Source organism: Hyla sarda, chromosome 9 (assembly GCF_029499605.1).
Source record: "Hyla sarda isolate aHylSar1 chromosome 9, aHylSar1.hap1, whole genome shotgun sequence".
Classification (NCBI taxonomy): domain Eukaryota; kingdom Metazoa; phylum Chordata; class Amphibia; order Anura; family Hylidae; genus Hyla; species Hyla sarda.
Window position 1 is genome coordinate 37,461,478 of NC_079197.1, and position 72,089 is coordinate 37,533,566.

Consider the following 72,089-nt stretch of genomic DNA (forward strand, 5'->3'; position numbering starts at 1 on the left):
AATAATATGTGGATTACTTATCAAACTTGATCCTCATATAGTCCCATAATAGTACACTTTCTACACATTGCCATGAAGAAACACAGCTCCATAAATTGGTTACTGGTAGGAGAGAACAGCACTATTGACTTGAATTGTGGAACTGAAAGAAGATATTGAATACAACATTTTGCCACTATTGAGAAGCCTCTTTTTAGATCTTATCTGCTAATATACAGCCCCTGTATGAGCATCTTATGAGTTTCTTACCCAGTTATAATGAAGGATCATGTGTCTATTGGGAAGCCTTATTGGAATGCATATATGGCTCTTGAATGGCCCAATTGAGCCATTATCATGCAGAGCTTGTTTGCATTAGTTTTTTTTCCCCTGTAACATCTACAACTATTTTTTTTTTTATAGCTATGTTTTTTTCATGGTTCGGTTGGGCCTTTCACATTGTCTTTTGGGTTTCTGTCAGACTGTGCCTTGGCAAAATTTAAAAAAGGGATGCCGATGTACAGCCGATGTGTTCCCGGCAGACCCATTGACCTTCATAGGTTGAATGTAATATAATTGTTGGTCTACTTTCTGTGTGGGACTAAAAACTGTGGCCAACCGGCTTTTTGAATCTCCTTCGTAAAGGGCTTGCATTTCAGTTTCACCTATGAACTGAACATGGTTACAATTAGACTATGTTGAGCCCATATATGTCAATATGTGTTACGCCGAGCGCTCCGGGTCCCCGCTCCTCCCCGGAGCGCTCGCTACACTTCCCTCACTGCAGCGCCCCGGTCGGTTCCACGGACCCGGGGCGCTGCGTTACCACCTCCGGCCGGGATGCGATTCGCGATGCGGGTAGCGCCCGCTCGCGATGCGCACCCCGGCTCCCGTACCTTACTCGCTCCCCGTCAGTTCTGTCCCGGCGCGCGCGGCCCCGCTCCCTAGGGCGCGCGCGCGCCGGGTCTTTGCGATTTAAAGGGCCACTGCACCGCTGATTGGTGCAGTGGTTCCAATTAGTGTTTACACCTGTGCACTTCCCTATATCACCTCACTTCCCCTTCACTCCCTCGCCGGATCTTGTTGCCCTAGTGCCAGTGAAAGCGTTCCTTGTGTGTTCCTTGCCTGTGATTCCAGACCTTCTGCCGTTGCCCCTGACTACGATCCTTGCTGCCTGCCCCGACCTTCTGCTACGTCCGACCTTGCTTCTGTCTACTCCCTTGTACCGCGCCTATCTTCAGCAGCCAGAGAGGTTGAGCCGTTGCTAGGGGATACGACCTGGTCACTACCGCCGCAGCAAGACCATCCCGCTTTGCGGCGGGCTCTGGTGAAAACCAGTAGTGACTTAGAACCGATCCTCTAGCACGGTCCACGCCAATCCCTCTCTGGCACAGAGGATCCACTACCTGCCAGCCGGCATCGTGACAGTAGATCCGGCCATGGATCCCGCTGAAGTTCCTCTGCCAGTTGTCGCTGACCTCACCACGGTGGTCGCCCAGCAGTCACAACAGATTGCGCAACAAGGCCAACAGCTGTCTCAACTGACTGTTATGCTACAACAGTTACTACCACAGCTCCAGCAATCATCTCCTCCGCCAGCTCCTGTACCTCCTCCGCAGCGAGTGGCCGCTTCTGGAATACGACTATCCTTGCCGGATAAATTTGATGGGGACTCTAAGTTTTGCCGTGGCTTTCTTTCCCAATGTTCATTACACTTGGAGATGATGTCGGACCAGTTCCCCACTGAAAGGTCTAAGGTGGCTTTCGTAGTCAGCCTGCTGTCTGGAAAAGCCCTGGCTTGGGCCACACCGCTCTGGGACCGCAATGACCCCGTCACTGCCTCTGTACACTCCTTCTTCTCGGAAATTCGAAGTGTCTTTGAGGAACCTGCCCGAGCCTCTTCTGCTGAGACTGCCCTGTTGAACCTGGTCCAGGGTAATTCTTCCGTTGGCGAGTATGCCGTACAGTTCCGTACCCTTGCTTCAGAATTATCCTGGAATAATGAGGCACTCTGCGCGACCTTTAAAAAAGGCCTATCCAGCAACATTAAAGATGTTCTGGCCGCACGAGAAATCCCTGCTAACCTACATGAACTCATCCATCTTGCCACTCGCATTGACATGCGTTTTTCCGAACGGCGTCAGGAGCTCCGCCAGGATATGGACTCTGTTCGCACGAGGCGTTTCTTCTCCCCGGCTCCTCTCTCCTCTGGTCCCCTGCAATCTGTTCCTGTGCCTCCCGCCGTGGAGGCTATGCAGGTCGACCGGTCTCGCCTGACACCCCAAGAGAGGACACGACGCCGCATGGAGAATCTCTGCCTGTACTGTGCTAGTACCGAACACTTCCTGAAGGATTGTCCTATCCGTCCTCCCCGCCTGGAAAGACGTCCGCTGACTCCGCACAAAGGTGAGACAGTCCTTGATGTCTACTCTGCTTCTCCACGTCTTACTGTGCCTGTGCGGATGTCTGCCTCTGCCTTCTCCTTCTCTGCTGTGGCCTTCTTGGACTCTGGATCTGCAGGAAATTTCATCTTAGCCTCTCTCGTCAACAGGTTCAACATCCCGGTGACCAGTCTCGCCAGACCCCTCTACATCAATTGTGTAAACAATGAAAGATTGGACTGTACTATACGTTTCCGCACGGAACCCCTTCTAATGTGCATCGGATCTCATCACGAGAGGATTGAACTGTTGGTCCTCCCCAATTGCACTTCTGAAATCCTTCTTGGACTTCCCTGGCTTCAACTCCATTCCCCAATCCTGGATTGGTCCACTGGGGAGATCAAGAGTTGGGGGCCCTCTTGTTCCAAGGACTGCTTAAAACCGGTTCCCAGTAAACCTTGCCGTGTCCCTGTGCTTCCTCATGTAACCGGTCTCCCTAAGGCCTATATGGACTTTGCGGACGTTTTTTGCAAAAAACAAGCTGAGACTCTACCTCCTCACAGGCCTTATGATTGTCCCATTGACCTCCTCCCGGGCACTACTCCACCCCGGGGCAGAATCTATCCTCTGTCCGTCCCAGAGACTCTTGCCATGTCTGAATACGTCCAAGAAAATTTAAAAAAGGGCTTTATCCGTAAATCCTCCTCTCCTGCCGGAGCCGGATTTTTCTTTGTGTCCAAAAAAGATGGCTCTCTACGTCCTTGCATTGACTACCGCGGTCTTAATAAAATCACGGTTAAGAACCGCTACCCCCTACCCCTCATCTCTGAACTCTTTGATCGTCTCCAAGGTGCCCATATTTTTACCAAACTGGACTTAAGAGGTGCTTATAATCTCATCCGCATCAGAGAGGGGGATGAATGGAAAACGGCATTTAACACCAGAGATGGACACTTTGAGTATCTGGTCATGCCCTTTGGTCTATGCAACGCCCCTGCCGTCTTCCAAGACTTTGTTAATGAAATTTTTCGTGATCTACTATACTCCTGTGTTGTTGTATATCTGGACGATATCCTGATTTTTTCTGCCAATCTTGAAGAACACCGCCAGCATGTCCGTATGGTTCTTCAGAGACTTCGTGATAATCAACTCTATGCCAAAATAGAGAAATGTCTGTTTGAATGTCAATCTCTTCCTTTTCTAGGATACTTGGTCTCTGGCCAGGGACTACAAATGGACCCAGATAAACTCTCTGCCGTCTTAGATTGGCCACGCCCCTCCGGACTCCGTGCCATCCAACGTTTTTTGGGGTTCGCCAATTATTACAGGCAATTTATTCCACATTTTTCTACCATTGTGGCTCCTATTGTGGCTTTAACAAAAAAAAATGCCGATCCCAAGTCTTGGCCTCCTCAAGCGGAAGACGCCTTTAAACGACTCAAGTCTGCCTTTTCTTCGGCTCCCGTGCTCTCCAGACCTGACCCATCTAAACCCTTCCTATTGGAGGTTGATGCCTCCTCAGTGGGAGCTGGAGCTGTCCTTCTACAAAAAAACTCTTCCGGGCATGCTGTTACTTGTGGTTTTTTTTCCAGGACCTTCTCTCCGGCGGAGAGGAACTACTCCATCGGGGATCGAGAGCTTCTAGCCATTAAATTAGCACTTGAGGAATGGAGGCATCTGCTGGAGGGATCAAGATTTCCAGTTATTATTTACACCGATCACAAGAACCTCTCCTACCTCCAGTCTGCCCAACGGCTGAATCCTCGTCAGGCCAGGTGGTCTCTGTTCTTTGCCCGATTTAATTTTGAAATTCACTTTCGGCCTGCTGATAAAAACATTAGGGCCGATGCTCTCTCTCGTTCCTCAGATGCCTCTGAAATTGAACTCTCTCCTCAACACATCATTCCTCCTGACTGCCTGATTTCCACTTCTCCAGCCTCCATCAGGCAAACTCCTCCAGGAAAGACCTTTGTTTCTCCACGCCAACGCCTTGGGATCCTCAAATGGGGTCACTCCTCCCATCTCGCAGGTCATGCGGGCATCAAGAAATCTGTGCAACTCATCTCTCGCTTCTATTGGTGGCCGACTCTAGAGACTGATGTGGTGGACTTTGTGCGAGCCTGCACTATCTGTGCCCGGGATAAGACTCCTCGCCAGAAGCCCGCTGGTTTTCTTCATCCTCTACCTGTCCCCGAACAACCTTGGTCTCTGATTGGTATGGATTTTATTACTGACTTACCCCCATCCCATGGCAACACTGTTATTTGGGTGGTCGTTGATCGATTCTCCAAAATGGCACATTTCATCCCTCTTCCTGGTCTTCCTTCAGCGCCTCAGTTGGCTAAACAATTTTTTGTACACATTTTTCGTCTTCACGGGTTGCCTACACAGATCGTCTCGGATAGAGGCGTCCAATTTGTGTCTAAATTCTGGAGGGCTCTCTGTAAACAACTCAAGATTAAATTAAATTTTTCTTCTGCATACCATCCTCAATCCAATGGACAAGTAGAGAGAATTAACCAGATCTTGGGTGACTATTTACGACATTTTGTTTCCTCCCGCCAGGATGACTGGGCAGATCTTCTACCTTGGGCCGAATTCTCGTATAATTTCAGAATCTCTGAATCTTCCTCCAAATCTCCGTTTTTCGTGGTGTACGGCCGTCACCCTCTTCCCCCCCTCCCTACCCCCTTGCCCTCTGGTCTGTCCGCTGTGGATGAAATTTCTCGTGATCTTTCCACCATATGGAAAGAGACCCAAAATTCTCTCTTACAGGCTTCTTCTCGCATGAAGAGATTCGCAGATAAGAAAAGAAGAGCTCCTCCCATTTTTTCCCCTGGAGACAAGGTATGGCTCTCCGCTAAATATGTCCGTTTCCGTGTCCCGAGCTATAAGTTGGGACCACGCTATCTTGGTCCTTTTAAAGTTTTGTGTCAAATTAATCCTGTCTCTTACAAACTTCTTCTTCCTCCTTCTCTTCGTATCCCTAATGCCTTTCACGTCTCTCTTCTTAAACCTCTCATCCTCAACCGTTTTTCTCCTAAATCTGTTCCTCCCACTCCTGTTTCCGGCTCCTCGGACATCTTCTCTGTCAAAGAGATTTTGGCCTCTAAAAAGGTCAGGGGAAGAACTTTTTTTTTAGTGGATTGGGAGGGTTGTGGTCCAGAAGAGAGGTCCTGGGAACCTGAGGACAATATCCTGGACAAAAGTCTGATCCTCAGGTTCTCAGGCCCCAAGAAGAGGGGGAGACCCAAGGGGGGGGGTACTGTTACGCCGAGCGCTCCGGGTCCCCGCTCCTCCCCGGAGCGCTCGCTACACTTCCCTCACTGCAGCGCCCCGGTCGGTTCCACGGACCCGGGGCGCTGCGTTACCACCTCCGGCCGGGATGCGATTCGCGATGCGGGTAGCGCCCGCTCGCGATGCGCACCCCGGCTCCCGTACCTTACTCGCTCCCCGTCAGTTCTGTCCCGGCGCGCGCGGCCCCGCTCCCTAGGGCGCGCGCGCGCCGGGTCTTTGCGATTTAAAGGGCCACTGCACCGCTGATTGGTGCAGTGGTTCCAATTAGTGTTTACACCTGTGCACTTCCCTATATCACCTCACTTCCCCTTCACTCCCTCGCCGGATCTTGTTGCCCTAGTGCCAGTGAAAGCGTTCCTTGTGTGTTCCTTGCCTGTGATTCCAGACCTTCTGCCGTTGCCCCTGACTACGATCCTTGCTGCCTGCCCCGACCTTCTGCTACGTCCGACCTTGCTTCTGTCTACTCCCTTGTACCGCGCCTATCTTCAGCAGCCAGAGAGGTTGAGCCGTTGCTAGGGGATACGACCTGGTCACTACCGCCGCAGCAAGACCATCCCGCTTTGCGGCGGGCTCTGGTGAAAACCAGTAGTGACTTAGAACCGATCCTCTAGCACGGTCCACGCCAATCCCTCTCTGGCACAGAGGATCCACTACCTGCCAGCCGGCATCGTGACAATATGCCTGTCAGGGACATATCAGCCTTTACATTTGTATTCTTTTCTGACATTTTGCTTGACAATAACCCCAAAGCATTGTATAAAAGTATCCTTAAATAGACATAACACCTTATGGTAGTTCATAACTTATACTTCGTATACATTGTTTATTCTGTGAAAATGGAAGCAATGATACCTATGTAAACAGAGACTTATATACTGTGGAAATGTATTATTTGATAGAATGTAGCTGACTTTGATAGAGGTCTTCATGGATAAATATGACATCTATGTTTGCATTAGTACCTAAACTTACATATTTATAGCTACACAAGTTGCTGGAGACCCGTTTCGACATCTATGCATTGTAATAAGTGACACTGGAAATGGATTTCATACAACTGAAGTGATTGAATGTCATTTGTATTCTCTATATACAATCTGTTACTTGCATCTTTTCTTGAGTTTTATCTTTAGATATTCATTATTCTATACAGTGATTTCTCCACACGAAACCAGTTTCCAGTTGAACGTAAAATCCTTCCTTAATAAATCATTTTTCACCCCCAGAGTCAATGTTCTAAAAATATGTGTAATGAAAAATAAATAATAATAAATAACCCACACATTTTATATCTTGGCAGGTCTCAACATTCCTGTATTGTTCCTGGCAACCAACTTTACACGCTCATTGAAGATACAATTTAGAATGCATTCCAGAGCCGAAAATAGTTTTCATATTTTGATGGTAGGAATATATAAACTTGAAGTCCTTTTCATTTTTAGGAATTATTCCGAGTGCTAAGGATTAGTGCTCCTAGTAATTTTTTGATAATATTTATCATATTAGAGGTTTCCTAGGAAATTATTTCATATTTACAACAACCCAAGTAAGATAAAAATAATAAAAAATAAAAAATACTTGTCATTACATTGACATAATGGGCATGCCTTCAAGGCCTCAAGTGTGTGTGTGTTTGTGTGTGTGGGGAAGGGGACAGGGGGCTGTATAGCATTGGTCAGAAGGGGCCTCTATTATGATATTGATGTCTTTGGTTTTCATGAACCATTGGTGAATCCACCTTAAATTTGTTGACAATGCTGAAAACTGGAGAAGGAATACTGCATGGTTTCTTACCAAGAGAAAAATAATAAACTAGGACTGGGCCCCCTCCCTCTAAGGGTCCAATAGCAGCAGCATACCCCTTGCCCCAACCCTAAAATGTCATAATGGTAAATTGAGGTAGACAAGGGAGTGTAAAGGTAAGTACACTTTTCAAGCTAATCTCTCAAAATTTAATACATTCTATAAAACAGTTTTGGTATCTCCAAAAGAAACAGTAGTCTGTCATTATAGGCACATTTCTAGTGGCTTGTTTCAATACTAGAAAATGACTTTAAAGGAAAACTGTTAGCCTGTTCACCCACACTTAACCCAATACACTGGACATGAGTCCAACGAGGGGTCACTTACTTAAATATGTCCCAAAGAAGATCGTCCGCTAAATTCAGTGAATCCCGCACAGGAGATGGGGCTCTGCCCACTCAATTTACATATTCATTGTCTCTGACTCCACATGCTAGTGAAGTGGAGTCACATACAATGAATATGTAAATTGAGTGGACAGAGCCCCATCCCCTGTGCAGGATTCACTGAATTTAGCAGAGGATCTTCTTTTGCATTCATATTATGGCCACAATTCAATTGCCTGACAGCGGGTCTGATGGGCTGGACTGATAGCTGTCGGTTTAGGTCATCAGGCCGGGATATGCAGCGGTAATACAGATGCAATAATACACCTGTATTACGCTATTGTGAAAGAGGAAGTGGCATAAATACACTGGAATGGGGAACATGAGTTAGTGTGTAGGATTATGCGATGAATGGCACATTATTGATGCAAAAATTCAGACATGAATTAGACCCTTTTAGCTTTTTGTACATAGCATTTCCTTTAAGCAAGGAGCATACTAAAGTAGAGGAGCTGTATCCAGGCACTTTGCATGTAATATGTATGAGCCTACCGTCCTTATTAATGGTATCAATGCTTTTATGAAACAGACCTGACTGTACAGTCTTGTATAGTTTGCATTATAGACTAATAAAGAAAGTCAAAGAAAGTACAAATATATATATATATATATATATATATATATATTTGTACTTTCTTTGAATACATATATATATATATATATATATATATATATATATATATATATAAATATAAGTTCCACAGGATATGCCCAAAATGTGAGGGTTTCTCAGCCCCTGCCAGCTAGCTCTGATTGCTGGTGGAGGTCAGAAAAAACAAAAAAACACTAAATAGGCAAGTTGCATAACTCTCATTGACGTTAAAGGAAGTTGCGTAAATAGCAAGACTGATGTTTCCTTCAACTTGAATGGAAGAATGTACTTTTAATTAATATGCATTAGGATCTCACAGCCCCAGCTAAGTGTAGATTGCAAAATTTTTCAATAAAACTATTCAAAGAATTTGCTATTAGTCTCACGTTTAAGGGGGATATAATCAACTTAAAGGGCCCATACAAAAAATATGAAGAAAAACTTTTCCAGATAAAACCCCCTCAAAAGACAAGGATTAGTTTCTTGTTACAACAATCCTTCTTTACCATAAAAACTTTGAATTTATGGAACAGTCTACCTCAGGAACTGGTCAAAGCAGGAACAGATGAGGGCTTTAAAACAGGGTTAGATACCTTTTTAGAACAAAATAACATAAATATATAGGCATAAATAAAGAACCCCCTTCCCTTCATTTACCCATACCCCTTCCCTTTACCTCCTTGGTTGACATATGTCTTATTTCAACCGTACTATGTAAATATGTAACATAATTACCAAATTAAGTGTTAATCTAAGTTAGGTAGTAACAATAAAAAATGCAGTAAATATATGCAGTATATTACACAAATGGTTCTTTTCTATTTGAAGACTATAGAGCCAATAACATGTTGAGCTTACTTTACGGAGCTGTCATTATTCAAGATAGATAGAAAAATAAATAGATATGAAATAGGTAGATAGATCAGCACTCAGAGCAAGAATCACATGGGCTGTTCTTTTTCAGTCACTCTCGAAAAATTTGTTTCTCACGTGATTAGGAAGGAGGAGAGACGACTGTAAAAGAACTGTGCATGCGCCTCTTGCTCTGAGCGCTGCGCTCACGTGACATGCGACTCATGTCACTAGGACGTTGAGTTACTGAATATGAATATGATAATAGAGGGGCTGGCAGTAGATAGGACTGAAAGAAGCAGGGGCGGGCAGCCAGTGGGCCCCGCCTCCTCTGCGCAATTAACTCAATTGAGCAACTGAACTTCTCAAAGGAACAAGGCAATATCAAAGGAACCACTGGACCGATTTTGGTAAGTGACAACTCCTTGGACTCCTGGTCACCCACACTATAACCCAGTGTATTGGGTTTATTGTGGGTGATCAGGGTGACAGTTTTCCATTAAGAGGACAAGTGGCCTCTGAAAAAAAACTTCAGCTTTTATACTCCAAGTAGGGCTGCTACTAACCATATTTCTGTTCTTCTCCTAGCCCCCAACTCTATTTACTAGCTATTGATTGCATTAGTTTAGTGTTTTCCAATCAGTGTGCCTCTAGCTTTTGGCTGTCTGGACATTCTGAGGGTTGCAGTTTTGCATCAGCTGGAGGCACACTGGTAGGGAAACACAGTTATAGACTGTGAAAGACAGGTTCATAATTCATAATTTTATTTTCTTAATTTTATAATCTTTGTGTTCCTGCATTCGTCTGCTAATAAATTGGATTTTACTTGCAACTGAGCTGGACTCCATCCTCCATTTTCTACATAATTTTATTTTGCACCAAACAGACCCTGAATGGGTCAGAACACAACTGACACTACCACTGATTTTAATGAGGTTTGTCGGGTGGAGCACAGCGGCAGTGTGAATGTAGCCTTAGAGGGTGGTCGCTGGTGTTCTGTTTGCAGCAGGGAGATCTTCAGGTTTAAAGGGTACTCTGCTGCCCCAGTGTTGGAAACATTTTCTTCCGAATGCTTGGAGCGGACGGCGTGGGGGAAGGGGGACCATTCCCCCATGACGTCACATCCCCCCCCCTCAATACAAGTCTATGGGAGGGTGCGTGGCAGACACCACGCACCCTCCCATAGACTTGCATTGAGGGGACATGGTGGGACGTCATGGGGGTGGGGGCGTGATGTTCGCATCGAGCATTCTAAACGAACGCCGGGTGCTGCACAGAGATCGCGGGAGTCCCAGCAGCGGGACCCCTGCAATCAGAGATCTTATCCCCTATCCTTTTCATAGGGGATAAGATGTCTAAGGGAAGAGTACCCCTTTAAGCCCTGTTGGAAGCCATTGTGACCACCCCTTTACAATCCATGGTCCACAGGCTGTAATTAGTGTGGTCAGCTGTGCTCAGCTTGCAGCATGAGGGTTGTTATTGGCTAACCCTACTTTGCTCTGTACGTGAACTTGAGGCTCTCCACATCCAGATTATGAAAGCTTACAAAGGTTGTTTTTAAAGTTTTTTGTTTTTTTTACATATATATCAGATCATATGAACATCATAGCGATGATCCTTCTCTGAGCTACTCTATAACATTGGCTCCTGCTTTGAGTGGCCAAGCCTGTCCATGGTTGCATTAAATAAACATCCAATTATTTATATGGACACCGTTAAATGTTACAAATCTGGTCATAGGAGGCTACAAAGGTGCAGCAGTTGGTTTCCATTTGGCGGAGGTCGTCTTCATTCCCTTTGTGGAAAAATGTTGTCTTCTGCCCCTCACTGAAGGTATGAGAATCGCAACATAATAGAATGGATTTACCTCTTAAAACTGTCTAGTTCTTAATATAATAGAGGGAAGACATATTGTATCGCTTTCAGTTACAGCTTAAATACCTCAAACACAAAACTGTCCGCTAAGAAATCTTCATTAAGGAATTCCGGAAAGTTTGTTTGGACGGATACATTGTCAGATGCATTCAGTTCTATGTGAAGACTGAAATGTTGGTCTTTGTAAATCTTGCATCCCGATGTATTTGTTGATAAAACAGTATTCAGGACTTGATGTGCAATATTATTGTTCACATATAGTTTTGTGTGCAAGTCACCATCCATCTCTGAACAATTGTTAATAAGAAAGTGTAGTTGGCAATTAATAAAATATAGACCGTGACTTAGAATTGTTAGGTTTCCATCTTGGTATCGCATTCCAGCTATTAGGTTTCCTTTTTTCCACATCACTGTTTGAGATTTTTTTTCCTTGGCCCCTAAGGGAACAAGAGGCCCTTTAATAAAAATGAAACAGAAACACATACAATAAAGTCGAAATGAGTATATATGCATACCAAATCAGAGGTACATTAATATGGGCTAAAAAAGGTAAATGTCTTCATAGGGGTTGTTCAATTCTTGCAGCCCCTGTCCAGTGCACTAGACCCATAAAGGTCACATTGCCTGTTTCCAAAACAAAAAGTTGAGGGCGAGACTACTACTCCTGTGCTCACTCCTGTCCTATCAGACAGAGAGGAAGGGGGTAAAAAAGCATCCTGCAGTGATTGGATGAGGAGACCCAGCACATCACAGCAGACTAAGGGAGGACTTGAATACATGGTGAGTGAGGGCTGACTCAGTGCTTGCCCCATACAGACTCCTGAGCAATATATTTCAGAACGAGTAAGGAGCAGCACTGAGCATTTGTGGGCCAAATACAGAAGCTAAACCCATGAAAAAATTTAAACAATCTACAGTACATGGCCTATTGAGCAATAACCATATTTTTTTTTTCGTGACATGACAGGTGCACTTTATATATTTATAGTCATGTTTTGCAAATGTTCATGCATTTATATATACATTTAACTTACATTTCAGTTTTGCATAGGCTGTGCTGTTGCAGGGATATTGTACACAATTACCTGAAAGGAAATAGAAAGTATACACAATCAAATTCAATTATTATGCTATTTGGGATCATGTAAATATTTTTGAATTCAGTTTTTAGCATATTTAGTCATTAAAGAGAATCTGTCATCACTTTCATATTGCTGAAACCATGAGTCATCAGGTGATCCCCAGAAGCTCCTCCGTGTCCCGTCTGCCATGATTGATATATCTCTTCCTTTACCAAAACAAGTAGGGATCTATCAATGCGGGTGGTGCAGGGATAAGCCATTGGGAACCATCTGATGACTTGTGGTTCAGGCAGCATGAAAGTTATGACAGGTTCTTCTTTAAAAGAATCTGACAGGTTGTTAACTTACACTAAACCCTATATACTGAGTTATAGTGCAGGTAAACAGCTTTACAAAAAGTCCTTGCTTACTTAAATCTGTGTGGTATTTGCAGAGTTATTGCAGGTTAATCTTCCAGCTGCTCTGTGCAATGGAGGCAGGGAGCCAGCTCGCTCAGCACCCCTGCCTCCTTCACATTCTCCACCCAGCCTGCCCCTGTCATGAATATGCAAATGGGTGCTGGGGATGAGCCCTCTTCATTAGCATATTTCTTATGGGGGTGCGCTGGCCAGCCGGAGAATATGATGGAGGTAGGGAAGCTGGGTGAGCCGGATTGTAAAACGGCCATTTGATTTCCCCCCAATTATTTTTTTTTACATGCCAGCACCAGGAGATTAAGTGCAAGAACAGGAGAGGTTTGCTATGGGGATTTGCTCCTGCTCTGGACAGTTCCTGACATGGACAGAGGTGTCAGCAGAAAGCACTGTGGTCAGACAGAAAATACATTTAAAAAGAAAAGAACATCCTGTGGAGCATACAGCAGCTGATAAGTACTGGAAGTATTAAGATTTTTAAATAGAAGTAATTTATTTATAAAAACTTGGTGTAAGCCCACATCATTACTTTGGAATGTATTTTAAAATGGTGTCACCCCCCCCCCCCCCCACACACACACACACTTCCTGTGGAGTACAGCAGCTGATAAGTACTGGAAGGGTTAAGATTTTTAAATAAGTAATCTACAAATCTGTTTTCAACTTTCTGGCAATTGATTAAATTTTTTTTCCCACTGGGTACCCCTTAACCCCATGGGGATGGAGCCCATTATGACCCTAAGGACGGGAGCATTTTTTGCAAATCTGACCACTGTCACTTTAAGCATTAATAACTCTGGGATGCTTTTACTTATAAATTTGATTCCAAGATTGTTTTTTTGTGACATATTCTACTTTATGTTAGTGCTAAATTTTCGTCGATACTTGCATCCTTTCTTGATGAAAAATTCAAAAATTTCATGAAAAATTAGAAAATTTTGCATTTTTCTAACTTTGAAGCTCTCTGCTTATAAGGAATATGGATATTCCAAATAAATTATATATTGATTCACATATACAATATGTCTACTTTATGTTTGCATCATAAAATTGATGAGTTTTTACTTTTGGAAAACATCAGAGGGCTTCAAAGTTCAGCAGCAATTTTCCAATTTTTCGCAAAATTTTCAAAATCGGAATTTTTCAGGGACCAGTTCAGGTTTGAAGTGGATTTGAAGGGTCCTCTGGTTAGAAATACCCCATAAATGACCCCATTATAAAAACTGCACCCCTCAAAGTATTCAAAATGACATTCAGTAAGTGTGTTAACCCTTTAGGTGTTTAACAGGAATAGCAGCAAAGTGAAGGAGAAAATTTAAAATCTTCATTTTTTACACTCGCATGTTCTTGTAGACCCAGTTTTTGAATTTTTACAAGGGGTAAAAGGAAAAAAATCCTCTAAAAATTTGTAACCTAATTTATCTTGAGTAAGAAAATACCTCATATGCGTATGTCAAGTGTTCGGCGGGCGCACTAGAGGGCTCAGAAGTGAAGGAGCAACAATGGGATTTTGGAGAGTGAGTTTTTCTGAAATGGTTTTTGGGGGACATGTCCCATTTAGGAAGCCCCTATGGTGCCAGGACAGCAAAACCCCCCACATCGCGCACTATTATGGAAAGGACACCCCTCAAGGAACGTAACAAGGGGTACGGTGAGCCTTAACACCCCACAGGTGTTTGACAACTTTTTGTTAAAATCGGATGTGTAAATGAAAAAAAATTTTTTCCACTAAAATGCTGTTTTTTCACCAAATTTTACTTTTTTTTTTTACAAAGGGTAATAGGAGAAAATGCCCCCCAAAATTTGTAACCCCATTTCTTCTGAGTATGGAAATACCCCATGTTTGGACGTTAAGTGCTCTGCGAGCGAACTACAATGCTCAGAAGAGAAGGAGCGCCATTGAGCTTTTAGAGAGATAATTTGTTTGGAATGGAAGTTGGGGGCCATGTGCATTTACAAAGCCCCCCGTGGTGCCAGAACAGTGGACCCCCACACATGTGACCTCATTTTGGAAACTACACCCCTCATGGAATGTAATAAGGGGTACAGTGAGAATTTACACCCTACTGGCATTTGACAGATCTTTGGAACAGTGGGCTGTGCAAACAAAAAAATAAAATTTTTCATTTTCACGGACCACTGTTCCAAAAAATCTGTCAGACGCTTGTGGGGCGTAAATGCTCACTATACCCCTTATTACATTCCTCCAGGGGTGTAGTTTCCAAAATGGGATCACATGTGGGTATTTATTTTTTTAGGTTTATGTCAGAACCGCTGTAAAATCAGCCATCCCTGTGCATTTCCGTACTCAGGAGAAATTGCGTTACAAATTTTGGGGGTCTTTTTTTCCTTTTACCTCTTGTGAAAATAAAAAGTAAAGGGCAACACCAGCATGTTAGTGTAAAAAAAAATTTTTTTTACACTAACAGGCTGGTGTAGACCGCAACTTTTCCTTTTCATAAGGGGTAAAAGGAGAACAAGCCCCCCAAAATTTGTAGTGCAATTTCTCCCGAGTACGGCGATACCCCATATGTGTCCCTAAACTGTTTCCTTGAAATACGACAGGGCTCCGAAGTGAGAGAGCACCATGCGCATTTGAGGACTAAATTAGGGATTGCATAGGGGTGGACATAGTGGTATTCTATGCCAGTTATTCCTAAACAGGGTGCCTCCAGCTGTTGCTAAACTCCCAGCATGCCTGGACAGTCAGTGGCTGTCCAGAAATGCTGGGAGTTGTTGTTTTGCAACAGCTGGAGGCTCCGTTTTGGAAACATTGCCGTAGAATACGTTTTTCATTTTTATTGGGGGGGGGGGGGGCAGTGTAAGGGGGTGTATATGTAGTGTTTTACTCTTTTTTATGTGTTAGTGTAGTGTAGTGTTTTTTGGGTAGATTCACACTGGCGGGTTACGGTGAGTTTCCCGCTAGGAATTTGCGCTGCGGCGAAAAATTTGAAGCAGGAAACTTGCTGTAAACTCGCCCGTGTGAATGTACCCTGTACGTTCACATGGGGGGGCAAACCTCCAGCTGTTTCAAAACTACAACTCCCAGCAGCATGTACTGACACACCGTGCATGCTGGGAGTTGTAGTTTTGCAACAGCTGGAGGCACACTGGTTGGAAAACCTTCAGTTAGGTTCTGTTACCTAACTCAGTATTTTCTAACCAGTGTGCCTCCAGCTGTTGCAAAACTACAACTCCCAGCATGCACGGTCTGTCAGTACATGCTGGGAGTTGTAGTTTTGCAACTGCTGGAGGCACACTGGTTGGAAAACCTTCAGTTAGGTTCTGTTACCTAACTCAGTATTTTCCAACCAGTATGCCTCCAGCTGTTGCAAAACTACAATTCCCAGCATGTACTGATCACAGAAGGGCATGCTGGGAGATGTAGTTATGAAACAGCTGGAGGTACGCAACTATAACTGTAGTTGTAGTTTTGCAACAGCTGGAGTGCTACAATTTAGAGACCACTGAACAGTGATCTCCAAACTGTGGACCTCCAGATGTTGCAAAACTACAACTCCCAGCATGCCCACACAGAAAACAGCTGTGTGGGCATGCTAGGAGTTGTAGTTTTGCAAGATCTAGAGGGCAGTATAGAGATCACTGTGCAGTGGTCTCTAAACTGTAGACCTCCAGCTGTTGCAAAACTACAAATTCCAGCATGCCCACACAGCAAGCAGCTGTCTGGGCATGCTGGGAGTTGTAGTTTTGCAACATCTGGAGGGCTACAGTCTAGAGACCACTATAGGGGTCTCAGACTGTAGCTCTCTAGATGTTGCTAGGCAACTACTCACCGACTTCCGTCGCATCCAGGGAGCCGTCCTCTTCTGCAGCACGCCGCCGCAGATCTCCGTCGCCGCCCGCCAATCGCCGTCACCGCCCGCCGATCGCCGTCACCGCCCGCCGATCGCCGTTGCTCCGCAGCCTCCGGACGCCAGCGCCGCTCCTCTTCGTTTTCCCCATTCTGCCCCGCCTAATTTTGGGAGGGCAGGACGGGGAAAACGAAAGTAAACCCCCCCGCCCCAGATCTGCTATTGGTGGTCGCGTCTAGACCACCAATAGCAGACATAGGAGGGGTGGCACCCTTGCCACCTCACTCCTATCGCTTTAGGGGATCGTGGGTGTCTTAGACACCCACGATCCCGCTTCTATTCCGGGTCACCGGGTCACCATAGACCCGTAATGACCCGGAATCGGCGCAAATCGCAAGTGTGAATTCACTTGCGATTTGCGCCGATCGCCGACATGGGGGGGTCTAATGACCCCCCTGGGCATTTGCACGGGGTGCCTGCTGATAGATATCAGCAGTCACCCCGGCCCGGTCCCCGCCCAGCGTGCGGCGGGGACCGAAATTCCCACGGGCGTATGGATAGGCTCTTCGTCCTTAAGTACCAGGACGCAAGGGCGTATGCATACGCCCTTCGTCCCCAACAGGTTAAAGTAGATGCTTCCTTTAACACATAAAAAGAGGTTATCTAGATGTGTTTAATAAGAGTTTAAAAAAACAAACAAAAAAAACAATTATGTTATAAAAGCATGATATGCCTGACAATTTTGGACCTAACCATCTCTGGGCCCCTGTGTAGAAGCAATACGTTTGCCCTTGGTTTCTACTGATGCAGATGTCAGTGAGCAGAGATCCTTATAGCTATGAAAAATGATGCATGTTTTCTTCATCAGCACTGACAGTATTTAGTCTTTTATTATTTGCTGCTGTAAGATAGGAGAATAAAGGACATCTGACAGATCCACTTTAATTTATATGGAATCGCTAACATTTGTTGCAGTACCTGAACATTAGGCGCACAGTATGGGCTCTATTGAAATGCAAAATGCAGTCCTTGTTATAGTGAATAGCAAAATGATACAGAAGAAAAATGTGTAGTAATTTCACAGCAGGTAAACTGCACATCAACTGAAGCAACAAACAAGGATACCAAAAACAAATGCTTTAGTCACATAACAAAAAAAAAAAATCTACAACCAGCAACATATACTAATTGTCCTATTTCTTTCACATGATATAGTTAAATTGTTGCTAAACTTTCAGCAATTGTTTCAGGACAAACTGTTCTATTCATGTACATACGAATAGCACCTCTTTAGCAGATTTTACATGTTCACTTATTTATTTATTTTTATTTTTTATAAACGATACAGAAACATGTTTGGTGTCAGTGGGTTATGTTTTTTCCTCCACTGCCATTGTGCCTTGTTTTCCTTGTTGTTGTAACAAAAATTATAAAAGAAAATTACAGTTTATAAAAGATACAGAAATATTTTCTAAGTTATTAAGGCTCAAGAGTTGCCTTTCTGCCCACAACAGACTGAGGTCCATAAATTCACTTAGATGTGAAACTGTCATTGTTACGTTCTATTCTATTCTATTCATACCCTGTTCATTGGTCACATTTCTGCTGAGCTTTTCTGCATGACATTTAAAGCACTGCATTTTGTTTCTTAGACTACAGTTCGCATCTGCATCAGCGCTTCATTCAAAGAGATCCGTTGGCGGAATGCATACTAATACTGCCAGTTTTTTTCCACTGAAAGTCTACCAAAAAATGGAAACCAAATCGGAAACCAGACAGACCCCATTAGAAGTTAATAGGATCCATTGGGATCCAGTGGTGTCTGTCATGCTCAGCTTTTTTCTCATGAGTAGTCTCTGTGACAGAGATGTTGACTTAGCCTAGCCGCAGATTACAGACTGTAAATTTTACATGTTGACAGTGTAGTTAAAATGAATCAGTATAACTTGTATTTAATTTATTGTAATCCTTGCTTTTCTTATGCTTTTAAATCCAATAGACTAGGACTGCCCAGTGGACTCATAATCCTACGGTGAGCAGGAATTGCTATATCTTTGTATTCATCTTTTCAAATAAATCTGCTCAACTATTCCTGCTCTATAATCTGTTTATATCAGGTCAGACAGCATTTCTTTTTGGGACAGATTCCCTTTAAACAGCAATTTACTCCTAAGTTTTCCACCCTATCTTTGATTACATACTGATCAATAGTGATGTCGCGAACATAAAATTTTTGACTTCAATGAGCAGGCGAATTTTAAAACCCACAGGGACTCTTTCTGGACACAATAGTGATTTAAAAGTTGTTTGAAGGGGACTAACACCTGGACTGTGGCGTGCTGGAGGGAGATCCATGGCAAAACTCCCATGGAAAATTACATAGTTGATGCAGAGTCTGGTTTTAATCCATAAAGGGCATAACTCACCTATTATTCCTAAAGGGTTTGGAATAACATGCTTTAGCCCCCTTTAGGCATCACATAGTTAGATTCCCCCCTTTAGACAGCACATAGTTGGAGCCTCCATTTAGGCAGCACATAGTTAGATTCCCCCATGTTAGGCAGCACATAAGATTCCCCCATATTAGGCAGCACATATTGGGAATTGAACCCAAGGCCCCAGCACTGCAAGGCAGCAGTGCTAACCTCTGAGCCACCATGCTACCCTTACCATACTTCTAATATCCACAGTTGATAAAATGGACAGAGATGTCAGCAGAGAGTACCAGAAAAATTAGGCATGTACACATGCCTGAAAAATTTGGTATTGTTGCAGCCGCTTCTGTAGCAGCGGCCAGAAAAATTGCAGCACCATAACAAGTGCAGCAGCAGAGGCCAGAGAAATTAGGCATGTACACCTGGCTGGAAAATTTGGTATTGTCGCAGCTGTAGCAGCGGCCATAAAAATTGCAGCACCATAACAAGTGCAGCAGCAGAGGCCAGAAAAATTAAGCATGTACACATGGATGAAAAATTGGGTATTGTCGTAGCAGCAGCCAGAAAAATTTCTGTTTGTTTTTCGCCAGGCAGAAAGTGCCCTAAAACATTGCGGCTTGAAACCTAGTTGGTGGCGGATAAGTCACGCAAGTCATCCGACATTCAGAGTTCAAATACAGCATTGTTTGGACCATTTTTAGCCCAAGGCAGCTCATCTGATCAGGCCTTGTTCAGTCAAATGTATAGCCCAGTGATATACCTGCCCTGACCATGCTTTACAAACCAGGTATCAGTGGTCAGATGGACCCTTGCCCCTACACTGTGTGAAAGACATGCCATAATTTCCTTTTGCACAATGGAGTAAAGGTTGGGGATTGCCTTTTGTGCAAAAAAATGTCGGCCGGGTACCTTCCACTGTGGTGTCCCAATGGCTACAAATTTTTTAAAGGCCTCAGACTCCACCAGCTTGTATGGTAAAAGCTGGCGGGCTAGCAGTTCCGACAAGCCAGCTGTCAGACGCCGGGCTAGGGGGTGACTTTGAGACATTGTCTTCTTGCGCTCAAACATCTCCTTGACAGACACCTGACTGTGGGCAGATGAGCAGGAACTGCTCAAGGCGAGAGACGGAGAGGCGGATGGTTGAGAGGGGACAAGGAGGAAAGCAGTGGTTGACCTGGCTGAAGATGCTGGACCAGGAGGAGGATTGTGGCTTTGACTTTGTGTGCTGCTTGTACTGACGTGTTGATCCCATAGGCGTTTGTGATGTGACATCATGTGCCTTCGCAAAGCAGTTGTGCCTAGGTGGGTGTTGGACTTCCCACGACTCAGTTTCTTCTGGCACAGGTTGCAAATGGCCTCGCTGTTGTCAGAGGCAGACACACCAAAAAAATGCCACACTGCTGAGCTCTGTGATGACGGCATTCTGGTGGTGGGAAAAGCATGCGTTGTTTGGCGTACCATCTGTCTGACCCCGGGTGCCGATGCTTGTTGTCTGACTGTGCCACTAGCTCCTTGCGATGACCTCCCCCTGCTTCCAACTCGTCTCCTCCTCCTCTCTGTCTCCCCTTCTGAACTTCCCCCCTCTTCTTCTCTTCTAGCGGGCACCCACGTGGAATCCACGGACACATTGTCATCATCAACACCTTCACCGCTATCTGACACCTCAAGAAAGGAAGCAGCAGCGGGTACAACATCATCATCATACCGTACATCCATGTGTGTAATTCTGCCTGACTGAGATATATCCCTGTTAACTACATCCTAGGGTGACACAATTTGCCCTGCAGGCAAAAAAACTGGCAACTGTGACATGAACTGACAGTGACGACTGATTTAATTTAACAGCCAAAAAGGTTTTTTTTTTTTTTATTTGCACAACTGTCACACCTAATGTGATTTGCACTAGGGTGACACAATTTGCCCTGCAGGCAAAAAAAATGGCAACTGTGACGTGAACTGACAGTGATGACTGATTTTATTTAACAGCCAAAAAAGGTATTTTTTATTTTTATTTGCGCAACTGTCACACCTAATGTGATTTGCACTAGGGTGACACAATTTACCCTGCAGGCAAAAAAAATGGCAACTGTGACGTGAATTGACAGTGATGACTGATTTTATTTAACAGCCAAAAAAGGTATTTTATTTTTTAATTTACACAACTGTCACACCTAATGTGATTTGCACTAGGGTGACACAATTTGCCCTGCAGGCAAAAAAATGGCAACTGTGACGTGAACTGACATCACCTAGCAGCAACCTAGCTATCGCTTTCCCTATACAGCAGGAGCAGCTTCTCTGACCCTCCACTTCCTAAGCCTGCAGCATGCTGAATGAGGGTAAAATGGCATCCGTGCAAGAGGTAGGAGGGTCTGGAAGGGAGGGACTGCTGCTGATTGGCTGTAATGTGTCTGCTGACTCTGACTCACAGGGTCAAAGTTTACTGCAATATTAAAGTATAGGGGGTGGATCAAACTTCACATATGTTCACCCGGCGATGCGAACGCGAACATGCTAAATTCGCCGGAACTGTTCGCCGGCGAACAATTCGCAACATCTCCACTGATCAATTCATTGTCCATAGAGTTAAGCCTGTCATTGGTGTTATACCATTGGACAACATGTTACTGAAGCAGGATGTGTTTTGCTTGCCTGTTCGCATAACTTGTTATTCCTATGAATAGGACAGAATTTAAAAAATGCTATATATTTTTTTTTTTATGTTGGCCACAGTTCCTCTTTAAACAGAGATACAGTTTGGGATTTGGACCTAGAAGTAATAAAACAATGAGAAATTATTTAACATATTTATTACTTAAAATCAAAAAGATTATTTCCTCGCTGGAAATTCCCCTTTAATAATAAGCCACCAATAGGAATAGGCCTTTATTTTAAAAGGGTTTCCTAAACAACTATGCTCCTGGTGGTTATTTCCTGCTGGTGTAAAATCCAGTACAGTGAAATACTGTACCCTGAAGTACATTACATATTCTGCCCTTTTCTCTCTGCTATCTACCTCTCTTTTGGTTCTCCACCTTTCTTTCCTTGGGGGGGAGTTTCATATGCTTTACAGAGAGTCATGCAGGCAACTGTAAATATTGTCCATATCTATAGAAAGGAACGAAAATCATGACAACTGTACTACACTACACTGGCATTCTCTCCCTTAGCAAGCCCTGGTGGCATGAACACAATTGTGCTGTACAGGAATTGTAGTGTTGAGCGGCATAGGCCATATTCGAATTTGCGATATTTTGCGAACAAAAGGACGAATATTCGTCATATATTTGCTAAATTCGCATATTCGTAATATTCGCGATTTATTTTCGCATATGCAAAAATTCCCATATGTGAAAATTTGCATATGTGTAAATTAGCATATAACAAAATTAGCATATGCAAAAATTAGCACGCCAGTCTCACACAGTAGTATTAGAGCCTTCTTTACACCATACAAGCTGGAAGCAGAGAAGGATGATCACGGTGATGTGTACTGTGAAATAAAAAAAAAAAAAAAAGAATATTCGTAATTGCGAATATATAGTGCTATATTCGTGAATATTCGCGAATTCCCAAATATGCGATATTCGCGAATAAAATTTGAATACAAAAAAAACGTATCCCCTATCAGTGACGTGCTACTCTGTGGGAGAGCTGGGGCTCTGTACAGACGATTGCGGGGGCCACACCACTCGGACCCCCCCCCCCACCCCGATGTAAAACTTTTCCTTGATCCTGCAGATTTTCTGTACCTATCAACATGGGGGGGTCTTTTAATGCTACGCAGTTTTGAACAGGGCCTGCTAATGTCTATTGTGAATAGACATACACGGTATGGTATACAGTACTTTTTTTGATGAACCCCAGTTGTCTATGTAATAGGTATATTGCCCAAATATATATCTATATAGTAATGGGCACTGTTTTAGCAGATATCAGTCCAATTATTGGCTATGAGATGTTTTCTGAAACTCGGGGAGTACTCCCTGATGCAGTGTTTCCCAACCAGTGTGCCTCCAACTGATGCAAAACTACAACTCCCAGCATGCCCGGACAGCCTGCGGCTGTCCGGGCATGTTGCGAGTTGTAGTTTTGCAACAACTGGAGGCACACTGGCTGGAAATCACTGCACTCATGTATATGAACGTTCCCCATAGGATATAGCCTAAGGTCATTGTCATAGTTTCTGGTGCATTGGCGTCACTATTGTCAGGGTCAATTCCCCCAATTCTTGGCGTGAAATCCCGATGAGTAAAAAAAAAAAAAAGAAGACGCAGGCAAATAAAATGACATCTTAAAAGTTCAGCCAAGAGAACCTTGTATGTATTTAGTAAATTTGACTGAATGCTTTCAATGTAAGGGAATAGCCTATTGAGAAAAAAAAAAGAACATGTAATAATCTCTACAGAGAAAAAAAAAATGATTTCAATAGCTGTTAGAAGCACGGCATAAAAGGCACTATGCATCGAGAACGCTCCTTAATATTCAAGGCAGATCCTCTTTTCGCTTTTTGCAGGTTTAGGCTCATGAAACAAAGTTATTATTTCATTGCACTGTTGATCTTACACTGAGGTTTTGCCACCTGTTTCTTTAATTCAATGACTGGAGTGAAATCTCTGTGGAAATCGACTGTAAATTTTGATTTCGGGTTTAAAAAAAAATAAAAAAGATACAATAAAAAGAAATGACTATTAAATGTAACAAACATCTCCCCCTGCTGGAGGCATAGCAGAAATGACAGCGTTGTATTTTCCCCGTAATCATAATTGTTTTTGCTTTTGTCACCTATGAAAAGAACTGAACTGTGAGGAAGGAAGCCATTAGTGCTCAGAATCCACTCTGGCACAAAAGAACGAATGCCGCCAAGCTAAGAAAAATCATGCCTCCATATTATCTTTTTTTTTTTCGAAAATGTGATTTTCGCAGTCAGGTTATACCAATATTATTTCAGACAAGCATTTTTTATAGGCAGGTTGATAATTAATTGCATTCCATTGGCGCTTTGTGCTATGACTGGAAAAAAAAAAAAGGTAATGGGGATAAAATAAAAATCTCCACTGAGACGATATTACAAGAATAATTCTGATTTGCAGTTTTATTGACTTAAAATCTTCAAGAGGGCCCCCACCTGCCACCAGCCTTTTTCGAAAACCGTCTTTTTATGTGGGTAGGAGAATAATAGAATAAAGGACATTAGGGAGGTAAATGAAGAAAAGAGAAAAATTGCGCTAATACAAAGAAGCCCTTGGTGTTTACTCCCTCTTCAAAACGGCCAGCAGGTCGTAGGAGCGTTTCGGAATGTCTTTGTGGATTGTGAAGCTACAAGCGTAATCGTTTAGCTACAGGAGGGAGGGGCCAGCTGTTAGAGATAGTTTATCACTTATTGAGGAACTGGCTGTCAAGTGCATCGGGGTAGATGGTACAATGCACACACTTAACGTCAGCTAGGAGTGGGTACCATGCAGGGTGGAGGCGAAGTAATATACAAGGGTCATGTGAGAGGTTTGATACCGATGGTATTAGAACTGAAGGGTTTACTCAGCTTCTTCTCCAGATACATATCACTTGACCCACAACTATTGTGACAGTGACAACTCTTACACACGCACACTGCCTCTATGACCTTGCACTCAATGATACTATACTCAGCTTGATTCTGCTGCTCATCTCTCCCTCACACTCAGGGCATCCACAAGCTTTGGCAGGCTGCTCACTAACACAGGAGGTAGCTCGCTCAGGACAGCCACTCACACCCTTTCTCTGTGCTCTTGATCTTGCTTTGACACCTGTTCCCACTCACTTTCAACACCACCATGAGTCTTTCACTCTCTTCAAGTTGCTACTACTGTGGCCTACACACACCGTCACAACAGACCAGTTTACCACAGACCATTGCTCAGACATACCAAACCCACCGGAAAAAGTTTCACCCCTCTGAGATTGGTGTAAAGCAAGTTGCAGGCATGAAGACAGGTCACTTTAAAAGAGTTATAGATGAGGGCCTATTGAAAAGTCAAAGGTAGAGAAGGTGCCCTGGGTAACATGCCAAGAAATGGAAGATAAATGTTGGAGTGAAAGTAGAGAGGTCAAGGGGATGGTGTGCTCACCAGGAGAGTCTCTACAGCTAAGGCTGCTTTCAGACTGCCGTCATGATCCTGCCTGTTCGTGACCCATTATTCATCAATAACAGATCATGAATTAACAGATCAAATAACTGATCACAAGGGATCATAACGGATGGCCAATGTCTGTTATTTTATCGGACATTCCCTTAAAATAACGGACAATGGCCATCCGTTATGATCTGTTATTTTATCCCTTATGATCCCTATTGTCCGCTAATTTTAATACATTTTTGACTTCCTGGTTGAAAGGCTTTACTGTAGCAATATCAGATCATAACGAAATATACAAACAACAGGTACTGACGGATGGTCATTTGTTGTCATCCGTCATCCATAGACTTTAATGTTAAAATTTTAACGACCGTTACTTGAATGTTACGTTTTGTCATGAGAAAATTTTGTGCATGTCCCGTTTTTTGCCCCTTCAAAATAACGGGCTATAACTGGTGACAACGGATGCTGAAAAGATGCCATTGACATGAATGGGATTCTTTGACGGCCGTTTTCAGGCGTTTATAACCGAAGAGAATAACGGGAGGATTTTCAGGGTGAAAACGGCAGTGTGAAAGAGGCCTAAGGCTGGGTTCACACCACGTTTTGTTAAATACGGCTCCTGTATACGGCTGTGAGGAGGGGGGTCGGGGCTTAATCGCGGCGCCCGCACTCAGCCGTATTCGGGAACCGTATTTAATGTATGTCTATGAGCCTACTGGAGTGAACCGCAGCCTCCGGTCGGCTGCTTTTTCGGCCGTATGCGGTTTCCCGACCGCAGGCAAAAACGTGGTCGACCACTGGAAACCGCATACGGCCGAAAACGAAGCCGACCGGAGGCTGCGGTTCACTCCGGTCGGCTCATAGACATACATTAAATACGGTTCCCAAATACGGCTGAGTGCGGGCGCCGCGATTAAGCCCTGCCCCTCCCTCTCCTCCCAGCCATATACGGGAGCCGTATTTAACAAAACGTGGTGTGAACCCAGCCTAAGCCGGATGTGATGCTTTCTCCACAGCAGGAAGGCACAGAACAGCACCATCAATACCTGTGTTACCGTTGCAAAGATCTTGGCATGATGAAAATCCACAGGAGTGCCAACCTGAGTTACAAGTATCTTTATAGAGCTAGAGAGATATATCCGATCCAGACTCAAGCTTTCTCCTCAGAGACATTGGGGGAGATTTATCAAAACCTGTGCAAAGGAAAGTTTGCCTAGTTGCCCTTAGCAACCAATCAGATTGCTTCTTTCATTTTGCAGAGGCCTTGATAAAAATGAAAGAAGAGATCTGATTGGTTGCTATGGGCAACTGGGCAACTTTTCCTCTCGACAGGTTTTGATAAATCTCCCCCATTGATCTTAATAGTTTATAGTATGAAAATACAGAAAAAATCCATTGGGAGCGGTCCCAAGAAATTCTCACCATACGCACCTCTGACTGTAAAAATAAAGAAACAAACTTACACTTAGTGAGTGTTTTTTTTACAAACCAATCACACACTTGAAACGCCTATATTAAGTATCCCACATGGATCCTTATCCGCTACAATCTATTTCGGTTGGCTCCAGACCACCCGGTTTGGAAAATAGAAAAAACAAAAACAAAAAATTGGAGAGCGGACAAGATCTACTTTAAATTGCATACAGTGTCATCGAGCATACTTCTTCACACTTACTTCACTGAGAGGGGTCTGTGCGTCCTAAACCCCCCTCAATCCTGTAAGCCTTCAAAAAACCACTCTGGACTCCTTTTCTCACCACGCTAAACTGGGCGAGCACGCCTCCCTTTTCCTTCTAACTTTGGAAGCAGCCGGAACCCACACACTTCTTTTTCATAAACAAGATAAACAATTTATTAATCATAAAACATCTGATAAAGGTACCAGTACATAGAGACCCGACGTGTTGCGGGGATTATTCCCCTTCCTCAAGGATACCGTGGAAGGGCAATAATCCCCGCAACGCGTCGGATCTCTATGTACTAGTACCTTTATCGGATGTTTTATGATTAATAAATTGCTTACCTTGTATATGAAAAAGAAGTGTGTGGATATCGGCTGCTTCCGAAGTTAGAAGGAAAAGTGAGGTGTGCTCGCCCCCTTTAGCGTGGTGAGAAAAGGAGTCCAGAATGTTTTTTTGAAGGCTTACAGGATTGAGGGGGGGGTTTAGGACGCACAGACCCCTCTCAGTGAAGTAAGTGGGAAGAAGTATGCTCAATGACACTGTATGCACTTTAAAGTAGATCTTGTTCGCTATCCAATTTTTTTTCTTTTTACCCATTGATCTTAAGTAAGACCAGCTCAGAGAAATAGACTGTCACAGAGCCATGTAAGTGCTCCCTTGCACAACAAGAGTCCTTCTGAAGAGTCTGGCCCAACCTTTTGGATAATCACCTCTCAGATACTAGTGCAAAGCCCACACTACCTCTGGAGGCAGGACCAGCCGATTATTTGGTTAAATCTCTATCTCTACAAATGTACATTACATAAACAATGTCATGCGTATACATATACTGCAGCATACAACAAAAACGTGACCGTTGAGGACAGAGAAAACATATTAATAAATTGTTTATGCAGTACTTTGTGCTTTAAAAAAGTTAAAAACAGACATGGTTTGTTTACATTTTTTCTAGGAAATAAAAGAAACATAAATAAATAATAATGTAAAAAAGACAAAACAAAAATATGCAAAAATATCTTAACCCAACAAAACAAAAACATGGTACCATCTAGGCAAAATGTATGTATCTAGTGATGCTTGCCTCACGAGAAGAGTCCTGTGCCACCTATCAGCTTGGCAGTAGCTATATCTTTGGCTTTGAAAATATCTTCCACTAAAAAGCTGAAAATATGGCTGGTCAAGAACAGGGGAAAAAAGTCCAGGTCTTGAGTTAGTCTATAATGATCTCCCTACAATTTTGGAAGGATTATTGTATTTGTACTTATACTGTATAAGTGTCCTCTACCTTCAGTAATGTGGCCATGTTTGTTTGTTTGTTGCCTGAATTTCAACTTCAACACCTTAACCTTGTAAAGTACTTCTGAACAAAACCCAGATCAACTTGGGGTATACCAGTGCATTTTTTTTTCTACAAATGCTGCTGACAGACGCCACTAGGGGATTCAAACACAAGTTTGGACCTAGGTGTGCACATATAGGGTGGCTTCCCAATGTCTGTCTCAGGGCTCCATCACCTGAGCATATTCAACCGTATTAATCACACAAGAAGACATATAGCCGGGAATTGCACTTAAAAAGTTCCTTTTATCTAAATTTTTCATTCGATACAAAAATTGTAGTGAGAATTAGAACATATTCACCCAGTGCATAGAAACCGCTGATTCTGAGGGGGTGAAGACAGGCTCGCTGAGGGGGTCAAGACAGCGAGCCTGTCTTCACCCCCTCAGAATCAGCGGTCATGCGGCCAGGAACATACCGTTCTACAGACAGCAAGCTCCGGATGGAAAGTTCTGAAGACACCGTATGATAGATCTCTGGACAGTTTCTATGCACTGGGTGAACATGTTCTAATTCTCACTGCAATTTTTGTATCGAATGAAAAATTGAGATAAAAGGAACTTTTTAAGTGCAATTCCCGGCTATATGTCTTCTTGTGTGATTAAGACACCACTAGGGGAGCAATTTTCATGTTTATTAATACTTCTACCATATAATGTAACACCTGTAATAGTTCTATGAAAATGATCTAGCATATTGGGTGTTTGTAAGTCATTCAGGGTAGTTATAAGTGAACTGGTGGTCTCCCTCACTACTTTCTCTATCTGGAACAATGAAAAAAAAACAGTAGACTCTAAGTTATGAGTCTCCTGTATTCATGGGGAGAGGACTCCCCTCAACTCTTTCCGTCTTACTGACAAGTGGCTGAGTATATGTGCGTATGAAGTAAAAATACAACTGATAGGGTGGGGAGAAATGTGAGTAGCCCTCCCATCATTGAATACAGTTGTACAATATACTGCACTTTTTTGTCTCACATTTTTTGACAGGACTTCCAATGCAGCAAACATTCTCTAAATGGTTAAGAATTCTTACTACGGAAAACTACAATGACACTGCAATGCAACCTGGTCATGTGGTTCCACCCTAATGGCGAGCTTGGCTTGGTTTTCTGCTTTTATCAAATCCAAGGTGTAACTAAAAACTATTATTTTCAACCTTCCTATCAAGGACCTCTTCTTCTATAGGAGGATGAAGAAACAGGTAGTTATTTTAGACACTTCACATTGACTACACCATCAAGCTTTGCAACATGGATTCCACATCACTTATTTCTCCTTATTTTAAATAAACCATATAACATTTTAAAAGAAATTGTAATTAAAAATAATTCTTTTGAAAATAATGGGACATAGTTTGAAAGCAAAATTCACAAGAACTTTGACATGAATCTCAAGCTAAAACGTGCATGAAATATTTGTCATGTCTACATAGCCTAAAGTGTACCTCTTATTTGTAAACAATTTTTATATAATTTAGATAATAACATTACATGTTTATTTGATATATACATTGGCTACAAAAACTTTTTGGGTGAAAAAATGCTGTCTTGGCTCTGCAGTTATTGCCTGTGTGTCTTTGTGCAAAAATAAAATGCAGAGAGTGTAGGTGGGACAATAAGGGCTCTGTGCAATGAGGAAAAGCAGGGCTATGTACACTGAGGAAAATCAGGGCTCTGTACACTGAGGACAAGCAGGGCTCTGTACACTAAGGACAAGCAGGGCTCTATACACTGAGAACAAGCAGGGCTCTGTACACTGAGGACAAGTAGGGCTCTGTACACTAAGGACAAGCAGGGCTCTATACACTGAGAACAAACAGGGCTCTGTACACTGAGGAAAACAGGGCTCTGTACACTGAGGACAAGCAGGGCTCTGTACACTGAGGACAAGCAGGGCTCAGTACACTGAGTAAAAGCAGGGCTCTGTGTACTGAGGAAAAGCAGGGATCTGTACACTGAGGACAATCAGGGCTCTGTGCACAAAGGACAAGCAGGACACTGTACACTGAGGACAAGCAGGGCTCTGTGTACTGAGGAAAATCAGGGATCTGTACACTGAGGACAAGCAGTGCTCTGTGTACAAAGGATAAGTAGGGCTCTGTACACAGAGGACAAGCAGGACTCTGTACACTGAGGAAAAACAGGTCTCTGTACACTGAGGACAAGCAGGGCTCTGTATGCTGAGAACAAGCAGGGTTCTGTACACTGAGGACAATCAGGACTCTGTATGCTGAGGACAAGAAGGGTTTTGTGCACTATGGACAGGCATTCCTCTGTGCACTGAGGACAAACAGGGCAATGAGGAGAAACAGTTGCAATGATGTTACAGGGTCTGAGGGTATTAACCCTTGATTTGTTGTGACGCCAGGGTGCGGTTGTTTGGTATAGAAGGCCCTGCCAACAACCGGCCCAAAAATGGCAGGATAATAAACGGAATGTCCACAGCAGGATTTATGAGAAAACTGGAACTTTTACTGAACTTCTTGTGCAAACAGTTTTTACAATTAAATAGTTTCTCTTGATGTAACTGGGGAAACAGGTTCCTCACAGGCTTGGCAGGGACTAATAGTCTTGAGCTTTAAGCAGGCCACTGTGCTACTAATTATAGGATTTGAGTTAAATAGTAGTCACAAGGAATTGGTAGATAGAGCATTATAATTCACAGTTTTAGTGGCTGTTGGTTCTTTAGGCTTTGGCCTAGGTAAGATAAATTGAGATATGCTGATTGTGTTGCTTGAGTGTCAGGAACAAAAAAAAAAAAGAGACTACAGCCCCTTATATAACCATTGGTTGCAAAGCCTGTAGGTCCTGACTCAGAGAACTCTGGGTACATCACATGACCCAGGAAGGTCCTATACATTTGTACTACCTCTATATACAGACTGAGCAATATACAGGAACACATTTATACAAGGCAAACAAGGGGCAAGCCCTGCAGGAGAGCCCTGTGGAATGGAGGCACTCTAACTGAGGGGATTTAAGACAGGGACAGGACAAGGACAATCAGGGCTCTGTACACAGAGGAAAATCAGGGCTCTGTACACAGAGGACAAGCAGGGTTCTGTACACTGAGGACAAGCAGGGTTCTGTACACTGAAGACAAGCAGGGCTCTGTGCACTGAGGACACACAGGGCTATGCACACAGAGGACAAGCAGGGCTCTGTACACTGAGGACAATCAGGGCTCTGTACACTGAGGACAAGCAGGGCTCTGTACACTGAGGACAATCAGGGCTATGTATACTGAGGACAAGCAGGGATCTGTGCTCTGAGGACAATCAGGGCTCAGTACACAGAGGACAAGAAGGGCTCTGTACACTGAGGACAAGAAGGGCTCTGTACACAGAGGACAAGCAGGGTTTTGTGCCCTGAGGACAAGCAGGGCTCTGAACACAGAGGACAAACAGGGCTCTGTGCAGTGAGGCTCTGTGACACACTCCTGGCTTACACAGCAGGATGATTGACAAGCCAGGAGCCTGCACCGAGTACTATTTAACTTAAAGGGGTATTCCAGGAAACAAAATACAGCGCCCTCCTTGTCTCCACTTTGCGTGTGGTATCCATTCACTTAAATGGAACTGAGCTGCAGAACAACACCCAAACTGGAGACAAACAGGGAGAGGTCTTTGAAAGAATAAAGGTCTGTGTTTTTTTATTCCTGGAATACCCCTTTAAAGATATCATGTCATCAAATAATGCCATTTTTTTTAATCTAATTTGTATGCAAAATCATATTTCATTTATTCCCATTCTGACCACTAGGCCTTAAACAACAATGAGACTTCCTAATCTGTACAGATCACTTTTAAGCATGCTCCTCCTTATCATCAAAAACAGAAGTACAACGAAATGGGACACCAGTATTTACTTAACACAAAATAGCTGTAGCTCACAGATCAGCCTTCCCCTACTTGTACAAACACCTTTCAAGGTCACAGAGAATCCCTAGCAGTATTTCCAATACATTTGAGTTGGACAGTTCCTGTGCCCTGTCTATTATTGCCTGTTGTAAAGTCTATGAATTAATGATGATTAACTGGTTGCCGACTAAGGATGAGCCGGCTCGTCCTGAGACGGCAAGCGGTGTATGACGCAGGCTCCCAACTCGAGCCCGAGTCATACCGGCCAGCCCCTAGCTGATTCCTGTAGCTGGGAGCCAGCGTTAATAGCCGTCATGTGGCGATTGCCGCTGCCAGCTATTAACCCTTTAGATCGCCGATGTCAAAGTTGACAGCGTTGTCTAAAGGGACTTTTAAACCATCCCTGGTGGTCCGGTGGGGTGGTGGTGGGGGGGGGGGGGGGATCCACATTTGAGGTAGCCTGAGAGCTTACCTCTCCTTCACTGCCGGCTCCTGCGCTTAGAATGATAAAGCCTGGCAAGGCCAGGCTTTATCAATCGAGCGCAGAGTACACAGATCAATGTGGTTCTATGAAACCACATTGATCTGTATGAGGAATCTAATGATTCATACTAAGGGGACTAAAAGTGTAAAAAAAAAAAAAAAAAGTTGAATAAAAAGTTAAAAAAAACATCCATTAACCCTTTCCTTATTAAAAGTTTAAATCACCCCCCTTCTACCAAATGCCATATAAAAAATACGTAACCATAATAAAAATAAACATATATGTTATCGCCAAGTATGTAAATGTCCAAACTATAAAAATTATATTGTTAACTAAACTGCACGGTCAATGGCGTACGCGCAAAAAAATTTCAAAGTCCAAAATAACGTATATTTGGTCACTTTTTATATCATGAAAAGATTTATAAAAAGCGAACAAAAAGTCTGATCAATGCAAAAATGGTACCAATAAAAACTTCAGATCAGAGCACAAAAAAATTAGCCCTCATACCGCCCCATACGCAAAAAAATTTTTTTTATAGGGGTCAGAAGAGGACAATTTAAACATCTTAATTTCCGTGCATGTTGTTATTATTTATTTCAGAAGTGCGACAAAATCAAACCTATATAAGTAGGGTATCATGTTAATCATATGGACCTATAGAATAAAAAGAAAGTGTCATTTTTACCAAAAAATGTACTGCGTAAAATCTTCAATTTTGTCTCACAATGATTTTTTGGGGGGTTTTGCCATAGATTTTTGGGTAAAATGACTGATGTCATTATAAAGTAGAATTGGTGGTGCAAAAAATAAGCCATCATATGGATGTTTAGGTGCACACTTGAATGGGTTATGATTTTTATCATGAAGTTATGATATTTATTATGAAGAGGAAAAAAACGAAAGTGCAAAAATGGAAAAACCCTGCATCCTTAAAGGGGTACTCCCGTGGAAAACTTTTTTTTTTTTAAATTAACTGGTGCCAGAAAGTTAAACAGATTTGTAAATTGCTTCTATTAAAAAATCTTAATCCTTCCAGTACTTTTTAGGGGCTGTATACCATAGAGGAAATAGTTTACTTTTTAGATTTCTCTGCTCTCTGCTGACCTCTGCTGTCCATTTTAGGAACTGTCCAGAGCAGGAGAAAATCCCCATAGCAAACATATGCTGCTCTGGAAAGTTCCTTAAATGGACAGCAGAGGTCAGAAGAGCACTGTGGTCATTACAACAGAGAAATCTAAAAAGTAAAGCATTTCCTCTGTAGTATAAAGCCCCTAAAAAGTACTGGAAGGATTGAGATTTTTTGATAGAAGTAATTTACAAATCTGTTTAACTTTCTGGCACCAGTTGATTTAAAAAAATAACATAAAAAAGTTTTCCACGGGAGTCCCCCTTTTAGGAATTAAAACAGTTTAGACAATATGGCAGACACCATAATAATGTACAAAAAATGAAATAAAAAAATTACAATAATAAAATAAAAACAGATTAGAAAATATAGATTGTTTCAGTAAAACAATAACCTAGGGAATGCATTGGCTAGTAAAAACACACAGGTCGTGTGGCAACCAGTCCTAGGATGATGATGATGAACTTATTGGGGCTTTTACAATGCTTTGGGAACAATACACAGCCCTGGCTCTCTTACAACATTCCCTCATACTCCCTTTGGGGTTTTCTGTCTCCTGAACCCGTTTCTCACTTTCTCTCACCATCCTCACACTGGTAACTTGGTTTCTACTACTTTGGCTTTATCCACTCTGTATTCCTCCCCATCATACTGTTAGTATGCTTCTCAGTAGCTGTCTAGGTCTAGACCTTTGCTAATTCCAACAGCAGGTTTCTGTGTCTCTCACGTGTTCATCTCACACATACCCTTTCTATCCCCACCTATAGATGCAGTTTTGCCTTTTTATTGCCCCACAATATCCATTGACAAGTCAGTGCAAAGCACCATACTCATGAACCCCACTGTCAGACATCACTTGTTTCTGCTATGGCAAGAACATGTAACGCCACTTCCTGAACCACCTTATTGCCCCTAGTTCTATGTGCTTTGCGCCAGACTGCCTAACTTTCTGCTTGACGCTCTTAATATAGTCCTTGTGCTGCAACATCTGAGGGGAGATTTATCAAAACCTGTCCAGAGGAAAAGTTGCCCAGTTGACCATAGCAACCAATCAGACTGCTACTTTCATTTTTAACAAGGCCTCTGCAAAATGAAAGAAATAATCTGATTGGTTGCTATGGACAACTGGGCAACTTTTCCTCTGGACATGTTTTGATAAATCTCCCCCTAGTTGCCACAATTAACATTGCAGGCATATGTACAATATGTTGGATGTCTCACTAAAAGTATCAATAAAAAATACAAATTCAGATATATCTAGATTTTAATAAGGTTTTTGACATTGTCCCACATAGAAGACTTATCAAAAAACTTCAGTCATTGAGCTTGGACTCCAATATTGTTGAGTGGATTAGGCAGTGGCTGAGTAACAGACAACAGAGGGTTGTAGTCAATGGAGAATATTCAGAGCAAGGTCTTGTCACCAGTGGGATACCTCAGGGATCTGTACTGGGACCAATATTGTTTAATATCTTCATTAGTGATATTACAGAAGGTCTCGATGGTAAGGTGTGTCTTTTTGCTGATGACACAAAGATATGTAACAGGGTTGATGTTCCTGGAGGGAAACGCCAAATGGAAAAGGATTTAGAAAAACTAGAAAAATGGTCAGAACTCTGGCAACTGATATTTAATGTGGATAACTGCAAGATAATGCACCTGGGATGTAAAAACCCTCAGGCAGAATATAGATTATTTGACACAGCCCTGACCTCAGTATCTGAGGAAAGGGATTTAGGAGTAATTATTTCAGAAGACTTAAAGGTAGGAAGACAATGTAATAGAGCAGCAGGAAATGCTAGCAGAATGCTTGGATGTATAGGGAGAGGTATAAGCAGTAGAAAGAGAGAAGTTCTCATGCCGCTGTACAGAACACTGGTGAGACCTCATTTGGAGTATTGTGCACAGTACTGGAGGCCGTATCTCCAGAAGGATATAGATACTCTAGAGAGAGTTCAAAGAAGATCTACTAAACTAGTACATGGATTGCAGGATAAAACTTACCAGGAAAGGTTAAAGGACCTTAACATGTATAGCTTGGAAGAAAGAAGAGACAGAGGGGATATGATAGAGACTTTTAAATACATAAAGGGAATCAACACGGTAAAGGAGGAGAGCATATTTAAAAGAAGAAAAACTGCCACAAGAGGACAGACTGCTTCAGCTGCTGCCGGATAGCCATTTAAGTTGCCCCGTGTGGTCCGCTGACGATCACTCACCTGTCCCCAGCGTTCCGGACTGTTCTCATCAGGATCCCCTGCATCGCCGTTGCTCTTCGTCATCAAGTCACCACACACGCCGTTCGGTCATCCAATAGGAGTGGAGTGCACAGCGACGTGATGACGGCGATGAAGAGCGACGATCCCAAGCAGCAGAGATGGTCCAAAGTGGCGGGGACACCCCGGGGCTGCGGCGACAGCGATGGAGGGCGACATCCAGGGCAGCGGTGACGGTCCGGAGCGGCGGGGACAGGTGAGTATAACTTCCTATACTTTTCATTGCACGGATCCCTCAACATACGATGGTTTCAACTAATGATGGTTTATTTGGAACGAATTACCATCGTATGTTGAGGGATCACTGTACTAAATTAAGAAATGTAGTATTACATTGAGGCCTTTCAGTGGTATGGCTGAATATTAAGAGGTTTGGCTTTGGAATAAGGAGGGACAAGTAGCCTAAAAATGAAAAAAATGAAAAATCTAATAAAAAAGACCTGAAAGTAGACGCAACCCACGGTGGCATGTAACAAACTATTATCATGCACTTAGATTTTTGTTCATTGTCTTTATATTTTTAGATTAAAATCAAAGTAGACTTTTGTGGACAAGAAAATGTAAACCCGTGCATTGAATATTTCTACCACGAGATGGCGATGCTGCACACATCTGAAAGTGCTGTAAGAGTTTTGGAGCAGATTCATTTAGCATGAACTCAATTCCCCTTGTGGCTAGATTTAGAATTGTATGTAAAAAGTATCACTATGATATGAACCCAATTTAATGAGTATATGATTAAAATGCAAAATATCATTTTAGTATCTTTATTTTTACTTTTTTTTGTGATCTTAGCATGCACTGCTTATGGAGGATTTGTTGTTGGCAGAATTTTAAAAGAAGCCCTGGCTTTTACTACTCATTTGGGGCTTATCTGCCTTGTTTATTGGAATACTCTGGCTGGCATTGCTTATAAGGAGAATCCCGTGTTTGCAGGCATGGATCAGTAGATATTCCTATAAAATTTATGGGAATGTTTTATATTAGAAATAAAAATGGCATCTTCTTTTTCTTGACACTTGATTGTACATAAGTAGAATGTAAAATTGCATAAGGCATAATGTGAAGTCAAAACATGCTAAAGTAAACATGTTGCGTGACTTCTGCAAAGTGCATATTTAGGTCTGTTGAATAGGATATTTCTATTTGGATGCTCAGATTATTACAATCACGAACGTCCTGTTTAGGTTCATGAAGAAAATAATTTTAACAACTCTAGAACATTCCCTGAGACAGGATGACATACCGTATATACTCGAGTATAAGCCGAGTTTTTCAGCACAATTTTTTGTGCTGAAAACGCCCCCCTTGGCTTATACTCGAGTGAACTCTCCACCTGTCAATCCTTTCTCAGTGGTCTTCAACCTGTAGACCTCCAGATGTTGCAAAACTACAACTCCCAGCATGCTGGGAGTTGTAGTTTTGAAACCTCTGGTGGTCCGCAAATTGAAGACCACTGCAGCCTTTGTCTTGACAACGCCGCACAGGGTATTTCATGCGCGTCCCTGTGCGTCATTGTCAAGACAACGTCACTAGTCCGGGGCAGGCCCGGAGCGGAGAATAGGGCCCCCCGGCGAAAATGGACATCCCGGAACGACTAACCCTCCCCACCGGATGGTCCCTGCAGCATAGATGGCCCGGACCAGCTCGCCCTTCCTTCCCACCGAGGGGAGGTGAGTAGAAAACTAAATGGGGGTCTGGATGATGACGAAGACCGCAGTGGTCTTCAACCTGCAGACCTCTAGAGGTTTCAAAACTACAACTCCCAGCATGCTGGGAGTTGTAGTTTTGCAACAACTGGAGGTCCATAGGTTGAAGACCACTGATGAAGGGATTGACAAGCGGTGATGATGAAGGGGGGGATGATGACGGGGGTCTGGATGATGATGAAGGCCGCAGTGGTCTTCAACCTGCGGACCTCCAGAGGTTTCCATACTACAACTCCCAGCATGCCCGGACAGCCGATGGGTGAAGGGATTGACAGGCGGTGATGATGAAGGGGATCTGGATAATGATGGGGGTCTGGATGATGACAGGGGGGGATGATGTATTTCCCACCCTAGGCGTATAGTCGAGTCAAAAATTTTTCCTGGGTTTTTGGGGCGAAATAGGGGCCTCGGCTTATATTTGGGTCAGCTTATACTCGAGTATATACGGTAATGGTTAAAGCATTTGAATGTTTTAAAAAAATATATACATTTTCAGAATGATCACATTTTTATAGTGGATCACTAGATATGTCAGTGATTGATCTATGATTTATTTTTATCATTTTTTTCTTATTTCAATATTTGAAGTTGAGAATGATAATAAAAAAAAAATCCAATGTCATAGAAGCCATCACACGTGCAAACCACAATCCCATAGGGTTTGTCTGGTGCCCTCCTTTTCTAAAGCTAAAATCTATGGGAAACTGTAATGTGCTATGTTCATGCTAAGGCTGGGTTCACACTTCATTTATGCAGTACGCCACAGCTATCCATAGTCACTCCGCCTAAAGGAAATTGAGTTATTTTCATGATCAAGTTCCAGGTTGAGAAAAACTATAGACTCTTTACTGATGTTTAACGTTATTTGAAGCCACATTTCTTAGAATTTAAAGGGGGAAATCTATCACATCCTGTGCAGTGGAAAAGTTGATCAGTTGCCCATAGCTACCAATCCGATTGCTTCTTTCATTTTTCAGAGGCCTTAAAGAAGCAATCTGATTGGTTGCTATGGGCAACTGGTCAACTTTTTCTCTGCACAGGTTTTGATACATCTCTGCTAAAGTGCCTACAAATTCAAGGGTAGTAAAACTACCTCACCATATGAGAAAAAAAATCTTCAATAAATCTTTTATAATATGGAATTTTGGAGGTCCATGTGGGGGAACTATGTATGTATAAGGACTCAAAGCCACCCATAAATAAGTTAGCATAACTCGGGCCGGCTCAGTCCCCATTGTGGTCCCGCACATCTTGTAGAATACCTCACCTTTTGATCTCCTTAGCTGCAGTTGGAAACAATAGTACATTGGCAAATGTAAGGGTTATTAATCTACATCCTAACGATGAGGTTTAATATGAGAAACATAGTTTGTCAAGGTATTTAAGATCCATACATAAAGGAGAGTTTGGTAATATTAAAGGAGTAGTCCGGCGTGCACTTTCCTCATTTTATCCCGTCCTGGCTGCAAAATGAAAGAAAACACACTTTCTCTTACCTGCCAACGAGCCCCCGGAGCTCCGGTACACTCCGGTACAGGTGTTCGGTCCCCGGGCTGTATTCTTCTTACTTCCTGTTAGTCCGGCACGTCACACGGAGCTTCAGCCTATCACCGGCCGCAGCGATGTCCCGCCTCAGCTGGTGATAGGCTGAAGCTCCGTGTGACGTGCCGGACTAACAGGAAGTAAGAAGAATACAGCCCGGGGACCGAACACCTGTACCGGAGTGTACCGGAGCTCCGGGGGCTCGTTGGCAGGTAAGAGAAAGTTTTTTTTTCTTTTATTTTGCAGCCCGGACGGGATAAAATGAGAAAAGTGCGCGCTGGACTATTCCTTTAAGGTTGCACCCATTGAATAGATTCCACATCTAGACAACAGGCAATTGATGCTGAAAAAGAGAGAGACCTTCTGGATATTCAAATTGTGTTGTCTGGCACCAGAAGAGTGAAATGAAAATGTACTATGTAAGTAAACTCTGACCACCTACACTGCAAACTTTAGTCACCTACCCAGTGAATCAAGCTAAGTATCCTGCTCTCCTGGACACGTACCCCTACCTGAGCATCCTACTTAAACTACTGCCCCTTGCTGACTTAAGTGTTCCATAATAGTGCTGAGCGTGAATATTCAAAATACGAATTTTTACCTGGAATATCGGCACTTCGCGATTTTGCGAATATTTAGAATATGGCGATATATATTCGTAATATTTTTTTCTTTTTCTTCACAGCACACATCACAATATAATGTGTAAATAAAAAAGTGATCATCTCTCCCTGCTTCCAGCTTGTGGTCCAATGAAGGCTCTAATATTATTTACTGTGTGAGTTGGTGTGGAGCGCGAATATTTCACACATGCAAATATTCACAAATATTGGCACTTCCAGAGGACACTGATCCCTCCCTTTTTTTAGGTGAAAGATATAATCACGCATGCGCACTATGCAAATTTCATTACAAATTTTCACATAGAAAAATAAGGGAATGAACATAGCGAATATGCAAATTTCACGAACATAGGATGAATATTCATCCATATATTCGGGAAATATTGCGAATTTGAATATAGCCCATGCCGCTCATCACTACTCCATAGTAGTCCAACCCTCTCTTTGTGCACCAAAGGGACACTGCTTATCTGTGCTCTTCTCACATCCAGGAACCATTCCTGCCAAAGCATTGCCAACCAATTTTTTTAAACGCCACAGTTGAACCCCCAGCACCGTATTTTTTAAACAGGGAACCTTCAACTGTTGCAAAACTACAACTCCCAGCATGCCTGCACAGTCATTAAATAACCCTGAGAATTTGCAATAGATTTTACAATATATCTCCCTTTTTTTAAAGGCAGATTTGATGCGCAGGATTTGATGCACAGGATTTTTTGCTACAGATTTCAATGTAAACTAAACGACTGAGCACAGCTTCTGATCTGCAGTTAAAAATCCTGCTCATCAAATCTGCACAGGATCCTGTACGTGTGAACATACCCTAAAACAAATTTTTGCTATTGCACTCCTTATGAAAAAAAATAAAAAAAATCTTTCTAATGTACTTTGTTTAAAAAATGAAGTTTTCTATGTTTTGTGTTTTAAAAAAGCTGCCACTAGGTGTCTCCCTACTTGTTCAGAGCAAATTTCCCCCATCTCTTGCACAGACTTTGGACTCCTGCTGGCCTGGCAGAAGTCCAAAATCAGGAAATGCAGTCTGGAGGGCTGAGGGATGTGTATGCAGCCTTAGCTAATCATAGCTCATCTCACACTGAACTGCTCTGGGCTGTGTGTAGCAGAGTGAGGCAGGAAGTTCTCCCCTGTATGGCTTCAGATGATGTCACGCCTTCTGGGTAATGCCCCTTCCCAGTCTGTGAATCTGACTGAGACTGGGCAGAAAGTACAGAGCAATATCAAGGAAACAAAAAAATTATAAAAAATAAAAGCAGGGGGGGGGGGTTATCATGATGGCGGCAGTGAACTGGGAGGATTATAAAATTTAACAAGATCATGAGAGGTACTCTTTAAAATCTGCTTTAAATTTGGTAAGTAAATGTCGACAAAAAATCTATATATCTGCATGACATCCCCCTAGAGCAATGACAGAGAGATCTATGACAGATGCAGACAGGACATCATTTGTAACGAAAGGAGCATCATACAGGAACATAACTGTTATCCTTTTACATGGCATGTTACAACACATGTTGTTTTGGCTTTAAACTAATATGTAGTGGTGCCATACTCTATTAGTCATCTTGGATTTATTGCACACAGTAAATGTACTGTACAAAAAAACTACCAAAAATTACGATGTCACTACAGTTAGAGGTTGTTTATCCATCTTTTCTACTTTGTAGCAATTGGCAAATGACAGATATGGCAACCATAGTTACCTGTTCCCAATCCGTGCTCCCATTCTCTATCTTCCTCCGTATCTTCTGTCCAGGGGCCAACGTGGAGCATGGGCAAAGCTTCCTAACGTCACCGCTGCTGTTCTCTGCTGGGTCCCGTTGATAGCAAACAGCAGTGGCGATGTCAGGAAACTTCTCTTATTCTCCAAGTCGCCCTCGGAATAGAAGATACGGAGAAAGATAGCGGGAGAATGGGAGCACAGAGTGGGGTGAGGTAAGAATGGTTATGATCAGTGTCACCTGCGCTACCTGTCTGTACCAATAGGTTAGTGCAGGTGATACCGATGACAGATTTTCTTTAATACGTTTGAAACATTTTGGCATTGTTAAACATACCTCAAACAAAAGTAGTTTGCTTTTAAAGAATGTGTTTTTCCAGGTGGAGGAAAAACTTATGGATTCACCTTGTAATTTGCATTTCAAAAACAAATAGTGGTCTAAGTCTAAGAATGCAGATTATTCTAGAGCTACAAGGTAAAAAGCTTACAGAGCTTACTGAGCTGCAACATGGCCCCAACAAGAGAGTTGTTAAAGGATTCAATGGAAAGAATTGTAAAACTCTTTCAGTGACGCAATCCAACATGAAGATGTTGGTTGTTCCCAGTCAACTGTGTGTAAAATCCAGTGCATTAGGATAAAAACTCAAAGCAATATGTCTAACTGATAGAAGCAGAAGTGTTTTTGAGAAAACTGTAAGAAATCAGCTGAATGAAATTGGATATACATATAGAAAAGCCAAATGAAAACCTAAACAGATCAAAACAAGATTACAGTGGGTAAAGGTAAGAAGTTAGAGTGTAGTTTTGGAGGAAACTAATATACAGAGATCAATTTCCAATCCACATGGACCAAGGAGATGATGCTAGAACTTTTGTCTGGAGTTGTTCTAATGAAACATATAAAGATGATGCCTGAAGAAGACAGTCATGTTTCCCATCATCTATGATATTGGTTTGTATGTGAGGCAAAATACAGGAAGAGTGTGGTGGCATCTCCTGAAAAAGGCCATTTTGCTATGGGCCCCTTCATTTTCTATGTACAATACCGCTTGCGAGCATAAGATTGCATCCTTCAATATCTAAAATACATTTTTCAAGTCTTTGCACTTAGTTGCTTGATACACAAATTGTAGAATTCACTCTGGGAAGAAGGATATATAAAGAAGCTTTCTGACACCTATTTTCAGAGTTATCTTTTCTTCCATGTCAGTGTCTGACTGCAAACAGAAGACTTAGAACATTTGAGGTGGGGTGGGGTGGGGGGGGAGGTATTGCTCTTCCCATGTACAGAGAAGGGTGCTGGCTGGCTGAAGAGAGGTCTTTCGTTGTGGGAAAGTAACATTTCTCCATGAGGAGAGCATAATAATGATTCATTCATGCTCCACATTCATTCATGCTCCACCTCGGACTTGGGAAAGAAGCCACTTTTTGGTGGGAACATTATTTCTTTGGTCCTACACCAATAGGTCTCTCTGCAGCCAGCTAGGACCCTGATCTGTGACAACAGCCAAAAAACAGCTGTCTACAGACTGGTAATCTCTCCTTCTGCAGAGTTGTCTGGCTTGGCTGAAATCATGTTCTAAGGCTTCTTATCAGAATCAGAATGACTTAAATGGAAAGCCACTTCCAAAAAAAAAGGGATATTAAAGGGGTAATCCAGCCTTACACATCTTATCCCCTATCCAAAGGATAAGGTATAAGATGTCTGATCGCAGGGGTCCCACCGCTGGGATTCCCACAATCTTGGTGCAGCTCCGGCATTCTGTGCTGGGCGCTGCCTCCAAGACCATGACATGATGTCACAGCCACACCCCCTCATGACACCACACCACCTCCATTCATGTCTATGGCTGTCTTGGGAGCTGCACCGAGATCGCGGGGTCCCAGTGGTGGGATCCCAGCGATCAGACATCTTATCTACTATCTTTTGGGATCCTATGGGATTCAAGACAGTCAGAACTGAGAATGTATTATTTAATAACTGTATGCAGACTTTCTGCACACAAGCCATTTTTATTTATATTTTTTAATGGGGGCAGGGGAGTGATATTTAGTTTTTCCCTCAGGCATCAGAAAAATTAGAATTGACCCTGTAAGTGTGAATTTACCCTTATTATACACGAGCTGTTAGTAGGTATTGCCACGAGGTGGAAGATAAGAGCAATGACTGTCATGGGAAAAATGTAGTCAGTTTAGCTCAGCCCATAACATGTTCGTATTCCCCAAAGAGAATGAATGGATTATTGGGTGCGTTTACATACTGCCACTCCATTCAGTCAGGAAAAATTGCTCTTCATTTTTTTGTATCGGTGGGTGTTCCAGTGTTTGTACCACTACCAGCCAGCTATTTATCTATTGTTCTGTAGATAGGAGATGACTTTTGATCTTGGGATAACACCTGTATTTTTTATAATGCACTAATGCACCATTTTACATTTATTTTTTTAATTTTATTTATTGTTATCACATAGACAAATCAGAGGTTAATAAATTCTGCTAAACCTCTGTCTCTTTTTCATAGCTCTGTGTAGATAGTTGGCTGATAATTTTTAAATGACATTTTTGCATTCTGAAGAGGGGAAACACATTGATATTACAAAGCATTTATGTTCCTGAAACAGATCTAGCAATAAATTACATAAGAAATACCAGATCTACACTTTTATAGGGGACTCACAAAAGACATTTCCTACAGGAAACCAATGCATGGAAATCTAATTTGCATTATGTTTAGTTATCTGGAAATAATACATATTAGCTCAATGAGGAGTCTCCCCGATGGGGATCATTTAGGGATTTAAGTTTTTAGCTTTTAGACAGTAGAGGGCCTTTTTAATAGGGAACAGTATATAAGCTCTTTGCTATTCAATAGCTTATCACGGCATGCCACTCCTTACATCACTTAAAGAGTTATTTCTAGAGAAGAAATTTTTCAAATCTTCTGTTGCCAAAAGTTTATACAGATTTGTAGATTACTTCTATTTAAAAAAAATAAAAAAATAGAAAACCTCTAGCCTTCCAGTACTTATCAGCTGCGGTATGCTGCAGAGAAAGTTGTGCAGTTCTTTTACAGTGCTCTCTGCTGCCACCTCTGTCTGTGTCATGAACTGTCAGAAGTAGGAGAGATTTGCTCTAGGGGTTTACCCCTTATCTAGAAAGTTCCTGACACAGACAGAAATGGCAGCAGAGAGCACAATGCATTGTAATGTCCGTTTATTTGTTTTTGTATTTTTCTGTTTAGGTGTGTATTCACACACTAGGATGTTCAGAGCAGTTTTCTATTCTCCCTGGATAGGGAATGGGATAGGGAATGGTTAATGCTCTAAATGAATGAGAACTCGGGTGTGTCTATCTTAAAGGGGTACTCCGGTGCTTACACATCTTTTCCCCTATCCAAAGGATAGGGGATAAGATGCCTGATCGCGGGACCCCCGGGATCATGCACGCGGCACCCCGGTTGTAATCAGTCCCCGGAGCGTGTTCGCTCCGGGACTGATTACCGGCAACTACAGGTGTCACGCTCCGACCCTCAATGCAAGTCTACGGGAGGGGTGTGACAGCTATCATGCCCCCTCCCGTAGGCTTACATTGAGGTGCGGAGCGTGACATCACACGGGGGCGGAGGCGTGACGTCACACGCCGCCCGCTCTGTAGTCGCCGGTAATCAGTCCCGGAGTGAACATGCCCCGGGGACTGATTACAAACGGGGTGCCGCGTGCATGATCCCGGGGGTCCCCAGCGGCAGGACTGCCACGATCAGGCATCTTATCCCCTATCCTTTGGATAGGGGATAAGATGTCTAAGCACCGGAGTACCCCTTTAACCCCTTAAGGACTCAGCCCATTTTGGCCTTAAGGACTCAGACAATTTAATTTTTACGTTTTCATTTTTTCCTCCTCGCCTTCTAAAAATCATAACTCTTTTATATTTTCATCCACAGACTAGTATGAGGGCTTGTTTTTTGCGCGACCAGTTGTCCTTTGTAATGACATCACTCATTATATCATAAAATGTATGGCGCAACCAAAAAACACTATTTTTGTGGGGAAATTAAAACGAAAAACGCAATTTTGCTAATTTTGGAAGGTTTTGTTTTCACACCGTACAATTTCTGGTAAAAATTACATGTGTTCTTTATTCTGAGGGTCAATACGATTAAAATGATACCCATTATTATATACTTTTATATTATTGTTGCGCTTAAAAAAAATCACAAACTTTTTAACCAAATTAGTACGTTTATAATCCCTTTATTTTGATGACCTATAACTTTTTTATTTTTCAGTATAAGCGGCGGTATGGGGGCTCATTTTATGCGCCATGATCTGTACTTTTTTTGATACCACATTTGTATATAAAAAACTTTTAATACATTTTTTATAATTTTTTTTTTAATAAAATGTATTAAAAAAGTAGGAATTTTGGACTTTTTAAAATTTTTTTCGTTCACGCCGTTCACCGTACGGGATAATTAACATTTTATTTTAATAGTTCGGACATTTACGCACGCGGCGATACCAAATATGTCTATAAAAAATGTTTTTTACGCTTTTTGGGGGTAAAATAGGAAAAAACGGACGTTTTACTTTTTTATTGGGGGAGGGGATTTTTCACTTTTTTTTTACTTTTACTTTTACATTTTTTTACATTTTTTTTTACACTTGAATAGTCCCCATAGGGGACTATTCATAGCAATACCATGATTGCTAATACTGATCTGTTCTATGTATAGGACATAGAACAGATCAGTATTATCGGTCATCTCCTGCTCTGGTCTGCTCGATCACAGACCAGAGCAGGAGACGCCGGGAGCCGCACGGAGGAAGGTGAGGGGACCTCCGTGCGGCGTTATGAATGATCGGATCCCCGCAGCAGCGCTGCGGGCGATCCGATCGTTCATTTTAATCGCGAACTCCCGCAGATGCCGGGATCTGTATTGATCCCGGCACCTGAGGGGTTAATGGCGGACGCCCGCGAGATCGCGGGCGTCGGCCATTGCCGGCGGGTCCCTGGCTGCGATCAGCAGCCGGGATCAGCCGCGCATGACACGGGCATCGCTCCGATGCCCGCGGTTATGCTTAGGACGTAAATGTACGTCCTGGTGCGTTAAGTACCACCTCACCAGGACGTACATTTACGTCCTGCGTCCTTAAGGGGTTAAGTCAGACTTCTCCTGCATTCAGTGCTGGTTATTGAGTGCAATACTCTTTGTCTACTTGTGCAATAATTCTTCTATGATGTCTGTGCATTAAGCTTCTATGTCTGCTAGAGCATTTACCTTGTATTTATCTTGTAATATTTTATCAGAGTTTTCATCCATGGTCAATTAGTCTTGTTTAGTAGATTTTAGTCTGTGTTTCATTAGTCGGGTTTTTAGGATTGTATTTCCATTCAGCTATGTCGCTGTTCACACTGTGATTTTTCTTGTATCTGTTTTTGGAGTTTTTGTAACAAGACATCCCTGTGACCTTTTAATGGGAATCTGGGGAATTGAGATTTAGTACACGATATCTCCGTGCTACGTGGAGGACTCTGGAAGATTGAGTTCTAGTAACAAGACGTTCCTGTGTTTTCTGGAGGTTTCTGGGGGATTGAGTTTTATTCCTCTTTGTTCTTGGAGTCTTTGCTGACTCATGCAAAATGAACAGAGTATCGAGAGAGCTGGCACTGTTGTGGGAAAATGTCCCCTTTGATGCTGAGGGAAACACTAGTGGTGCAAGTGGACGGATAATGAGGCAGATGGGGTGCAGTCATGTGAAAAAACGTTGCAGCTAATGAGACATGATAGAAGGGGACAAAAGACGCACTCACCCGGTTTCATGCCAAAGAAGGTGTAGGTTTATTCCAAATGATACACGGAGGTGTGCAGCTCGGGTCGGGAAGAAGAGAAAGCAAAAGCTCAGCCGAGCTCGTGGAACGACGGACCCGGTTTGCGGGATCTCCGCTTGCTGACTCATGCATTTCCCAGTCTTGTGTTCTGGATCTAATTTGTTTGTTAGTTATCTGTTTCCAGTGTGAACAGTGTTCTATATTTATAGCCTGTTTGGTTGATCTGATCTTTGTCCTTTGTGCTTGTATCTGTTTGTGAACAGTGTCCTATGTTCCTAATCAGTTTGCCTGTTTATATTCTGCCCTGTTAGTATTTTTATCCTGTCTGGTATATCTGGTTGTCTGGTAGTTCTCCTGTTTCTGGCCTATGACCGAATATGTTTATTATTTGTTTTACGGTTTTACGCCACTACACTTTAGCGCAGGCAGGGACCGGCTCCAAGTTGTCGATTCACCGCTTACAGTGTATGTGCAAGTAGGCAAGGAGAGTGTTTTTAGGGTTCTTTTAGGGCTCACTCTCCCTGTCCCCAGTCGGTCCTGACAGCCATTTTAGAAAGAATTGCAGCAGCTGATAAGTACTAGAAGACTTGGGTTTATTTTAATAGAGGTAATTTACAAATCTATGTAAAGCAAAGAAGTGATATTCGGCACTGCTATTATAGGCTCTGGCGGGCAGTCGTGTATGACGCTTGTACGGAGAAGTATAGTTAGAGATGTGGTGGTGCTCTGATACTTGGCAAAAAGTTCATATCTTCAAAAGGCAATGAAGGAATAGAATGAATCGGCAACTCACCAGTCTTCTCTTCTGAAAAAGTTCCTTTATTCAAAACATACTCACAGCATGAAATGCAAATAGGGAGAGGGATCGGTGCAGGGGGGGTAAAATGTAGTAGGCGACAGATTCTGTTTCACTCGTTATACGAGCTTCATCCGGCCAGATGGCCGGATGAAGCTCGTATAACGAGTGAAACAGAATCTGTCGCCTACTACATTTTACCCCCCCTGCACCGATCCCTCTCCCTATTTGCATTTCATGCTGTGAGTATGTTTTGAATAAAGGAACTTTTTCAGAAGAGAAGACTGGTGAGTTGCCGATTCATTCTATTCCTTCATTGCCTTTTAATTTACAAATCTGTATAACTTTATGGCACCAGTTATTTTTTTCCCCTCTGGAATACCCTTTTAAACACTTTACAAGGGGAACTATTGGCCTTTATGTACAGTCAAATAGACATTAGAATGCTGAAAGCTGTCTATACTGTATTTTGTGTGTTCACTCCAATATAAAGCTGATAGTGTTTGCATATTAACATTTTTATTACTTTAATTGTAAACTTCTTGTCTAATATTATGGTCCAGATTTAATAATGACCAGTCTTCTGCCAGACTTTTGAAGCCCAGAACCATTGAAGGAAATCTGTCATCAGTGTCACCTGCACCTGCTCTAATCTGTCGGTACTTATTTTGTCCCGTTCCGAGCTGTCTTTCTCAGGCAATCCTCTTCGGTATCTTCAGCTCTGGGCCTGACTTGGAGCATGGGCGGAGCTCAGTGATGTCTCCGCTACTGTTCTCTTCTAGGTCCTGCTGCTAGTAAACAGCAGTGGTGACGTCACTAAGCGCAGACCATGCTCCAACTCGTGCCCTGTACCGACGGGTTAGTGCAGGTGACACTAATGACAGATTTCCTTTAATGTGACAAAGCCAAACAAACTCTCTCTTTGCCACCAAAGTGAGTGTGTAGGTCCTGCTCCAATCTCTTGTCCTGGAAGCAAGCAGAAGAAAGGAGCACAAGGAGACGATGCAGATGACAATGGAACTGCAACAGGACCTGTGAGGGATCATCGCTGGGTAAGTATATGTATTTTTATTTTTCAGCACAAGCTTTATATAAATGATTCTAAAACGTTGGAATACCCCTTTAAATACATTCTTCTTGGCACTCTTACATATTGCACTCTGTTAATACTGGCTGGCTTTGCATTGCTTATCTGCCCTGATATAAGGGGTGCACAGTATACTGCTGGGATATCACAGACACTTTTTGCTGCAAACCTAAAACCTTTCTTTTATTACCCTGAGGTATAATACCCTTGATGGATACTGGCACTTTAAGTGATACACAAGCATACAAGTTGCAGTCTGTAGACGAGGTACATGACTTGTTGGTTTCTGACACTTGGTGGACACTGTATCCTAATCAGTGAATTTGAAGGACAGTTTCATAAACATATAAAAACTTTCTGCAGGTCTTAAAGTGGTAGATGGCTCTTGCCCTTAAGTTTCATGCCTTTGTAGGCTTATGGGAAGCTTCTCTTTACCACACCATGGCCTGCCTATGCATTGTTCATAGGGTTGCAGAAACCACTTGTCTACGAGGTATGGGCACCACAAGGGGTATCAACAGCAGCTACTTAAGTCATTAACTTTTCAGATTTACCTTGACCAGACCAGTTGCATGCCTGTGCGTTGCTCTACGTTGCAGGCCAACAGCACTTTCAGATATACAGAGAGCAGTTTCCTTTTACGCAGTTAAAGTTCATAGTTCCTCACAGTCTTTCTCAGAGACAAAGACTTTCAAAGTACCATATCATTTTTTTTTAACAATGCACTATTAAATGCACAGCAACTTTGAAATGTACATTCCTTGCCTCTTGCCCCCTTCTCTACTTTACAGTAGAGAGGTTACCGCAGGTCTGTCCCTCTCTAGTGGTATCACCTGTACGCGGAATCTCTTATTCCTTTACTTCATACACTTTCTTGCCACACACTTTCTCTGTTATTTTGATTCTCTAACACTCCTTATCATGGGCATTGAATCCTTTTTCTAACTTGTTGGAGGCTGAACAATTGCTATATACATTTTATTTTTTTGGCTGTGGGCTACTACATAGAAAAACACAGTGTTCAGCCTTTTCCTTTGCAGCAAACCACACAAATGTAGGCCAAAAGGAGTCTGTCAGGTGAGTAGGAGCTTCCTATAAACCTGGGGCATATATTGCATGTGTTTTCCAAAAATGATATAAACAAACCTTGGCCTGACTCACTAATTAGAGGAGTGAACACTAAAAGCAAACCATAAAGTCATCCCTAATCATGATAATAAAAGCAAAGAAACATATATTCAGCTCACAACGTGGGAGAGTCAGAATCACACTGATATCCACATGTGCAGTGGTTTGATCCAATGGAAGAAAGTAGTCTAGATTTGCCAATGTTGGATAAAACTTCTAGCTTTTATTTAATCCATTAAAATATACCCAGTCTCAAGCAGAAAAACATAGCACAGCTTGACACATTTCGTGGTTATTCATTTAATCATAAGCCACTTATGATTAAGTGGGCAACCCCAAACACATCAGCTGCATGTTTTTCTGATTGAGACTGTGTATATTATTAATGAATTGTGTTGAGCGTGAATATTCTAAATGCTAATTTTTACCGCAAATATCTGCACTTCGCGATTTCACTAATATTTTGAATATAGAAATATATATATTCGCAATGATTAATATTTGTTTTTTTTTCTTCACAATACACATCACAACAATGATATGTACTGTGTAAAAAAAAAAAAAAAAGTGATCATCCCTCCCTGCTTCCAGCTTGTGGACCAAAGAAGGCTCCAATATTATATACTGTGTGAGTCAGTGTGGAGCGAGAATATTTTGTATCGAATATGCAAATATTCGTGAATAGCGGCACTTCCAGAGGATACTGATCCCTCCCTTCTTTTAGGTGAAAAATACAATTGCGCATGCGCACTATGCAAATTTCATTACGAATTTTTGCATAAAAAAGGGAATAAACATAGTGAATATGTGAATTTCAAGAACATAGGAAGAATACTCGTCCATATATTCGCAAAATCACTACAGTCATGGCCGTAAATGTTGGCACCCCTGAAATTTTTCAAGAAAATGAAGTATTTCTCATAGATAATGATTGCAGTAACACATGTTTTGCTATACACATGTTTATTCCCTTTGTGTGTATTGGAACTAAACCAAAAAAAGGGAGAAAAAAAAGCTAATTGGACATAATGTCACACCAAACTCCAAAAATGGTCTGGACAAAATTATTGGCGCCCTTAACTTGATATTTGGTTACACACACTTTGGGAAAAAAATTACTGAAATCAGTGGCTTCCTATAACCATCAATAAGCTTCTTACACCTCTCAGCCAGAATGTTGGACCACTCTTCCTTTGCAAACTGCTCCAGGTCTCTCTTATTGGAAGGCGCCTTTTCCCAACAGCAATTTTAAGATCTTTCCACAGGTGTTCAATGGGATTTAGATGTGGACTCATTGCTGGCCACTAAAGAACTCTCCAGCGCTTTGTTGCCATCCATTTATGGGTGCTTTTTGATGTATGTTTGGGGTCATTGTCCTGTTGAAAGAACCAAGATCTTGGAAGCAAACCCAGCTTTCTGACACTGGGATGTACAATGCGACCCAAAATCCATTGGTAATCCTCAGATTTCATGATGCCTTGCACACATTCAAGGCACCCAGTGCCAGAGGCAGCAAAACAACCCCAAAACATCATTGAACCTCCACCATATTTCACTGTAGTTACTGTGTTCTTTTCTTTGTAGGCCTCATTCTGTTTTCAGTAAACAGTAGACTGATGTGCTTTACCAAAAAGCCCTATCTTGATCTCATCTGTCCACAAGACGCTTTCCCAGAAGGATTTTGGCTTACTCAAGTTCATTTTGGCAAAAGGTAATCTTGCTTTTTCATGTCTCTGTGTCAGCAATGGGGTCCACCTGGGTCTCCTGCCATAGCGTTTCATTTCATTTAAATGTCAATGGATAGTTCACCTCTGAGCCTGCGGGACAGCTTGAATATCTTTGGAACTTGTTTGAGGATGCTTATCCACCATTCCTGCATTGACACCTTTCATAAATTTTTCTCTTCCATCCACGCCCAGGGAGATTAGCTACAGTGCCATGGGTTACAAACTTCTTGATAATATTGCGCACTGTGGACAAAAGCAAATCTAGATCTCTGGAGATGGACTTGTAACCTTGAGATTGTTGATATTTTTCCACAGTTTTGGTTCTCAAGTCCTCAGACAGTTCTCTCTTCCTCTTTCTGTTGTCCATGCTTAGTGTGGCACACACAGAAAAACAATGCAAAGACTAAGGGAACTTCTCTCCTTTTTATCTGCTTTCAGGTGTGATTTTTATATTTCCCACACCTGTTACTTGCCCCAGGTGAGTTAAAAGGAGCTTCACATGCTTGAAACAATCTTATTTTTCCACAATTTTGAAAGGGTGCCAATAATTTTGTCCAGCCCATTTTTGGAGTTTGCTGTGACATTGTGACATGTCCAATTCGCTTTTTTTCCTTAATTTTTTGGTTAAGTTCCAATACACACAAAGGGGATAAACATTTGTATAGCAAAACATGTGTTACTGCAATCCTTTTCTGTGAGAAATACTTCATGTTCTTGAAAAATGTCAGGGGTGCCAACATTTATGGCCATGACTGTATGAATGAATTAAATAAAAGCTAGAAGTTTTATCCAACCTTGGAAACGCTGGACTACTTCTATTGTATTAAACCACTTATCATGGTATCCTACCACAATGCTATTTTTTTTTTACCAGTTTTCTTTTGAAGTCAGACTACTGCTATATTCTGAAAGTTAAACATCTCATAAGCAGGATGGGGAAAGCTCATGGTGGCCAAGGCAGGGATTTCAGAATGTTCGTCCCTTAGTCCCTAAAGGCTGTGTCCGACATTGTAGCCTTCAGCCCTATTCACTTGAATTCATTAGAATATAGGATCGCTTACCAGGCATCTGTGATTGATGGCGTTGTGTAGTCATTTCCAGAGAAGATACATAAAATGTGAAAAAAAAGGAGAGAAATGTGTTAATATTTATAACTGACTGTAAATATAAGAGAATCTAACAATACATTTGTCACCTTAAAGTTCAAGATTTCTATATAGGGGGATATTTTCTTATTGAAGTCTCACTCAACAAAGGAAACGTTGGGCAATGTGTAGGAAATTTAACACACATGCGTTGTCATACTGAGATGTCTTGTTACATGAATACTTTTTTATGTTTGACTTTTGGTAAAGGCACTGTAGATTTGTTTTCTAGGGCACCTTGGCGATGTCACAGTTTCAGTGGTTAGGGTCATAATACAGTCAGCTACTGCAGTGTGTGCATTTTTGTGGTTTCCTTTGTTTTCTACTTTTTAAGTAATACACAAGTGTGAAGAAACAAGTCTTTACATAAACCAGAAGTCTGTGTACATGTCTCAACATGTATTTTGGCCTTTTACATGTACAAAGCTGTTTGGTTTCTACACAGTTTCAGTTCAAGAAAATGAGACTAGTAACAGAAAATGAGACTAGTAACCCCAAATGAGAGTTTATCGCATTTCACAAAACTTTCATTGGTGCTAGTGAGAAGAGTGTATTGCATTTTTAAGGAGTGCTTTTCACCAAATAAAACTTTTAATATAGTGTTCCTTGTGTAATTAGCATACACTTTCCCATTCTCTTGCTTTCAAAATTATCAATATAAATGTTTAAAATATAATAGAAAAAACGGCCACTAGGTGGCTCTGTTCTGTTCCTTGCCCCAATTAATACAGGGAGTTTGGTCTCCCGGCCTGGAAGGAGACCAAACTCAGAAAGTGCTTCTCTGCACTGAGCTTGATTGACAGCTGCACAGAGCCTCACTGAAAGATGCACAGAGCCTGAGGTATTCTATTCATCACAGCACTGCAACAATATGAGGGCGCAAGTGGTCCCCCAGCAGGCTTCAGTGATGCCATGCCTGTTGGGAGATTGCACTATGTGAGCAAGAATAAAGGTAAGATGCACAGCTTTTTAAGATCTGAAATTTTAGGTGTTAGTTTTGAGTGTTAGGAGTAGTTAGGGAAAATAGCCTGAGTTGGTTTAGAACAGTTTATTTGGGGACAGGTACTTTTTAAATTTTGGAAGCAATGCTATATAATGCTACTACAATTACTTCTACTACTACAACAACTACTACTACTACTACTAATAATAATAATTATAATAATTATAACAATACTCATTGACAAATGTTTAAAGGAGTAGTCCAGTGGTGACTCAGTGGTGAGCAACTTATCCCCTATCCTAAGGATAGGGGATAAGTTGCAGATCGCGGGGGGTCCGACCGCTGAGGCCCCCTGCGATCTCCTGTACGGAGCCCCGACAGCCCGCGGGAAGGGGGCGTGTCGACCTCCGCACGAGGCGGCGGCCAACACGCCCCCTCAATACAACTCTATGGCAGAGCCGAAGCGCTGCCTTCGGCAATCTCCGGCTCTGCCATTGAGATGTATTGAGGGGGCGTGTCGGCCGCCGCTTCGTGCGGGGGTCGACACCCGCTATCTGGGCGGAGAGCCGGGGCCCCGTACAGAGAGATCGCAGGGGGCCCCAGCGGTCGGACCCCCCGCGATCTCAAACTTATTCCCTATCCTTAGGATAGGGGATAAGTTTTTCACCACTGGACTACCCCTTTAAAGAGGTACACCACTGGAAAACATTTTTTTTTATTAACTGGTGCCAGAAAGTTAAAGAGATTTGTAAATTACTTCTATTAAGAAATCTTAATCCTTCCAGTACTTATGAGCTGCTGTATGATCCACAAGAAGTTCTTTTCTTTTTTAATTTCCTTTCTGTCTGACCACAGTGCTCTCTGCTGACATCTGTCCTTTTCAGGAACTGTCCGGAGCAGGATAGGTTTTCTATGGGGATTTGCTCCTACTCTGGACAGTTCCTAAAATGGACAGAGGTGTCAGCAGAGAGCACTGTGGTAAGACAGAAGGGATATTCAAAAAGAAAATAACTTCCTGTGAATTATACATCAGCTGATAAGAACTGTAAGGATTAAGATTTTTTAATAGAAGTAATTTACAAATCTGTTTAACTTACTGGCACCTGTTGATTTAAAAGAAAATGTTTTCCAGTGGAGTACCCCTTTAAAATATCTTATATCTCTTTTATATATATCTTAATAATATATTTGTGCCTCCTGAAACTTTTCCTATAGCATTGTTGTCAGTAGGCAATGGCCTGACCTTAACCCCTTAAGGACTCAGGGTTTTTCCGTTTTTGCACTTTCGTTTTTTCCTCCTTACCTTTTAAAAATCATAACCCTTTCAATTTTCCACCTAAAAATCCATAGTATGGCTTATTTTTTGCGTCGCCAATTCTACTTTGCAGTGACATTAGTCATTTTACCCAAAAATGCACGGCGAAACGGAAAAAAAAAGCCATTTTGTAACTTTTGGGGGCTTTCGTTTCTACGCAGTGCATATTTCGGTAAAAATGACACCTTATCATTATTCTGTAGGTCCATACGGTTAAAATGATACCCTACTTATATAGGTTTGATTTTGTCGCACTTCTGGAAAAAATCATAACTACATGCAGGAAAATTTATACGTTAAAAAATGTCATCTTCTGACCCCTATAACTTTTTTATTTTTCCACGTACAGGGCGGTATGAGGACTCATTTTTTGCGCCGTGATCTGAAGTTTTTATCGGTATGATTTTTGTTTTGATCAGACTTTTTGATCACTTTTTATTCATTTTTTAATGGAATAAAAAGTGACCAAAATACGCTTTTTGGACTTTGGAATTTTTTTGTGCGTATGCCATTGACCGTACGGCTTAATTAATGATACATTTTTATAGTTCGGACATTTACACACGTGGCGATACCACATATGTTTATTTTTTATTTTTTTTACACTGTTTTATTTTTTTTATGGGAAAAGGGGGGTGATTCAAACTTTTATTAGGGAAGGGGTTAAATGACCTTTATTAACACTTTTTTTTTACATTTTTTTTGCAGTGTTATAGGTCCCATAGGGACCTATAACACTGCACACACTGATCTCCTATGCTGATCACGGGCGTGCATTAACACGCCTGTGATCAGCATTATCGGCGGTTGACTGCTCCTGCCTGGATCTCAGGCACGGAGCAGTCATTCATTGATCGGACACCGGGGAGGCAGGTAAGAGCCCTCCCGGTGTCCGATCAGCTGTTCAGGATGCCGCGATTTCACCGCGGCGGTCCCGAACAGCCCGACTGAGCAGCCGGGTCACTTTCACTTTCACTTTAGAAGCGGCGGTCAGCTTTGACCGCCGCTTCTAAAGGGTTAATACCGCACATCGCCGCGATCGGCGATGTGTGGTATTAGTCGCGGGTCCCGGCCGTTGATTAGCGCCGGGACCGACGCCATATGATGCGGGGTCGCGGCGCGATCCCGCTTCATATCGCGGGAGCCGGCGCAGGACGTAAATATACGTCCTGCGTCGTTAAGGGGTTAAAGGAGTACTTTTAAAATCAACTTCTATTTATGGGGATTTGCTCCTGCTTTGGACAGTTCCTGACATGGACAGAGGTGTCAGCAGAGAGCACTGTGTTCAGAGTGAAAAGAACAACTCAACTCCCTCGTGAACATACAGCAGCTCATAAGTACTGGAAGAATTAAGATTTTTACATAGAAGTAATTTACAAATCTGTTTAACTTTTTGGCATCAGTTGATAAAAAAAAAAGTTTTTTCACCTTTAAGTAGGTTTTCTGAATGTGTACAGTTTTCTATATTTAGTTTAGGCCACTGTATTAACAAAAAGGCATATCAAACTACCTGAGTCCCCTGCAGATTTTGGGTCTCTTGTTTTTTGTTTTTCTTATACTTCCAAGACAGAATCTTCTCAGCAGTGACAGCCCACACAACCAATCCCTGGCCGCAGTGGTTTCCCACCTCAGTAACTGATTGGCTTTGTGGGTTGTCACTACCGAGATAAGTCCATCTTAGAAGCAGAACAAAAAATACAACAGACAGAGTAAGGCAGCCTGACAGCCACGATAAATACCCCCAGACCACGCGACAAGTTTTTGCCACGATATAACTCGTGAGGGAAACTTCTGGGGTTGTATATGAGCAAATCAGTTCAGCGTTCATAATAGAGAGTGACAACGCGCAATCACAAATGAGCTCTTCATGTACAGTTAACCACACGCAACCGCACAGATAGTGCAAGGTTGGAGCTAGAGATATTAGTAGTAAGTGCCGGGTACAAAACACAACCAGTCAACATCTAAAGATAACAGAAAAAACGGCGAAGTGCAAATACAAAAAACAGTAGGGGACTAATATATGCAGCTAAACAACCCAACCGGCATATTACACATTAGGGAATGTGAGCAGAGTATGGGCAGTTGCCGGAAGTGCCTGACAGTAGAACTTGTGGTAGTCCACTCTGTATTATTACTCACAAACTAACTGGAAACTTATTTAACTTATTGATTTTTAAATGTTAAAGGGGTAAAGGGGTAATCCAAAGAATAGGGGATAAGATGTCTGATTGTGGTGGTCTTGCTGCTGGGACCCCCTCACAATCTCCGTGCAGCACTCAGTATTCTAAACAGTATGTTTAGAATGCAGGGTTCCCACGGTGGGGGGTCATGACGTCACGTCATGCCCCCTCATGATGTCCCGCCATGCTCCCTCCATCCATGTGTATGGGAGGGGGTGTGATGGCCGTAGACATGAATGGAGGGAATTTGTCGTTATATCACAACGGGGCGTGGTGTACCATCACGACCACTGCTCCAAACCCAGCGTTCGGAATGAAAAGTTCGGAATACCGGGTGCCGTGCAGGAGATCATGGGGGTTCCCAGCTGCAGGACACTCGTGATGAGGCATCTCATCCCCTATCCTTTGGATAAGGGATAAGATGTCTTGGGGCTTAGTACCCCTTTAAGTTTTAAGCACTTCAATTACTGTCCACCTTACATCTCAGAAACAGGAAGCAAAGTGATGGGCGGGGAACCAGATGACATCACAGCAGAAGTATGCATGGTGGTTATGAACAGATCGCAAAGAATGTCTACAGCACAAAGAATGTCTGCAACCAGAAAAGACATCCCCAGTATGTAAGAATAAGTGCAGCTCATCTGAAGACCACAACAAGATGGCGAGTGCACTGGTATGATGTTGTATGCACAATATTCTCAAAAGTTTAATTGAAAATTCTCTGTTCTCTAGACATCTTATTATTTGTAAAATGTGGAGCTTGAGCTGGCAGATTGGGCTACAATTCCTAGATTTATATATTGTGTATTCTGCCTTTCTTCTGCTTGGTATAGGCAGTGGAAGCTGCAGTGGAATCAGGTTCCACCGCCTTTATACTGTATATGTGTATGTATATATATATATATATATATATATATATATATAAACAGGAGAATGCAGCAGCACACTGCTAGCACAAAGATACAGATAAAACATGAAATGCTATACAGCTACAGTGCAAAAAATGAAAAAGTGAGGTACTTAGCTCCCAATTTGGCAGCCAAATAGTTTGGACCATCCCACCATGGTAAGGTGACCTCATTGGGTCCGTCCCAATGAGGTCACCTTACCGTGGTGGGATGTTCCAAACTATTTGGCCGCCAAATTGTGAGCTAAGTACCTCACTTTTTCATTTTTTGCACTATAGCTGTATAGCATTTCATGTTTTATCTGTATATTTGTGCTAGCAGTGTGCTGCTGTATTCTCCTGTTTATGTATATTCAGCCTAGCAGCGTGCACCTGTATGCCAGGTCCATGCAGCAGTTTTGGTATCAGTAGTGCTGGCCTTGTTTTTGAGATGCTTTGGTACTATGGGAGACCCCAGCACTATGGGAAATTTGGCACTCACAATTTCCCACTTTGAAGTTTTGTTGGAGAGGCATCTTATCCAGGTGACCAGACATATGAACTGATAAACAAGCATTTAGTTGGATGGAACAAAATGGCCACCCATTTAGTTCATTATAACATTGGAACTTACAAAGTACTGAAAGAAAATGGATTCAGAAAGCTTAAGAGAGTCTTTTTTTTTATTTTTATTATTGGTGAGTACATAGTGTCAGGTTTGCATTTGTCTTTTATTGTTCCCGTGTAGCTCATTTCATATCACTCATAAGTGTCAATGACTTTTGAAGTCTCTACCATTCATTATATAACAGCATTGTATTTTTTCTGATTCTATCATCCTTTCAAACACATCATTTGTTCCATTTCCATACAGTTTAATTAGCAGCGAGCTCAGATTTGCTATTCAGACACACTCCCACCACTTGGACCCCCTTCCTTTTGAGGCACTTTGCGATTCCAAAAGACAAGTCTAATGACTCATAACAAATAGGTTAATGGTATAAGCTTCAAAGCATATGAAAAAATCAAGGCATTTGCAATAATCCAGTTCATTTTATACTGTATAAAACTCACTTCATTTCTTCATTCCTATAATAGCATTAACTTTAAGAAGTTTTCCAGAAAGTTACACTGAAATAATAAACTTCAAATACTTGTGGCATTTATTGCCATTTTCAATTAGGATCCCATGACCCAACTGGCTTTATTTTTATATATTGACCATCATGTTAGCATATTGACAAATCAAGGATCACTGCAGTGTTAAGCTGAGCAAAAAGACATTACTATAGTGGATTATTTCATCTAGCATTCTCAGGGGACATGTTATCCTATGGCATGTCATTAGAAGCGAGGAAAAGTCGACTTAGAGATGTTAGAACAGCAACGGTGGGGGAACAGGGTAGATGAGTATACTTTATTTATCTATATATTTTTTTTTTTACAACAACTGGGGTTTCTTTAAAAAAAAATGTGTTCAGACAACCCCTTTAAAGTCCCATAATGGGGTGGGAAATAATTGATTTTTTTCATGTATTTCCCTATTGCAATTTAAATCAATTACATGCTTTTTGACTATATAAATATCTAATAAAAATTAAATGCAATGCATTAAAGGGGTTATCCAGGAATAGAAAAACAGAGCTAATTTATTAAAAAAAAAAAAACGCTTTCCGTCTGTCTCCAGGTTGGGTGTGGTTCTGCAGCTCAGTTGAATTGAAGTGAATTTAGCCAGGCTGTAATACCACACACAACCTGGGGACAGATGGGGAGCTGTTTTTGAAAGAAATTTGCTCTGTTTTTCTATTCCTGGATAACCATTTTAAGATGCAATCACATACTGGTACATCCAATGACAAGATATACAAATATTGGGCATTGTGCGGATAATTTGGTGAACTCTAAGCATACTTAACCATTAGTAAATTTTAGAAGAAAATCAATGGACTTTCTGGACTCTAAAAGAGTTTATCTATAATTCTCAAAAACTAAATGATATGTAATGAATTGTACATATAGTATAAAATAGGAAACGTCTTGCTAAACCCTCAGCATGCTTAAATATTAAGTAAATTTTTCATAAGAACTTATGAGCTTTTTGGCATCTAAAAGGATTGTAATGTAAATAGCAAAAACTAAATGATATGTAATGAATTGTTCATATAGTAGTAAAAGCCAAATGATGTACGATAGTCAAAATTGTTTATTAAAGCTTTTTTTTCACAAACTAAGATAAGATAAACTAGTAGGTTTACTCAACCAAATAAAAATGTATATTTCTTAATATTATGATTACAGTTTCTAATTAAAGTTCTTACTTTTATGGTTTTTAGTTCATGATTTATTATGTCTACTAAGTAGGTTTTCTTACCGTTCGGTGGCTTAGGAACAGTGCCAGTGTGGTAGCTGAGCAGACTAGACACAGTACACAGACAGTGCTGCTGATATAGCACAATCTCTTTTTGATGGCTCGCAGCTCGCGATCAACAAGATCTTGTGGTTCCATCGTTTTCTGCTTCTGAAGGTTTTCTGTGTTGTAAAAACTGTTTTGCAATGCATAAAGCTAATGTAGTCTCATCATATAGACTCCCACACCTTACGTTATCTACTCTGATCGATTCTCTGCTAGGAAGAAATCAGAGCACCTTTTCCTTACTAGTTTTCTCCCCACTCATTCTCAATTCAAAAAATTCAACATCTAAAGTATTAAAGCACTCTTAGCACAGTCTTCTGAGAGGACCTATGAGTAACCTTACCACAAAGGAAAAGGAGAATCATAATGACCAGAAAACAATATACCAAACAAATTACTTTCTTTACTAAAGTTTTTTTTCCATATTTGTTTGTGTTCTACTTTGTGTCAGTCCTTTGATGTGTCATTTTTGTACATCCGTGTACAGATTGTGATGAATTTCCTGTACCATATGGTAAATGTGACCTCCTTATCTATATAGGAATTGACCAATGATATTAATCTTATTCAGCTCATTAAAAGGGGTACTGTGGTGGAAAAGATTTTTTTCAAATCAACTGGCACTAAAAAGTTAAACAGATTTGTAAATCACTTCTATTTAAAAAAAATCTTAATCCTTCCAGTACTTATCAGCTGCTATTCTCCACAGGAAGTTGAATAGTTATTTTCTGACTGACCACAGTGCTCTCTGCTGACACCACTGTCCATGTCAGGAACTGTCCAGAGCAGGAGCAAATCCTCCAACAAAATCTCTCCTGCTCTGGACAGTTCCTCACTTGGACAGAGGTGCCAGCAGAGAGCACTGTGATCAGACAGAAAAGAACTATGCAACTCCTGTGGAGCATACAGCAGCTGATACATACTGGAAGGATAAAGATTTTTAAAATAGAAGTAATTTACAAATCTGTTTAACTTTCTGGCACCAGTTGATTTAAAAAAAAATGTTTTCCACTGGAGTACCCTTTAATTGCTATATTAAGACTTAAATTATTGGGTCACAAACATTTTAAAACTGCAAGTCAGCGCTCTTGTCATGCTATTTTTTTCCATAAAATAATTCTTGGGCATCTTTCTTGTTGCGATTTACTTCATTATTCCTCCTGGAAATGAATTAATAAATTAACAACTTGGCAAGGTAACACTCAGTTACTTAAAAAAAATAATAATAATAAACAAAAATGGTCAGGTAAATGGGCAGGTGAAAGATTAAGTAGAGGAAGCCTTCATGCTAATAATTATTCAATAATAGATTATGATGGCATAAGGGAGCACCCCTAAAACTTGTGGGTGATATGGAATTTAGGCTTCTATACCCAACTCGTTTATGCTGTTTCAAACAATTTCCCTCTATTTGATAGCAAATGTGATTCCTAACTTATCTATAAATCAATTAATTTACTAAAAATGACTCCTTACCCCTATTATTAGGGAAATTCTGCCTATACTAACAGGTAAACCAGGGGAAATTACAGGAAGTGAGGCTAAAGTTTACCATGTGCTATGTGCAGGACCAAAGAAAGAAAGAAAGAAAACCTAGGCTGTGCAACTGCAAGATGATTCACACTGTTCCTGAAAGGGAAATCATGGCCTTTGTCTCATCTTTCACCACTCATAAAGTTCTGGGCAGCTGTCCCTTGTGTGAATACTAGTTTACATACTTCCCTATGTACTCAGTGCTGCAATGTACTCTCCCCATCCATCTCCGCCTTTGTCTTCATCACCATTATCATCATCATGCCGTTTCTTTCATTTCTGCTCACACAGCATCTGGCAAATTCAGTGACTCAGTAACCATTTTGCCCTCCATATGCCATCTATGGTAGTGTAGAGTGTAAATCATCTACTAGCACAGTGCTAGCCTGTTCAGGGCACTTTCACCAACACTATGCCATGACATAGCAGTGATGAGCATGATGTGCTGTGCTATGATTGACTAGACAAGTAAGGGAGGAAGTATCTATGTGTTCTTTTGGCAAACAACCTTTTGAACTATAGAGAATGCAAAATAGTCAAGCATAATGAATGGGACTTAAATGAGTTATCCAGAAAATATCTAGTTTGTTATTGTCCCTGGCTGCCTACAAAAATAACAAACACTTTTACTCATCTTCCACTGCTCCCTCGTAGCTCCATGTTTGGGTTGCGTCTACAGCCTAGAAGCTGGTAGTGCCGCTTGCCAATCACTGGCCAAGGCAGGACACTGCTGCAGCCAGTGATTGGAGGAGCGGCACTGTGGCTTCACGTCTACAGCTCTAGCCGGCTCTGTCAGCTAGGACTTGCCGGAGATGGGGCATCCTTATCTCGGAGGTATGAAGGAGTGGCATAAGGTGAGTTAAAATGTTTTTCCTGGGACAGTAATGAGTGTCTGATGAGTTTTGTACCCTGGACTACCCCTTTATGGTCAAATAACAGGGATTGATTATTGGCCAGGCAGAATGATATTACCTTTTTTTTTTATTAATTGATGAAAAAGCAAAAGCTTGTTCATTGGCTGATCACATCTTTTCAGCTGGTTAAAAAAACATAATTAATCAGTGATTCACACTGTGAGGGGGTAGCATCCTCTGGTGCCTGAGGTATGCATCTGTTGTTGTTTTTATTTTTATCTTCAAGAAAGAACATGCTGGAGAGCAGTGTGCGGTTATGTGTGTGTGTGTGTGTGTGTGTTGTGTACTTATTGGCTCAAAACATGCTAGATAGCGGGTTTTGTATTTGGGTTATGTAGGCTATGTTAGGGTGATATTTACAGTTGAACTCATAAGTTTACATATAGTACATTGAAGTCATTAAAACTCACACCTCTCCCCTCCACGGATTCTGTACACATAAACACTAATTTTAGCAAAGTGCTTAGGTTACCTATTTTGCACATGACTCAAGCCTTTTTATTTCTAAAAAATGTTTACACCAAGAACTTTTAATTTATAATTTATAAATCAAAAATCCATTGGGTCAGAAATTGACATACAATACCTTGCCAGTGCCTTTAAATATCTTGGAAAATTTAAGAAAATGATGTCATGGATTTAGAAATTTCTAATAGGCTAATGGACATCATGTGAGGTTATTGGAGTGTTGGGTGTCCTATCTACAGTGTGTATGTTTACTGCTTTCAAAGTCCACAAGTCGTTCCGAATTGCATTGTCTCAGAACTGGAGGCATTATACAAGTATCCACAAAAGTGTCTATATTAACAGTAAAATGTGACCTATAGTGACATGACCAAAAGGATGCATAGCAAGGATGAAACCACTGCTCCAAAACCCCAATAACATAGCCAAGTTACTTGTTAGAACTGCACATGGGGAAAGTTATCTTACTTTTTTGGAGAAATGTCGTCTAGTCCTTTGAGAAAAACACAAACTGAGCTGTCTAGCCATAAGAAGCATGGTTATGTATGGAGAAAAAAGGGGGTGTTGTATGCTGAAGAACATCAACCCAATCACGAAGCACATCAATTGTGAGGGTAGAGGAGGGAATGGTACACTTCACAATATAGATGGCATTTTGATGAAGGAAAAATGATGTGGAAATGTTGACGCAACATCCGAGTGAGAGCTTCTGCTGGTTTTGAAGGCCGGTGCTATTTATAATATTTATCAAATTACTTACATTAAAGAGCATTTAGCTTTTCCATAGCAAACACAATGCTCTTCCACTTGTGATCTAGAGAGTGCAAACTGGCAAGTTCTTGTAAAAGAAAGGACTGAGTCATAAACAGAAATACATTTTTAATGATTTGTTCTTCAGTAGCATCTAACATCAATAGTTCTTGACTTGCCAGGAGCAGAGTTATGAAAGTGGAATAAAACTGGTTGAAACCGAAATCCAGAATGTTACTGTAAAGTATTAAGTATCAAGACCACACTGTCACAAACATAGGTTGATTCCCCAAAAGAAAGTAAAAGCTGTTCAACAAAATAAAGTCTTAACCCTAAAACTTGGATATAACTGGTGGTGTAATGTAGATTTTGCTGCACAAGCTTTGGAGTAGATTCTTTTTTTTTTTTTCTTAAGGAATCATTAACTTGGTTTATAAGTATAGTTAAGACATTATTGAAGTTGCGATTTACTCACTAAAGACCCAAGTCTATTTCTTAAAGGGGTACTCTGCTGCTCAGCGTTTAAAACAAACAGTTCTGAATGCTGCAGCCGTCGCCGGGAGCTCGTGATGTCATACCCCCTCATGAAATCATGCCCCACCCCCTCAATGCAAGTCTATGGGAAATGGCTGTCACACCCCCCTCCCATAGACTTGCATTGAGGGAGCGGGGCTATGACATCACGAGCTCCCAGCGCCGGCACCAGCGTTCGGAACAGTTTGTTCCAAACGTTGGGCAGCAGAGTACCCCTTTAATGTAAAATTATAATGGATAGTGGGTGTGGACCTGCTACGTCACCCAACCTATGCTGACGTTTCGCACACCCAAGGCTTCTACCCATGGTGGTGGCTCTCTACTCACTCTAAACCTCTTGGTAATATGACATTTGTTACTTGTATTGTGTACAACTACGCATAAAGTATTGTTTCAAGAGACTTTGGTTCTCTGCTGCTGATGCACTTTGATGTTTACATCTATTTTTATTTCCATCCTATGCACCTGTATTTGTACTGTCTAAGCCTCCACTTTTTAGCTCTGTTCCCTATCAGAGTTGATTCCTTTGATTACAGCAATCAATTGGTGTCAGAAAGTTACACAGATTTGTAAATTACTTCTATTTAAAAATCTTAACTCTTCCAGTAGTTATCAGCTGCTGTGTCTTCCAGAGAAAGTTCCTTTCTTTTTGAATTTCTTTTCTGTCTGACCACAGTGCTCTCTGTTGACACCTCTGTCCATTTCAGGAATTGTCCAGAGCAGGAGAGGTTTGCTATTTGGAATTGCTCCTACTCTGGATAGTTCCTGACATGGACAGAGGTGTCAGCAGAGAGCACTGTGGTCAGACAGAAAAGAAATTCAAAAAGAATGGAACTTCCTCTGTAGCATATAACAGCTGATAAGTACTGGAAGGATTACGATTTTTAAATAGAAGTGATATACAAATCTGTTTAAAGGGGTATTCCAGGAAAAAACTTTTTTTTAATATATCAACTGGCTCCAGAAAGTTAAACAGATTTGTAAATTACTTCTATTAAAAAATCTTAATCCTTTCAGTACTTATGAGCTTCTGAAGTTAAGGTTGTTCTTTTCTGTCTAAGTCCTCTCTGATGACACGTGTCTCGGGAACCGCCCAGTTTAGAAGCAAATCCCCATAGTAAACCTCTTCTAAACTGGGCGGTTCCCGAGACACGTGTCATCAGAGAGCACTTAGACAGAAAAGAACAACCTTAACTTCAGAAGCTCATAAGTACTGAAAGGATTAAGATTTTTTAATAGAAGTGATTTACAAATCTGTTTAACTTTCTGGAGCCAGTTGATATATAAAAAAAAGTTTTTTCCTGGAATACCCCCTTAGCTTTCTATCACCAATTGATTTAAAAAATAAAAAGTTCCATCAGAGTACCCCTTTAAGGCCAAAATGGTCTGTGTCCTTAAGGGGATATACATATATGAATGTATATGCATTTTTTGTGCACTTAAGTGCACTCAAGCATTTTTTGTGCACAGAGGGGGAATCTGAAGTTCCTAGGCCTCAATGCAAAATCTGTAAGGGGCCACAATTTATATATGTTATTAGTCTTTTTTTTTTTTTTCCTTTAGAACATTCAGATATAAATCCAACCTATTCCCCCCCTAAAGTTTACATTGCACACTACATACAATAAACAATAGAAATAAAAGTTTATGTGACAAGTGACCATTTTTCATTTCATAACTTAATATTTATTTATGAAAACATTTAGAAACCCTAAAATATGAGTTTCAGGGGAAATAGCACAACTGAAAAAAAGAGTGGAATTGCTCTATACACATATGCAAAACTTCTGTGAGTCCAAGCCCTTTGGCAATGTTTCGCTCTGACTTATTAATTATGCCTATAGGTCAAACACATTTGCAATGAGGCGAGTCTGTCAATCATCGAGCGCATAGGAAAAGAGGAAGAAACCAGGAATTAGCATTCAGAACTGACTGAGTCTACAAGAACATCTCTGCAAGGCTTGGAGGGAAAATGCCAAATAATGCATACTATGGAGTGTTCCAATAGTTTTCTAAAGCTTAAAATATGCAAATTAACTTGAATTGGGAAATAATGCAGCAAGGGCCCTTTCAAACTACAATTTTTATGACTATGTAATTTGGCAAGTTTGTCCAGAGCCAAAAATATAGTGACCAAAACATAAAAGAGGCCCCATTATATATATAGGCAAACAGAGACTTTATGGATTCTGTATGAATCCAATAAAAAAACAAATGTTTCATTTTTTGGTGATAATAAAGCCACCATTCACCATTACTTCTGGAGTGCTGCTGTGTTTTGTTTTTGCTGTAGATAGATAGATATAGATAAATGTAATGTAAAAGGCTTATTAGCAGAAAAATTCTAATTTATTAATAAGTCTGGGCTTAGCGATATCCCCAAAAACAGCTAACCCTGTTAACCCCCCCTCCCCCCCATTTTTACCCTGGTATCCATCACCACAGGGGTACTGGTTTATGTAAGGCTGCTGCTTTGTTGGTTTCTGGCTGATTTGGAAGATACTGGGATCCCCATGTTTTTTTATTTATTTTAAAAAGTGTGGGGTTTCCCATATTTTCCAAATAAGACAGATACTAACAAAGTAGTCAACGTTTGCAGATTCTTGTTGATATGTGGACCTTAAAGGGGTACTCCTGTGGAAAACTTTTTTTTAGATCAACTGGTGGCAGAAAGTTAAACAGATTTGTAAATAACTTAATAAATCTTAATCCTTCCAGTACTTTCTGGGGGCTGTATACTACAGAGAAAATGTTTTTATTTTTGGATTTCTCTTATGTCACGACACAGTGCTTTCTGCTGACCTCTGCTGTCCATTTTAGGAACTGTCCAGAGCAGGAGAAAATCCCCATAGCAAACATATGCTGCTCTGGACAGTTCCTAAAATGGACAGCAGAGGTCAGCAGAGAGCACTGTTGTCATGACATAAGAGAAATCCAAAAAGAAAAACATTTCCTCTGTAGTATACAGTCCCTAAAAAGTACTGGAAGGATTAAGAATTTTCAATAGAAGTAATAGGTTATCAACTAGCGCAAAGCAACTAGGAAGCAAATATTCTACCTTGACAAAAACCAAAACACAAACCACTGTCTGTAACCGAAAACCAGAATGTAATTTAATTTACAATATGTTTCTACTGGTGATAGATACCGGTAAATAACAAATACATAACTTTTTAACCTACAACTGTTACTGATTCTTTTAATAAATAAAAAATATTCCCTAGTGTGTAGGGGAAAAGATTTGGGAGTGCGAGAGCAATGCTTATTTCATATGTTCAGATTTAAAGACACTGTCAGTACTGAGTGGTAGCATAGTAGTGTCAGCAAAATATTAAAATTTTGACAAAGAAATTGTACGAATACATAAGCAATCTATTTCAGTATTCCCTGGAGATGCTTATGTCCCAACTTACAAGTATCATACATTCTATCCTCAAGGATAAGCCACAGACATGAGCTTTAAACTGGCTAACAAATATAGAACTGGTGAGTTGTCAAACTTTACTGTTGGCAAATACTGCTGGAAACATTTGGGTAATGAGATACAGATACAGAAAAGAAATAACTTAATAATATTCCACTGGCTGCCAACAGTCCAATTGTATTACACTATTCCTGTTATGACCAACTATAGACCAAAGAAACCTGACAAGACAGAACAAATGCATAGTCTAAAATTCCATTAGAATATGCGTAATAATCCAATTTTGCCCAAAAACTATTTCTGTGTGATTGCCAGCATCAACCATATTACCATATCACCTACCATATAAAATGATATAAAACGAAGATAAAACAACACAGAGCGCTCATTGGTGCATAACAAGTTAATTCAATACCAGTGTTCAGAAGATACTGTTTACGCTAACCTTCTCAGGTGCTGCAGGACAACACTCGTATGAGCAGGGATGAAGATCACAATGAAAGATCTGGCTGTCACAGGCTTCCAACGCCAAGCTGGTACACAAAGGACACACGATAGAATCTGGAAGTGGATATCCGCGCTGCCAGTGGATCGATATATTGAAGCTTGACCAACGGTAAGGTAGGTAACTGTTTGTTATGAACATGCAATGCGTTTCTAGGCCGGGATGGCCTTTTTGTCAGGACAAAAAGGTCATCCTGGCTTTGGAAACGCGTTGTGTGTTCATGATAAACAGTTACCTACCTTACCGTTCATCAAGTTTCAATATATATATATATATATATATATATATATATATATATATATATATAGACAAAGAATAAGTCAGCCAGCACTTTAGTTGATACCAAACTATTATATGGACCTGGCCTACAGGTGCACGCTACTAAGCTAAATATACAGCAACAGAAGAATGCAGCAGCACACTGCCAGCACAAGGATATAGGTGAAACATGAAAATGCAGTTAAAACATGGAGAGCTATACAGCTATGGTGTAATAGATGCAAAAGTGAAACTATGAAATAGTGAGGCACTTAGCTCGCAAATTTGTCTCCGCCGGCGGTCAAATAGCTTGGACCGTCCCACTGCGATAAGGTAGCCTCCTTGGGACGGACCCCACACTGTGCATATGCCTCTGTGTGAACAGTTCAGTAAGCATGGCAGGATCTGGAACATCCAAGACACCTTATATACACACCTGATAGAGGTGGGTGGGGTGCAAGGCCAACACGGAGGCAGCCACTCCCCCGTATGTGCAATACAGTCAAAGAATAAGTCAGCCAGCACTTTAGTTGATACCAAACTATTATATGGACCTGGCCTACAGGTGCACGTTACTAGGCTAGATATACAGCAACAGAAGAATGCAGCAGCACACTGCCAGCACAACGATATAGGTGAAACATGAAAATGCAGTTAAAACATGGAGAGCTATACAGCTATGGTGTAATAGATGCAAATTTGAAACTATGAAATAGTGAGGCACTTAGCTCGCAAATTTGTCTCCGCCGGCGGTCAAATAGCTTGGACCGTCCCACCGCGATAAGGTAGCCTCCTTGGGACGGACCCCACACTGTGCATATGCCTCTGTGTGAACAGTTCAGTAAGCATGGCAGGATCTGGAACATCCAAGACACCTTATATACACACCTGATAGAGGTAGGTGGGGTGCAAGGCCAACACGGAGGCAGCAACTCCCCCGTATGTGCAATACAGACACTGTGCTGGCAGTGTGCGGCTGCATTCTTCTGTTGCTGTATATCTAGCCTAGTAGCGTGCACCTGTAGGCCAGGTCCATATAATAGTTTGGTATCAACTAAAGTGCTGGCTGACTTATTCTTTGTCTGTATTGCACATACGGGGGAGTGGCTGCCTCCGTGTTGGCCTTGCACCCCACCCACCTCTATCAGGTGTGTATATAAGGTGTCTTGGATGTTCCAGATCCTGCCATGCTTACTGAACTGTTCACACAGAGGCATATGCACAGTGTGGGGTCCGTCCCAAGGAGGCTACCTTATCGCGGTGGGACGGTCCAAGCTATTTGACCGCCGGCGGAGACAAATTTGCGAGCTAAGTGCCTCACTATTTCATAGTTTCACATTTGCATCTATTACACCATAGCTGTATAGCTCTCCATGTTTTAACTGCATTTTCATGTTTCACCTATATCGTTGTGCTGGCAGTGTGCTGCTGCATTCTTCTGTTGCTATATATATATATATATATATATATATCCACTGGCAGTGCAGATATTCACTTCCAGATTCTATCGTGTGTCCTATGTATATAATACTACAGTTGGCCAAGCCCACCGCCGTCAGTAGGTAAAGTCAACTGTCTAAGGCTTCTTTCACACTGCCGTTGCGCCCGTCAAGAACAGCCGTCAAACTCTCTCTTTTTTTTTTTCTGGAGTTTGATGGCCATCATTTTGACTGGGCACAACAGACAACAACGGGTCCTGATGAGGTCCGTCAGGCACCACTGTTTTTCAGTAGTGGGAGAAAAAGACAGCACAAACAATATTTTTTCTCCCCCTATACCCCCAGGCTCCCCGATGGCCGTCACAATTCCGTGTCCTGACAACAGTGTGAAAGAAGCCTAAGTTGTATGGCAGCCTCCCAACTCTTCACTTATAGATGATGTGGGGTGAAAGGTTGAGTGGCAAAAATACATCCTTCTCTCCGAAATGATAAGTCATTGCCAGGGCGTTTGGCTGACAGTTATTGAAAGTGTATAGCCACCTTAAGGCCTTCTGAAAGCCTTCAGGTATGACATATAAACTCTACTATCACAGTTTTCCACTGGCAGACTGTTCTCGCAGAGCTCCAGTTTGACAGATCAATGCAATACATATTGAATTGTATAAGCAATTGAACAATTGCTTACACAAGTCCCAAGAGGCACACATTTTTTTTTTAAATGAAAGTTTTTAAAAATGTATAAAACAAATCCCCCCAATAACAATTTAAGCTTTTAAAAATAACCCTTTCAATTTTGTACCTAAAAAAACATATGATGGCTTATTTTTTGCACCACCAATTCTACTTTGTAATGACATCAGTCATTTAACCCAAACATCTACGGCGAAACGGAAAAGAAAATCATTGTACGACAAAATTGAAGAAAAAACGCCATTTTGTAAATTTTGGGGGCTTCCGTTTCTACTAAGTAAATTTTTCAGTAAAAATTACATTTTATCTTTATTCTATACATCCATATGATTAAAATGATACCCTACTTATATAGGTTTGATTTTTTTAGTACTTCTGGAAAAAAAATCATAACTGCCTGCAGGAAAATTAATACATTAAAAATTGTTCTCTTCTGACCCTTATAACTTTTTAATTTTTTGTGCATACGGGGCTGTATGAGGGCTCATATTTTGCACCATGATCTGAAGTTTTTATGGGTAGCATTTTTGTTTTGATGAGACTTTTTTATCGCATTTTATTAATTTTTGTATGGTATAAAAAGTGACCAAAAAAACGCTATTTTGGACTTTGGAATTTTTTTGGCGCATATGCCATTGACTGTGCGATTTAATTAACGATATATTTTTATAGTTCGGACATTTATGCACATGGTGATACCACATATGTTTATTTTTATTA

General features: G+C 41.6%; 1 protein-coding gene across 2 annotated transcripts; it reads right to left on the reverse strand.

The window, feature by feature from the left end:
- Positions 1-9,569: 9,569 nt before the first annotated feature.
- On the reverse strand, positions 9,570-38,468 carry TNFSF8 (TNF superfamily member 8). Of its 2 annotated transcripts, none has more exons than XM_056539624.1 (3): positions 38,355-38,468; positions 12,200-12,250; positions 9,570-11,602 (listed from the first exon to the last, which is right to left on the reverse strand). In XM_056539624.1, exons 1-3 carry the CDS (start codon positions 38,380-38,382, stop codon positions 11,217-11,219), a joined length of 465 nt encoding a protein of 154 aa, XP_056395599.1. In that variant the 5' UTR covers positions 38,383-38,468; the 3' UTR covers positions 9,570-11,216. The 2 variants fall into 2 exon arrangements, with proteins under 2 accessions (XP_056395599.1, XP_056395600.1); XM_056539625.1 differs by lacking the exon at positions 38,355-38,468 and adding an exon at positions 33,915-33,975.
- Positions 38,469-72,089: the final 33,621 nt, after the last annotated feature.

Bases quoted from the DNA above. Each gene is read 5' to 3' on its own strand.
- TNFSF8 (XM_056539624.1), bottom strand. From the start codon at position 38,382: ATGTGGCTTCAAATAACGTTAAACATCA. The intron at 12,251-38,354 runs GTAAAGAGTCTA...ATTTCCTTTCAG, and splicing joins TCAAATAACGTTAAACATCA to GTAATTGTGTACAATATCCC. The intron at 11,603-12,199 runs GTAAGTTAAATG...TTGTTCCCTTAG, and splicing joins AGCCTATGCAAAACTGAAAT to GGGCCAAGGAAAAAAAATCT.